This window comes from Symphalangus syndactylus, chromosome 11 (genome assembly GCF_028878055.3).
Source record: "Symphalangus syndactylus isolate Jambi chromosome 11, NHGRI_mSymSyn1-v2.1_pri, whole genome shotgun sequence".
In the NCBI taxonomy this organism is placed as follows: Eukaryota; Metazoa; Chordata; class Mammalia; order Primates; family Hylobatidae; genus Symphalangus; species Symphalangus syndactylus.
The window spans coordinates 74,419,630-74,491,718 of NC_072433.2; the positions used below are offsets into that span (position 1 = coordinate 74,419,630).

Here is a 72,089-nt window from a genome sequence, read left to right on the forward strand (position 1 = left end):
TTTTGGTTGGTAGGCTATTAATTATTACCTCAATTTCAGAGCCTGTTATTGGTCTATTCAGAGATTCAACTTCTTCCTGGCTTAGTCTTGGAAAAGTGGCTGTGTGCAGGAATTTATCCATTTCTTCTAGATTTTCTAGTTTATTTGTGTAGAAGTGTTTATAGTATTCTCTGATGGTAGTTTGTATTTCTGCAGGATCGGTAGTGATATCTCCTTTATCTTATCGTTTTTTATTGCGTCTATTTGATTCTTCTCTCTTTTCTTCTTTGTTAGTCTTGCTACCAGTCTATTATTTTTGTTGATCTTTTCAAAAAACCAGCTTCTGGATTCATTGATTTTTTGAAGGTTTTTTTTGTGTCTCTATCTCTTTCTGTTCTGCGCTGATCTTAGTTACTTCTTGCCTTCTGCTAGCTTTCGAATGTGTTTGCTCTTGCTTCTCTAGTTCTTTTAATTGTGATGTTAGCATGTAGATTTTAGATCTTTCCTGCTTTCTTTTGTGGGATTTAGTGATGTAAATTTCCCTCTATACACTACTTTAAATGTTTCCCAGAGATTCTGGTATGTTGTGTCTTTGTTCTCATTGGTTTCAAAAAACATCTTTATTTCTGCCTTCATTTCGTTATTTACCCAGTAGTCATCCAGGAGCAAGTTGTTCAGTTTCTATGTAGTTGTGCGGTTTTGAGTGAGTTTCTTAATCCTGAGTTCTAATTTGATTGCACTGTGCTCTGAGAGACTGTTGTGATTTCCGATCATTCACATTTGCTGAGGAGTGCTTTACTTTCAATCATGTGGTCAATTTTAGAATAAGTGTGATGTGGTGCTGAGAAGAATGTATATTCTGTTGATTTGGGGTGGAGAGTTCTGTAGATGTCTGTTATATCTGCTTGTTGCAGAGCTGAGTTCAGGTCCTGGATATCCTTGTTAAACTTCGGTCTCATTGATCTGTCTAATATTGACAGTGGGGTGTTAAAATCTCCCATTATTATTGTGTGGGAGTCTAAGTCTTTTTGTAGGTCTCTAAGGACTTCCTTTATGTATCTGGGTGCGTATATATTTAGGATAGTTAGTTCTTCTTGTTGAATTGATCCCTTTACCATTATGTAATGGCTTTCTTTGTCTCTTTTGATCTTTGTTGATTTAAAGTCTGTTTTATCAGAAACTAGGATTGCAACCCCTGCTTTTTTTTTTCTTTTTGCTTTCCATTTGCTTGGTAGATCTTCCTCCATCCCCTTTTTTTAGCCTATGTGCATCTTTGCACATGAGATGGGTCTCCTGAATACAGTACACTGATGGGTCTTGACTCTTCATCCAGTTTGCCAGTCTGTCTTTTAATTGGGCCACTTAGCCCATTTACATTTAAGATTAATATTGTTATGTGTTAATTTGATCCTGTCATTATGATTTTCACTGGTTATTTTGTCCATTAATTGACACAGTTTCTTTATAGCATCGATGGTCTTTACAATTTGGCATGTTTTTGCAGTGGCTGGTACCAGTTGTTCCTTTCCATGTTTAGTGCTCCCTTCAGGAGCTCTTATAAAGCAGGACTGGTGTTGACAAAATCTCTCAGAATTTGCTTGTCTGTAAAGGATTTTATTTCCCCCTCACTTATGAAGCTTAGTTTGGCTGAATATGAAATTCTGGGTGGAAACTCTTTTCTTTAAGAATGTGGAATATTGGCCTCCACTCTCTTCTGGCTTGTAGGGTTTCTGCCAAGAGATCTGCTGTTAGCCTGATGGGCTTCCCTTTGGGGATAACTCGACCTTTCTCTCTGGCTGCCCTTAACACTTTTTCCTTCATTTCAACTTTGGTGAATTTGACAATTATGTGTCTTGGAGTTGCTCTTCTCGAGGAATATCTTTGTGGTGTTCTCTGTATTTCCTGAATTTGAATGTTGGCCTGCCTTGCTAGATTGGGAAGTTCTCCTGCATAGTATTCTGAAGAGTGTTTTCCAACTTGGTTCCATTCTCCCCGTCACTTTCAGGTACACCAATCAAAGATAGATTTGGTCTTTTCATGCAGTCCCGTATTTCTTGGAGGTTTTGTTTGTTTCTTTTTACTCTTTTTTCTCTAACTTTGTCTTCTCGCTTTATTTCATTAATTTTATCTTCAATCACTGATACCCTTTCTTCCACTTGAACAAATCGGCTATTGAATCTTGTGCATGTATCACAAAGTTCTCATGCCATGGTTTTCAGCTCCATCAGGTCATTTAAGGACTTCTCTACACTGTTTATTCTAGTTAGCCATTTGTCTAATCTTTTCTCAAGGTTTTTAGCTTCTTTGTGGTGGGTTCGAACATCCTCCTTTAGTTCAGGGAAGTTTGTTATTACACACCTTCTGAAGCATACTTCTGTGAACTCGTCAAAGTCATTCTCCATCCAGCTTTGTTCTGTTGCTGGAAAGGAGCTGTGATCCATTGGAGGAGAAGACACACTCTGATTTTTAGAATTTTCAGCTTTTCTGGTCTGATTTCTCCCCATCTTTGTTGTTTTATCTACCTTTGGTCTTTGATGTTGGTGACCTACAGATGGGGTTTTGGTATAGATGAACTTTTTGTTGATGTTGATGCTATTCTTTTCTGTTTGTTAGTTTTCGTTCCAACAGTCAGGTCCCTCAGCTGCAAGTATGTTGGAGTTTACTGGAATTGCACTCCAGACGCTGTTTGCCTGGGTATCACCAGCGGAGGCTACAGAACAGCAAATACTGCTGCCTGATCCTTCTTCTGGAAGCTTCATCCAAGAGGGGCAGCCACCTATATGAGGTGTCTGTTGGCGCCTACTGGGAGGTGTCTCCCAGTTAGGCTACATGGGGGTCAGGGACCCACTTGAGGGGACAGTCTGTCCATTATCAGAGCTCAAACGCTGTGCTGAGAGAACCACTGCTCTCTTCAGAGCTGTCATTCAGGGATGTTTAAGTCTGCATAAGCTGTCTGCTGCCTTTTGTTCAGCTGTGCCCTGCACACAGAGGTGGAGTCTAGAGGCAGTAGATCTCACTGAGCTGCAGTGGGCTCTGCCTAGTTTGAGCTTCCCAGCCACTTTGTTTACCTACTCGAACCTCAGCAATGGTGGACGCCCCTCCCCCAGCCAGGCTGCCGCTTCACAAATCGATCTCAGACTGTTGCAGTAGCAATGAGCAAGGCTTCATGGGCATGGGAACTGCTGAGCCAGGCACAGGAGAGAATCACCTTGTCTGCCAGTTTCTAATACGTTGGGAAAAGTGTAGTATTTGGGTGGAGAGTGTCCTGTTTTTCCAGGTAGTCTGTCACGGCTTCCCTTGGCTAGAAAAGAGAAGTCCCCTGACCCCTTGCACTTCCTGGGTGAGGCAACACCCCGCCCTGCTTCAGCTCACCCTCCGTGGGCTGCACCCACTGTCCAACCAGTGCCAATGAGATGAACCAGGTACCTCAGTTGAAAATGCAGAAATCACCCATCTTCTGCATCGATCATGCTGGGAGCTGCAGACCCAAGCTGTTCCTATTTGGCCATCTTGGCAACTCCCTCTGAAAAATCTTTTTACTGTATATAGAGTTCTATATCCTGCTTACCCACCCTTCAAACTTATATATCATTTCTGTGTAACTTGGCTTGATCAGTTTCTAGCAAGAATCACACAGTCATTCTTTTCTTCATTCCTCTGTGAATAAATGTGTTTTTATGTTTTCTTCTGGTCTTTAATATTTTCTTTTTATTACTAGTTTTGGACAATTTATAATGTGTTTTGGTGTAAGCATCTTTGAATTTATCCTGCTTGAGTTTCTTTGAGCTTCTTACATCTGTGGGCATTTAGTTTTCACCATTTTTGGTTATTTTTTGTCCACTATGTGTTTACGTATTTTCTTTTCCCCTCTTTTTCTGGGACTTCAAGTGTGTGTGTGTGTGTGTGTGTGTGTTTACATATTTTCTTTTCCCCTCTTTTTCTGGGACTTCAAGTGTGTGTGTGTGTGTGTGTGCGCGCGCGCGCGCATGTGTGCAGGTGCATGCATGTGACTGCTTTCCCATAGTTCACTGAGCTTCTGTTCATTTTTCTTTTCAGTCATTTTTGTTTCATTTTTAATATTTATATTATTTTGTCTTCAAAATCTTTAATCTTTGCTTCTTCAATGTCTAACCTGCAGGTTATTCCATCCTATAAAAGTTTCATCTCTAGAAGTTCCATTTGGTTCTTTCTGTCATTATGTTTATATTTTTCTTTACATCATCGAGAATATTTAATACCTGTATATTCATATTCTATGTGTGTTCATGTGTAAAATAGTTTTAAAGCCTTGCCTGCTAATTCCATGATCATCCTCATTTCTGCGTCTGTTTTTAGTGACAGATTTTTCTTCTGGTTAAGGATCACGGCCAGGCGCGGTGGCTCATTCCTGTAATCCCAGCACTTTGGGAGGCTGAGGCGGGCGGATCACGAGGTCAGGAGATCGAGACCATCCTGGCTAACACGGTGAAACCCCATCTCTACTAAAAAATACAAAAAATTAGCCAGGCTAGGTGGCGGGCGCCTGTAGTCCCAGCTAAGCGGGAGGCTGAGGCAGGAGAATGGCGTGAACCCCAGGGGACAGAGCCTACAGTGAGCCAAGATTGCACCACTGCACTCCAGCCTGGGTGAAAGAGCGAGACTCTGTCTCAAAAAAAAAAAAAAAAAAATCACATTTTCCTGCTTTCTTCAAATGTCTAGTAATTCTTCTTTGAATGTCAGACATGAATTTTATGTTGGTAAGTGCTGAATTTCATTTAAGTAATGCTGGACTTTGTTCTGGCAGGCATTTAAATTACTTGCAGATCAGCATATTTTTCAGGCATATTCTAAAGCTTTTTTAGAGTGGGTCTAGAATTACCTTTACACTGAGGTAACTTAGCCCCCACTACTAAGGCATGATCTTTCTGGGATTTCTATTGACTGCATTATGTATTCAGTGAGATCGCTCCGCTTTGGCTAGTAGGAACTCAAATAATTCCTAGCCCTGTGTAAGTTCTGTGAGTTATTCAGCTTCCAGTTCTCCACTAATTTTTCTCTCCCAGGTAGTTTTTCTTTACCTGACTTAATAAGGTTCTAATTTTATGTTCACCAATTTGTATTCAGCCAAAGATTCAAGGACCTTATTATATAGATTTCTGGAGCACTTTTTGTGCATAGCAACTTATTCCCTGGAAATCTTCCCAGTAAGTTCTAGCCACCTCAGCTTCTTGATCTCTGTGGTCTTGGTTTTTTCAACCCATTAAGACTATAGGGCTTTGTTTGTATTTCTCCTCCCTTCACTGCCATCTAGAAATTCTTCTAGGCAGAAAGCTAAGGGCAACTATAGATTTCATTTTATATGCTTCCCTTCTATTAGGAATCCTAGTCCTATGATTCCTGTTAAACAATTTCTGAAAATAGGTTTTTCAGCTATTTTTCCTATTTTCTAGTTGTTTTGTCAAGAGAGGAAGACCCATAGTAGTTTCTCATTCATAAGTGAAAGAGCACGTCCCCGTGGTAATCAGTCTTTTGTAGAGATACTGCATTTTCTTTGGGACAATTTTATTGTTGGCTCTGTTAAGAGATACAGTATTCATAGCTACAGAGCATATTTTACCTAGTTTTTTCACTGAGGGGTTCCAAAAGTATCATAAAAGTCAAAGACTTCTTGATAGTAGTATTTCCATGCATGGTGCAGGATGAGTGACCATAATTTATGCCTTTCCATGGGATAAAAAGACGAGTGTTTCCAATGGGATGTATGTTTGCAGCTCCTGGTTTTGTGCAACGAGCTGAGGAATAGCCCCTCTAGTACATGGTCTGTAACTTTAAATCCTGTTTTTCTGTTGCCATCAAAGTCCTAGCCTCTAAAGCATTTACCATAATGGGCCACACAGTTTCAATTCCCACTTGCCATTGCTTGTTTCCACTTTATTTCCAGCTCCTAGAGATTTGACTTTCTTGTTTTGAAACTCAGCTATGTGATTTTATACAGCTATAAAATGGTAATTCATTTTCTGTAATTCCATGTATTTGTAAAGAAAGAATGCTTTTCAACATCAGTTCTGACTACCATTTGATTATTAGTGTTCCAAAATTTTTACATGATGCAACTGCAGGTCAAAAAGGATATGTGATTTTTATCACGGTAGAAACTGATTAGTAAGAGATTAGTAGAAGGACAGAACAGTTGCACCTATTAAATTAAAAAAAAATCAACAAGTATTTTGTTGCACTTCAATTAATATTGAATTGAAATTTTTCATTTACTGCCCCCAAGCAAAAAGTAAATCTAGCTTGAGTGCTGCAAGTATACAGCATTTAGGAATTAGCACATAATAAATATTTATAATTGTTGGATGATTAAAAACAGCAGAAATATGTTGAAAAATCAATTTTTAAAACAAGTATTAGAAGCAAGGAGCAGAAGATAAAACTATTGCTAAGAAGTTTAGTATTATTACTTTCAAGTGTGTAGAGGATTAAGTCTGAAGCTTATGGAAATCCATATATAAGCCTTTTAATGACTAGATTTTTAAAATTTATTATTGGTGTATTGAGTTTTTTTAATATTGTAAACGATTTTGCTAGTATCTTTCATCAATAAGTCTATATGCTCTCACCCTACCCTTTGTCAAGTTTAAGAGAGTTCACTTTGTTCAGAAAAATGTTCCAGTACATGTCCAAATTTGGTGACTATAGTTTTCCTCTGGTGAAATTGCCATATTTTATTATGCTTGTTTTCCATTTTCTAAAAGAACATTTATTTTTAAAGTTTACAATAATAAAACTAGATGTACTTGAAAAAATATGGGATTTAAACAGTATTCCTTTGTAATTTCTGTTAAGTAGTTTGGCTGGTTATTTTCAAAGTGGAGATTGTGTCAATCAATGTCAATTGCACTGTCTTCTCCAGGTTTGTCAGACACTGTTCCAATATAATCCAACTTTTTAAAACATCTGGAATAATTACTCCTCCATCTTTTTCCACATTCTAGGCCAGATACAGAAATAAATGAATGATAGAAGTATAGTTAGCCAATTTGCATGTATAAATGTCTAGTCCACTTATATCAGTCCAAATATGTCTCCCTTAATTTAATTTAAGCCTAAGTGCCTTAAATTGATATGATTTTAAAAAGGAAAAGATAAAATAGCATTATTTATAGTCACTAAAATAATCCATGAAAGATTAGGAATAAAAGCTTAAATTTTGATTAAATGACCAATTAAAAACAAAGAATAGTTACAGACTGAGCCTCAATCATAGAGAAGCCATGACACTTAGGAAGAGAAGCATGAGCTAATTCATACAAGTAATAAAAAGTTACTAATATGATGAAGTCTGCTGAATTCTAAATTGCTACTGGGTAATTTTTCAGTTAAGTATAAATGTAGCATCTGGCACATTCATCCAACTTAAATACATGTCATGTGGTTGAATAAAATATGAAGAGCTATTTAAAATTTGAAAGATGTAGACTAAATGCTACTAAACTGCTTAGCATTCCACATTTTCATTCCTGAAAATCTAACTTCTCTTCAGGTTTTTCTTTCGTCTCTAATAGTAGCCTTAACATAATTTCTAAAGTGAGAAAAATAGTGGGATAAATCATGAAAAATAAAAATATGAATTCCAAATAGTTGCATTTACAAAACATTAAGCCATGCTCAACAAAACTTTTTTTAGGAACTCAATCTTAGAAATGTTTTCTAATATTGTTCTTTCATAAATGATAGTTAATAAAGAATAAGCATCTTGCATTTATGTTTTTAGAAGGACTTATAATAATATTTAAGCAAACATGCTCATCAACAGAGAGAAATAAGTGTCTGAAGAACAGTCCCACAGGAAAATCATTTTTTAAATAAATTTTATACTTTTAAGACAGCCATTTTAGTACCATATATCTTAAAAATTAAAATAATTACTCTGGAAATGCCCTACTGCACATTAGTTGTGGTGGCAATACTTTAGAGCCACTATGAATATTATCAGCAGAAGGCTTGTGCTTCCACAAAATCGTATATCATGCAGATATTAAAAGAATAAGTCGGCTGGGTACCTGGATTCCTGTATTCAAGGGCAGGAAGCATCCAGCACAGGAGAAAAATGTAGGCTGGGAAGCTAGGCCAGTCTCACTTTTATCATATTTTTCTGTCTGCTTTATGTTTGCTGGCAGCTGATTACATTGTGCCCATAAGATTAAGGGTGGGTCTGCCTTCCCCAGCCCACTGAATCAAATGTTAATCTCCTTTGACAACACCCTCACAGACACACCCAGGATCAATACTTTGCATCCTTCAATCCAATCAAGTTGACACTCAGTATTAACCATCACAAGTCTACCTTTGTCAACTTAAACCCATACACATCTCCTGAGATCATACATAATCTTCAAATAAAGAAAATAATAAGGTCATAATTAGGCCTAACATAATACAACTATCTTTAGTACAACCAGAAACACACCAATCCTCAACTCAAATACTATTACGTAAAATTAACAATACTTCAATTCTGAAATGAAGTCAATAAATCTTATGTCACATGATGAAGTCAAAGGAAATTAAATGAAGATATTTTCTTAGTACAACTGTATACATCCACAAACATGATTTTAACAAAAGGAAGAAACACTCGTGACAGTTACAGTCCTCATTTCTGCAGCTGGTCATGTGGTTCTAGCTGGTATTGATAACTATCTTCTTCTACTACCCATTCTGCATTTCCTTTGCCTTCAGCAAGCACCTCAGCAGGTCATGTTTTTTTCCTGGTGTAGTGACCCAAACTTTCATTCCTAAGGGGTCTAAACCATTTGTAGTCCTTCCTGGATTGAGCTATTGTAGTTTCCCATTGACCTTAATCACAGGGCATGGTAATAATAAGAGATGCCCTAATGGATCTCCTGTATTCCATGAATACTCTTCCTTGCCTCTGTTTTGGAGCAGTAGACTGATTTCATCCTGATGGTCTGGATCAGTCACCCCAGCCAACAGTGTAACTCCCTTTTTAGCCTGTTGACTTAAAGGTAGGAAGATCCCAAGGTGTTCAGGTGGCAATCTTTAACTTCCGGTTTAATGGAATCATTGTTGTGTCTCCTGGTGGCAATATTTCTCCATCTGGAACTTAAACCTATAGGCCAGCAGAATGTAATGTCACAGGAACAGGAAACAAAAATTTGGTATTGGAACACTAGGGGTGATGGTGAGTGGTGCCACTTCCACTTGCATCCCTTGATTCCTGGACCCGTGAATCCTGTCTATGGGAGAAACAGTACCGTATATTGGATGCTAATTCAGAGCATACATGGCCTTCTGGAGAACTTTGCCCCAGCCCTGCAAAGTAATGTCACTGTACACTGTTGGCATTGTAATTGTGACTTCAAAACGCCATTCCACTATTCTGCCAATCCAGCTGTTTCAGGATGATGAGGAACATGGTAAAACCAGTGAATTCCATGAGCATGAGCCCACTGCTGCACTTCTTTAGCTGTAAAGTGAGTGCCTTGGTCAGAGGCAATGCTGTGTGGAATACCATGATGGTGGATAACTATCGGGTGAACCAGCCCCCAATATTTCAACATAGGTTCTTTTCTATTTTCCCTAAGTGTTGGCCAGTCTGAGAAATAAAGGGAAAGAGTACAAAAGAGAGAAATTTTAAAGCTGAGTGTCCAGGGGAGACGTCACATGTCGGCAGGTTCCTTGATGCCCCCTGAGCCACAAAACCAGCAAGTTTTTGGAGGCTGAGGCAGGCGGATCACCAGGTCAGGGGATCGAGACCACAGTGAAACCCCGTCTCTACTAAAAATACAAAAAAATTAGCCAGGCGTGGTGGCGGGCACCTGTAGTCCCAGCTACTCGGAGAGGCTGAGGCAGGAGAATGGCGTGAACCTGGGAGGCGGAGCTTGCAGTGAGCCGAGATCGCGCCACTGCACTCCAGCCTGGGTGACAGAGCGAGACTCCGTCTCAAAAAAAACCAGCAAGTTTTTATTATGGATTTCAAAAGGGGAGGGGTGTACGAATAGGGTGTGGGTCACAGAAATCACATGCTTCAAGGGCAATAAAATATCACAAGGCAAATGGGCAGGGCAAGGCCACAAGGCCAGGGCAAAATTAGAATTACTGATAAGGTTCCCTGTCCCACTGTGCATGCATTGTCATTGATAAACATCTTAACAGGAAACAGGGTTCAAGAGCAGAGAACTAGTCTGACTAGAATTTTGCCAGGCTGGAATTTCCCAATCGTAACAAGCCTGAGGGTGCTGGAGGTGACCAGGGTGTATTTCACCCCTTATCTACAACTGCATAAGGCAGACACTCCCAGAGCGGCCATTTTAGGGGTCTCCCCATGGGAGTGCATTCTTTTCCCAGGCTGTTCCTTGCTGAGAAAAAGAATTCAGTGATATTTCTCTTATTCACTTTTGCAAGAAGAGAAATATGACTCTGTTCTGCCCCACCCCGCAGGCAGTCAGACTTTATGGTTATCTCCCTTGTTCCCTGAAAATCACTGTTATCCTGTTCTTTTAGGATAGATTTCATATTGTTCAAATACACATGATTCACAAACAATTTGTACAGATAACACAACCATCACAGGGTCCTGAGGTGACATACATCCTTAGTTTACAAAGATGATGGGATTAAGAGATTAAAGTAAAGACAGGCATAGGAAATTATGAGTATTGATTGGGGAAGTGAGAAATGTCCATGAAATCTTCACAATTTATGTTCAGAGACTGCAGTAAAAACAGGCATAAGAAATTATAAAAGTATTAAGTTAGGGAACTAATAAATGTCCATGAAATCTTCACAATTTATGTTCTGCTGTGGCTTCAGCCGGTCCCTCTGTTCAGCGTCCCTGACTTCCCACAATAGATAAGGCATTCCATGAGTCCATGGATGGAGTCTTGGCAGAAACATTGCATGCAGGATAGGCAAACCCATATCTGGAGTAAGTGTCTGTTCCAGTGAGGACAAACCTCTGCCCTTGCCATGATGGAAGACATCCAATATCATCAACCTGCCACCAGGTAGCTGGCTGATCACTCTGAGGAATGGTGCCGTATCAAGGGTTCAGTGTTGGTATCTGCTGCTGGCAAATTGGGCACTCAGCAGTGGCGGTAGCCAGGTCAGCCTTGGTGAGTGGAAGTCCATGTTGCTGAGCCCATGTGTAACCTCCATCCTTGCCACCATGGCCACTTAGTTCATGGGTCCATTGGGCAATAAGAGAGGTGGCTGGGGAAAGAGGCTGAGTGATGTCCACAGAACAGGTCATCCTATCCACTTGATTATTGAAATCCTCCTCTGCCAAGGTCACCCGTTGGTGAGCACTCACATGAGATACAAATATCTTCACAGTTTTCAATCACTCAGAAAGGTCCATCCACTTACCTCTTCCCCAAATTTCTTTGTCACCAATTTTCTAATCATGCTTCTTCCAAGTCCCTGACCATACAGCTAAGCCATTGGCTACAGCCCATGAATCAGTATATAATCGCACATCTGGACATTTCTCCTTCCAGGCAAAGTACACAACCAGGTGCACTGCTCGAAATTCTGCCCACTGGGAAGATTTCCCTTCACTGCTGTTCTTCAGGGATGTCCTAGAAAAGGGTTGTAATGCAATGGTCTACTTTCGGGTAGTGCCTGCATATCATGCAGAATCATCTGTGAACCAGGCCGTAGTCTTCTCTTCCTCTGTCAACTAATCATAGGGAACTCCCCATGAGGCCACTGGTGCAGGCTAGGGGAGAGGAGGCAGGGTGGCAGGAGTGGAGACCATGGGCATTTGAGCCACTTCTTCATGTAACTTATTTGTGCCTTCAGGACCTTCACAAGCCCTATCAAGTATACTTTCATTTGATGATAGAATGCTACTGTGCATGACCCACTTTATGGCTAGATAGGTCAGAAAGCACCCAGTTCATGATAGATAGTTCAGGTTGCATGGTGACTTGATGATCCATAGTCAAACATTCAGTTTCCACCAAAGCCCAGTAACAGACCTATAGCTGTCTGTCAAAAGGAGAGTAGTTATCTGCAGAAGATGGCAGGGCCTTGTTCCAAAATTTTAGAGGTCTCCCCTGTAATTCACCTATGGAGGCCTGCCAAAGGCTCCAAACAGCATCCCTATCTGCCACTGACACCTCAAGCAACATTGGGTCTGCTGGGTCATATGGCCCAGGTAGCAGCAGTGCAGCTTGCACAGCAGCATGAACCTGTTGCAGAGCCTTCTCCTGTTCTGGACCCCACTCAAAACTGGCAGCCTTTTGGGTCACTTGATAAATGGGCCAGAGTAACACACCCAAATGAGGAATGTGTTGCCTCCAAAATCCAAATAGGCCCACTAGATGTTGTGCCTCTTTCTTAGTTGTAGGAGGGGCCAAATGCAGCAACTTATCCTTCACCTTAGAAGGAATATTTTGGCAGGCCCCACACCACTGGACCCCTAGACATTTTACTGAGGTAAATCCCTGAATTTTAGTTGGATTTATTTCCCATCCTCTGGCAGCCAAATGTCTCACCAATAAGTCTAGTGTGTTTGCTACTTCTTGCTCACTGAATCCAATCAGCATAATGCCATCAATCTAATGGACCAGTGTGATATCTTGAGGAAGCAAAAAACCATCAACGTCTCTCCAAATAAGATTATGACACAAAGCCAGAGAGTTGATATACCCCCGAGGTAGGATAGTAAAGGTATATTGCTGGCCTTGCCAGCTGAAGGCAAATTGCTTCTGGTGGACCTTATGGACAGGAATGGAGAAAAAGACATTTGCAAGTCAATGGCTGCATACCAGGTACCAGGAGATGTGTTAATTTGCTCAAGCAATGAAACCACATCTGGTACAGCAACATATCATTCAATGACAAAAAGCTAAAAGCTTTTCCCCTAAGAAATGGGAGTAGACAATGATGCCTACTCTTATCACTCTTAGCATATACTGGAAGTCCTAGCCAGAGCAATTAGGCAAGAGAGAGAAATAAAGAGCATCAACTTTGAAAGGAGGAAGTCGAATTGTTCCTGTTTGCAGGCAACATAATCGCAAAACCTAAAGACTGTACAAAAAACCCTCTTAGAACTGATAAGCAAATTCAGTAAATTTGCAGGATACAAAATTAATATTCACAAAACAAAATTCAAAATTAATATTCAAAGAAATCTTTCTATACATAAATAAAGAACTAGCTGAAAAAGAAATCAAGAAGGCAGTGCCATTTACAATAGCTACCAAAAAATAAAATAAAATACTCTGTCGCCCAGGCTGGAGTGCAGTGGTGTGATCTCGGCTCAGTGCAAGCTCCACCTCCTGGGTTCACGCCATTCTCCTGCCTCAGCCTCCCAAGTAGCTGGGACTACTGGCACCCGCCACCACTCCCGGCTAATTTTTTGTATTTTTTAGTAGAGACGGGGTTTTACCATGTTAGCCAAGATGGTCTTGATCTCCTGACCTCGTGATCCACCCGCCTCAGCCTGCTAAAGTGCTGGAATTACAGGCGTGAGCCACAGCGCCCAGCAGATGAAAAGAATTTTTTTGAGACAGAGTCTCGCTCTGTTACCCAGGCTGGAGTGCAGTGGCGTGATCTCGGCTAACTGCAAGCTCTGCCTCCTGGGTTCATGCCATTCTCCTGCCTCAGCCTCCCGAGCAGCTGGGACTACAGGCACCCGCCACCATGCCCAGTTAATTTTTTGTATTTTTAGTGTTAGCCAGGATGGTCTTGTTTCCTGACTTCGTGATCCGCCCGCCTCGGCCTCCCAAAGTGCTGGGATTACAGGCATGAGCCACCCCGCCCGGCTGATGAAAGGATTTTTAAATAATCTAACATATGCATACACAATAGAATACTATTCAGCTATAAAAAAAAGAATGAAATCCTGTCATTATGACAACATAGATGGAACTAGAGGGCATTATATTAAATGAAATAAGCCAAGAACCAGAAAGTTAAATACTGCGTGTTCTCACTCATATGTGGAAACTAAAAAAAGTTGATCTCATAGAAGCACAAAGTAGAACAAAGATTAATAGAGGCTAAAAAGGGTAGGGGGAAGGGAGGGATAGGGAGAGATTTGTTAAGGAACACAAAATTACAGTTACATAGGAGGAATTAGTTTTAGTATTCTAGACCACTGTAGCATAACTGTAGTTAATAATAATAATACATAGTTTCAAATAGATAGAAAAAGGATATTGAACATTCCCTACACAAAGAAATGATATATGTTTGAGATTATGGATATGCTAATTACTCTGTTCTGATCACTAAACGTTATATATGACGAAGTATCACTTTGTACCCCATGAATATGTACAATTATTGTTTGCCAATTTTTTAGATTTTAAAAAAACATTTTCCAGTGACCAAAAAAGGTGCAATTCTATAGAACTACTGGGAGCCTATTGGGATCTTTTGTTCATTCAGAGCCTCAGATCTCTCTAGTGTGTTTACTGCAGTTTAGTTCATGTATTCTATAAAATAAAAATTATGATTAACTTAGGTTCCCAAAAAAAAAAAAAAAAGAAATATGAATCCCAGTATAGAAGTCTATCCTTATTTGCAGTTTCACTTTCTGTGGTTTCAGTTACCCATGGTCAACCATAGTCTAAATATATTGAATGAAAATTTTCAGAAACAATTCATAAGTTTTAAATTGCACACCGTTCTGAGAAACATGATGAAATCTCACACTGTCCCACTCCAATCCACCCAGGACATGAATCATCTCTTTATTCAGTGTATTCTTACTATATACACGAACTGCCCTTTAGTCACTGAGTAGCCTCTCAGTTATCATATTGAACATAGTCCATATAGGGTTAAGTATTATCTGGGGGTTCAGACATCCACTGGGTGTCTTGAAAGATACTTCTAACACATAAGCATGGACTGCTGTACTTATTTGGCAACTTTTAGGATCATGGATAAGGATGCTGACTTAAAATTCAGACTGTTTTATGTTTGAATCCTAGACTTACCACTGTCCATGTAACTTTAAGTAAATGATTTCTCTATATTTTGGTTCTTCTCAAATGTAAAATGGTAGTAGTATATTAACGTGCTTTATAGAATTTTAGTGATGTTTAAATGAGATGGCCTATGTAAGCTCTAAATTAGCATAGTTTGGCCAATAGTAAGTTCTCAAAAACACTGTTATTGTTGCTAGAAGTGATAAATGTCATTTATCATTTAGTAAAAATTTGTAGCTTATTTATTTTATTTTATTAGTTTTGAGATGGAGTCTCACTCTGTCACCCAGCCTGGAGTGCAGTGATGCAGCCTCGGCTCACTGCAACCTCTACCTCCCAGGATCAAGCAATTCTCCCACCTCAGCCTCCTGAGTAGCTGGGATTACAGGTGCGCACCACCACACCTGGCTAATTTTTGTATTTTTTGTAGAAACAGGGTTTCACCATATTGGCCAGGCTGGTCTTGCACTCCTAACCTCAGGTGATCCACCCGCCTTGGCCTCCCAAAGTACTGGGATTACAGTCATGAGCCACTGTGCCTGGCAAAAATTTATAGTTTAAAATAAAAATTTTAAAAATAATTTAGAAGCATATCATTATTATTAAACACACTTGGAATGATGGCATGTTTGTATACTCAGCTAGCTTTCTAACCAGATATCATTGATGTATTATATATATCAAAATGAAATTCACTAGGATTTTGCTAATTCCTTACATGATTGTTAAGGCTAAAATGCAATCTGTTATTAAAATGACATCATGTCAGTTCTGTTTCTCAAAACTAAATTTAAAGAAGTTGCCCTTTAGGCATATTCTGATTGACATGTGGTTGAATTATTTCTAAAGAACATTCATTCAAATGCAACAACAATTTTATTCAGATCCTGAAACTTAAAATTTTGGCATGGCCTTTTAATGGAGGATCTTCCTTTTAAATGCCTGATAAAGATTATAAGAAAACACAGTCCTGACCAGTGACCATGAACGCTTAGACTATTTGGAGAAACATGACTGAACACCCTAAAGTTGGATGGTTGTGAAAACCCATCAGAACTGTAGATAGCACATTAGGCAGCAAATGTGGGAGGGAAAAATGATCCAGCTCAAGTTTTAGGAGGTTTTCAAAACATTTCAACTGTAAATGAATTGAGTGGACCATGAAACTGATAAAATATCTAGGTCGTCATCTTCATTTTGGGTTACATGGATCATGATTTTTTCAATTAGTAGGCAAAGATCAAGCATCTCCACGTAAGTAATAGCCTTCTGTGTTCTGGTCTCCTGACCTCTCTACCACCTCCAACCCCTACTGAGTACTAAATTTTGCTGACATTTTCAAAAAGATCACAACTTTTATGCATGTTTCTTTTCTTATTTGGTGGAATCACTTCCTATTTTGACAATTCAAGAAGTAAATGATAATGTGACCCATTTCCCTAAAATCAAGGCCTCCATTTTGCATAACACAATGAGATTTTTAAACAGGAAAGGGAAAAGGAAGAATTTAATTAGTAGGGAAGTTTGAAAATATACTTTAAAGAATATACAGGAAAGGAATAAGGGCATTTGACATCCTGTAGAGATCTTTTCTATATAACTAATGCATATGAGAAAAGCAGATGTTACCAATGGAAAATGTGAAGCAGAAACACCCCATACTTACCAACCAAAATCACAGAGAATGCTTCCTAGGGACCAGGATATTGCTCTGTCAGGAGAGGTCTCTAGAAATCCAAAAAATTATCAATAATCATTCAGTACAAAGACAATGATAGTGGGTCTAGGAATACATATTTAGAGAATTAGTTTCTCTGAAAGGAAGGCTGAAGATCATGTTAGGACTTTGAAATGAGTCTAAGTCAATATTAGAGTAGACCCAGATTTATTTTCAATAATTATATCTCTCCAATTTACATTAAGATTCTATAGTCTTGAAATGACCAGGACCCAGGTGATCCAAGATCTTTAGACCACTTCAAAACCTCATCTGTTTCTGCACTATCCTCCTTTGGGCCAAAAAAAAATTGGTCTAGTAATTGCTACCTTGTCATAGCTCTATTTTCAACATGGAGAGTCAAGGACATGTGTGACCATAGTAAAATTATCCTTGATAAGATGTTCTCCCATACAAGTTGGTTCCAAAGGTAAAGGATGAAAGGCATAATGTCCACAATCTCTGAGCATCTGAAAAGTATGAAGAAGTGAATTCCTAACACATATAAAAATGCATTGTCTTCAAATTGAGTGATGAGTTTTAAAGTTCGGGAAACAGGAAAGGAAGTTTAAAAATCTATTATACTTACTTGTATTTCTTCTTACATTAAACGAGTGGAAAATAAAGAATTATTAGAACTGGGCTGGGCATGGTGGCTCACGCCTGTAATTCCAGCAATTTGGGAGGCCGAGGCAGGCGGATCACCTGAGGTCAGGAGTTCACAACCTGGCCAACATAGTGAAACCCCGTCTCTACTAAAAGTACAAAAATTAGCCAGGTGAGGTGGCGGATGCCTGTAATCCCAGCTACTCAGGAGGCTGAGGCAGGAGAATCGCTTGAACCAGGGAGGCAGAGGCAGAGGCGGAGGTTGCAGTGAGCCAAGATCACATTACTGCAGTCCAGCCTGGGTGACAAGAACAAGACTCCATCTCAAAAAAAAAAAAAAAAAAAAAATTATTAGAACTGGCTCATATACAAGAAATTTTTAAAGCATACAAATGTAAATGGGATTTAATACTGTTCACAGCTTCCTTCCATAATGTCAAAAAAGCAGTCTTCTTTCCTTGTACCCAGAAAAACTGCCTTTTTAAACTGCAAAACAATTATGAACATTTATTCAAACTGTTTAAATATGAATACTTATGAACCATCATCATTCTATTGTATTGTTTATCAATCAAGATTCTATAATGTTTCCAAAATAGTCTTGGAAATAACCAGGTGAGCTGAAACCTATCATTATTAGAACAGGAGCAAACTGAGCCGATACTTAATTTGATTGTGCCTATTTGCATGGCCATGATGTTGACTATTTGATAAATGCCTACTTGTATCAGACATTGTTTTAGGTACATTGTTTTAATACTATAAATATCTCATTTAATACTGAAAATTGGGACACCGATTAACTTGTCAAAAATAACACAGCTAGTATGTAGCAGAACCTAGATTCAAACTCAGATAAGTCTGCCTCTAAAACCTATACCCTGTCTCCTAAATTTGGTTGCCTTCTAAGGTAATTTGTTTAACAAATGCTGAAAGAACTAGTCCCTTTTCTGTATACATATTTATATCATCTTATAGATAATGAGGACCCCCAGTGTCTTGTCACTAATAGTCACTCAAAAAACATTTCCTGAATGAATGAATGAATGAATGGTCAACTTACTCATCTCCAGAATCAGGCAGGTCATTCTCAACTTAAAAAATATGTTTTTTTTATTTTACACAAAATATATATTTTCTATTTTAAATAAATAGAAATACGTATTTTTAAAACATCTTTAGGGAGGCATAATCCACAATTTCACTTGGCAATCAACTATTTTCATTTTAAAAAATAATTTTCAGTGTCTACAAAACTAACATTAAGAGCTTTATACAGTAAAATTATGAAACAAGTGAAGCCTGTCAGTTCAGTATGAAAGAAAACAGTGAAATCATTTCTTTTATTCCTTTAAGCAAACAAGTAAAATACGGAGTTTGATAAATGAAAACATTTCTTAGAAATATAAAATTTAACGTTGATTCCCTTTTCTAATAAAAATTTAACTTAGGCCAGGTGTGGTGGCTCACGCCTGTAATCCCAGCACTTTGGGAGGCTGAAGTGGGTGGATCACCTGAGGTTAGGAGTTCAAGATCAGCCTGGCCAACATGGTAAAACCCTGTCTCTACCAAAAATCCAAAATTAGTCATGTGTGGTGTTGCATGCCTGTAATCCAAGCTACTTGGGAGGCTGAGGCAGGAGAATCACTTGAACCTGGGAGGCAGAGGTTGCAGTGAGCTGGGATCATGCCACTGTACTCCAGCCTGGGCAACAAGAGTGAAACTCCATCTAAAAAAAAATAAAAATAAATAAATCTATTAAATCATTGTATTTTCATTTGAATTAATGAAATTATTTCCTCCTCCAAGGTTGTGAAACAAACTGTCTATTTTGTTTCTGGTTTTTTTTTTTTTTTTCTTTTGAGACAGAGTCTGGCCCTGACACCAGGCTGGAGTGCAGTGATGCGATCTTGGCTCACTGCAATCTCTGTCTCCCAGCTTCAAGTAATTCTCCTGCCTCAGCCTCCCAAGTAGCTGGAACTACAAGCACGTGCCACCATGCCCAGCTAATTTTTGTATTTTTAGTAGAGACAGGGTTTCACCATGTTGGCCAGGATGATCTCGATCTCTTGACCTCATGATCCGCTCACCTCGGCCTCCCAAAGTGCTGGGATTACAGGCACGAGCCACTGTGCCTGGCCCAAACTGTCTATTTTCTGAATATGTTTCAGCCCTTCTGATGATATAGAACTCTGGGAATCTACAAAGAGTAGAAAGATAAGTATTGAATTCATGTATCTTACAGAATGATCTACTTATAAAATCAATATTTTACAATATAAACTACAAGTGTTTCAGCCGTATGCTGAGCCACTTCAAATCAACACTTCTTTGAAGCCCACAGAGTTTCTAACCTTCTTTAAAAAAAAAGAAGTCCATTACCAAGAATAGGTCATCATAAATAGAATCATCTTAGGCTGGGAAAGATGGCTCACGCCTGTAATCCCAGCACTTAGGGAGGCCGAGGCAGGTGGATCACTTGAGGCCAGGAGTTTGAGACCAGCCTGGCCAATCTAGTGAAACCCCATCTCTACTAAAAATACAAAAATTAGCTGGGCATGGTGATGCAGACATGCAGTCCCAGCTACTTGGGAGGCTGAGGCATGAGAATCACTTGAACCCAAGAGGCAGAGGCTACAGTGAGCCAAGATCACGCCACTGCACTCCAGCCAGAGCGAGATTCTGTCTCCAAAAAACAAAACAAAACAAACAACGACAACAAAACAATAAGCTTAAACCTAAATAAGAAAAATATTATTCAATGATTCACTTTTAAGTCAGCAATTCAAAAAGTGCTTCATATATTTTCAGCCACTGCATGCTGCATTATGCCACAACTTGAAAGTGTTCAATGTAGAACAATTGACAGAAACAGCTATCTCGTCCAAACATAACAGTTTTCCATTAAAGATAAATAAACTCTAAACTTTCACCTAGATCTTTCTTCAGAGGTAGACTGTGTTGTGATATGGAGCACTCCACACATGCTCACCCTTAAAATATGCTCAGATGCTTCCCCCTCGGAGAAGTCTCCCTGACTACCAATCACACACCCAATCCTCCAAGCAAAATATTCACTCTTTTCTCTGATGCTGAGGATGTTTTGCCAGGACACTTATTTCATTATGTTGTAATCAGTTTTTTGTTTGTTTGTTTGGTTTTTGTTTGTTTGTTTTATTGTACTATGAAATTTTTGACTGGTAAAAGGATATCTTAGTCACTGTTCAATATTTAAAGATAAAATTTTCTTATTAGCATTATCTTCTCCAAACTAAATGTATCCGCTACTTCTCATCATTCCCTGTGTAAAGGTTTTCCAAATCCCTTAAATAACCTGGCCACCTTCCCCTGAATGCTTTTTGCTTAGTAAATGTCCCCATGACTCAAAAATAACCTTCAACATTGGAGCCAAATCTATTTATCTGAAGCAGACCTACACAGCTCTCCAGAGTTTATGCCATTGTGATCCCTTGTATGTAAAACCAACTTATAACATGTTTCTGTAAACAACTAAGCATCTGAGATAATGTATAAGATAGATTAAGTCATTCAACGGGCATATATTAAGTAGCACCAATGTACCAGGCACTGTACTAGGAGCTGAGGATCCTACCATAGTCACATCAAGGAGGTGTTTCTTGTGTAGCTTCCCAGCATGTATTAACACGTGTCACACATAAATGGAGGTTTCATAAACAACTACTTTTGGTATGCTATTGGTTATATCAATATTAACAGACTTCTTTTTTAAGAACTTTTGCAAATTCGAATATATAAATTGTGACTTTCCAAGACTAAGAATATAATACGCAGCATTTCCCAAATATTTGATCATACCACACTGTTTTCACAATGCATCTTGAAGAAGCATCTGAGAATACTTCGTACAGTACCTTCTAGAATCTATAGAGGAGTAAGCAGATCATTGTGGTCTAGGTAAATAAGAGCAAAGGAAGTACCCCAGGGTGAGATGCAAGTAAAGTAGAAAGGTGGGATGTAAGTACAGGGGATGTAAGGGAAAGCTTCTAGAGAGAAGAGATACTCAATACAGATCTCCAAGGACACGTCTGAGTAAGTTAAGTGAAAAGAAATCAGTGGTGAGGTTTTCAGAAAGACTTTTCAGGTATGGGCAAAGCCCAAAGGGGCTTACTATGCACAGTAGCATGTCATGGTCAGAATGGCAGTCACATCTACATTAGCTGGAGGAATCACACGAAAACATCATATTAAAAAAAAATCATGAAAAAATTCATTAGAAGCCCTTAACTTCTAATGAGAATGTGACTGCTATCAGTCAGGAATTCTCCCTACTCCCAAACCTACTCTTCCAAAAAGTATACAAAACCAAGAAGAATGAAAAATTGGAATTAAATAAAAACATTTTCAATGAAGCTAAAAAATATATCATCTGTAGATCCCTAAATATAACTATGAGTTGCTAAAAACAATTAAGATTGGGAAGAAGTTAATAAAGGAGTTAAAAAGGAGTCAAATCACAGAAAGTGGAACCTGTCCACTGTTGCCTTGAGTCCCAAAAAGCACCAGCAAAAACACCGCTTTCTAAAAATTGAAGACCTACTCTGAAATCTAAAAACTGTAATTCTTGTTTACAAGGATGTAGGAGCTGTGTTGAGGAAGGCAGGAAATGGCTTGATTTAGAGTAGCAAATTATGAGGGGCTCTAAAAAAAATCACACACACAAGCCATATTTGCAGGAAGCTGTCTGCTTCTGTGGCAGAAACTTGTGGAGAAATATTCTACGTAGAGAATTATTCTGTGTGGTGATGACTCTCTCTACCTAACTGTAATGAGCTCTACAGAAAATAGCTGGTCTAGTGAAATACACACATTTAATAATAACTAAATTAATAAAAAAGAAACAAGCACAGGCATAACTCAGAGATACTGCAGGTTTGGTTCCAGATCATCACAATAAAGCAAGTCACATGAATTTTTTTGGCATCCCAGTGCATATAAAAGTTATGTTTATACTATACTGTAGACCATTAAATGTCCAGTAGCATTATGTGTAAAAAACAATGTACATGCCATAATTTAAAAATAATTTATTGCTAAAAAATGCTAATAATCATCTTGGCCTTGAGTAAGTTGTAAGCTTTGTGCTGGTGGAGGGTCTTCTCTACTTTGATGGCTGCTGACTGACTACAGTGGTTGTTGCCTAAAGTTGAAGCATCCATGGCAATTTCTTAAAATAAGAAAACAATGAAGTTTGCTGCATCAATTGATTGTTCATTTCATGCAATATATCTCTAGTATGCAATGCTGTTTGATAGCATTTTATCCACAGTAGAACTTCCTTCAAAATTGGAGTCAATCCTCTCAAGCCCTATCTCACTGCTCTATCAACTAAGTTTATGTACTATTCTATGTCCTTTGTTGTCGTTTCAACAATGCTCACAACATCTTCACCAGAAGTAGATTCCATCCCAAGAAACCTCTTTCTTTACACAACCATGAAAACCACTCCTCATTTGTTCAAGTTTTATCCTGAGATTGCACCAATTTAGTCTCAACTTCAGGCTCTGCTTCTAATTCTAGTCCTCTTTACATCTCCACCACATCTGCAGTTACTTCATCGCACTGATGTCTTGAACCCCTCAAAATCATCTGTTAGGGTTGGAACCGTCTTCTTCCAAACTTCTGTTAATGTTGATATTTTGACCTCCTGCCATGAATCGTGAATGTTGTTAATGGCATCTAGAATGGTGAACTCTTTTGAAAAGACTTTCAATTGACTTTGCCCAGATTCATCAAAGGAATCACTAGGGCAGCTGAGCACTATGTAATGTATTTCTTAAATAGCAAATCTGAAAGTCAAAATTACTCCTTGATCCGTGAGCTGTAGAATAGATGCTGAATTAGCGTCCATGAAAGCAACATTAATCTTCTGTACATCTCCATCAGACCTCTTGGGTAATCGAGTGCATTGTCAATGAGCGGTAATATTTTGAAAAGACTCTTATCTGAGAAATAGTTCTCAACGGTGGGCTTAAAATATTCAGTAAACCATCCTGTAAACAGATGGGCTATCATCTAGAGTTTGTTTTTTCATTTATAGAGCACAGGAAGAGTAGAGACAGCATAATTCTTAAGGCCCTAGGATTTTCAGAATGGTCAATGAGCATTGCCTTCAACTTAAAGTCACCAGTTGCATTAGCTCCTAACAACAGAGTCAACCCATCCTTTGAAGCCAGTCATTGACTTCTCTCTAGCTTTGAAAGTCCTAGATGGCATCTTCTTGCAATAGAAGGCTGCTTTGTTTACATTGAAAATCTGCTGTTTAGTGTAGCCACCTTCATCAATGATGTTAGCTAAATCTTCTGGACAGCTTGCTACAGCTTCCACAGCAGCAGTTGCTGCTTCACCTTGCACTTCTAGATTATGGAGACAGCTTCTTCCTTAGCCTATACTAGGTTTTAATCTTTGCTAGCTTCCTCACCTCTATCAGCCTTCATGGAATTGAAGAGAGTTGGAGACTTTCTCTGGATTGGGCTTTGGTTTAAGGAAATGTTGTGGCCGATTTGATCTATTCAGACACAAAAACTTTTCTTCATATCAGTAATAAGGATGTATCACTTTCTTATTATTCATATGTTCACTGGAGTAGCACTTCAATTTCCTCCAAGAACTCTTCCTTTGCATTCACAACTTGGCTAACCAATTGGTGCGAGAGGCCTAGCTTTCAAACCTGTCTCAACTTTTCACATGCCTTCCTCACTAATGTTAGTCATTTATAGCTTTTCATTTAAAATGAGAGATATGGTCAGGCGCAGTGGCTCACTCCTGTAATCTCAGAACTTTGGGAGGCCAAGGACCAGTGGATCACTTGAGATCAGGAGTTCGAGATCAGCTGGACCTACATGGTGAAACCCCATCTCTAATAAAAATACAAAAAAAAAAAAAAAAAAAGCTGGGCGTAGTGGTGGGCACCTGTAATCCCAGCTACTAGGGAGGCTGAGGCAGGAAAATTGCTTGAAGCCAGGAGGTGGAGGTTGCAGTGAGCTGAGATAGTGCCACTGCCCTCTAGCCTGGGTGACAGAGCAAGAAACTGTCTCAAAAATAAATAGATGGATTATAGATAGATAGATAGATAGATAGATAGATAGATAGATAGATAGATGATAGATAGATAACTCTTCATTTCACTCAAACTCTTAGAGGCCATTGTGGCATTATTAATTGGCCTAATTTAATATTGTTGTGTCTCAGGGAATAGGGAGGCCTGAGGACAGAGAGAGAGACGGGAAACAGCTGATTAGTGGAACCATCAGAACATGCTCGTTTATAGATTTGTTAGATAAAGAACTTTTATAGATTAAGTTCTATAGAGAACATTTATAGATTAAGTTCTGTTAAGATGTGTCTAGTTCATGATGTCCCAAAACATTTGAAATATAATAGTGATATCAAAGATTACTGATCACAGATCACCATAACAGATGTACAAATAATGAAAAAGCTTGAAATATTGTGTGAATTACTAAAATGTGACCAGACAATAAGTGAGCACATAGTATTGGAAAAATGATGCCTATAGACTTGCTTGCTGCAGGGTTGCCACAAACCTTCAATCTGGAAAAAATGCAATATCTGCAAAGCACAGTAAAGCAAAGCACAATAAAATGAGGCATGCCTGTACAAAATCAATACAAGGCAATAAAAAGAAAAAATATCAAAAACAAAAAGAACACAGCAGAAAAATGTGACTAAGAAGAAAAAAATCAAACAATAATACATTCATTAAATCATATTGTGAAGCTGTAATAATTAAGACAGGAGGTAGTGACATGAGTAGACAGATAGATGAACAGATTAGTAAATTCAGAAGCTGACCCAAAGACATATGTGAATTTAGTATATGGCAAGATGTCATCTCAAGTCAGCATGAAAAAGAGGTACTGTTTAATAAATGGTGTTAAAGCAGCTAGGAAAACATCCAAAAAATGTTTACATCAAATCCATAATTCACACCATATACCAAGATAAATTTCAAATGGAGCAAAAGTTTCAACTCTTACCAAACACTGCTATAAAAAAAACTTTCTAATGTGTACATACTTCCATCATTGGCCATCTACGAGGATATCTGATGCCCCAGCAATGATATTTTCAACACTTTTAATAATTGCAAATCAAATGAGTAGAAATATGACACCTTGTTTTACATTTGCATTTCTCTGGTTACTGCAGTTTAAATATATTTTAATGTGTTTATTGACCATTTGAATTCCCTCTTTTGTGAATTCGCCTGTTTGAATCTTTGTCTAATTTTTATTTGGTTTTATTTGGTTGTTTGTCTTTTTCATATTGATTATTTTAGAATTCCTTTTTACTCTCTAGAAAGCAGTCCAAGTTTGCTTTGTGTGAGGCAATTAGTTTCTTCTATATCATTGCTTATCTTTTAATTGTATATATGGTATATTCTGATGTGCACCTGTTTTTAATTTTGATGGAGTCAAGTTGTCATTCTTTTCCTTTGTGACTTTTCTTTTTTGTGTCTTGTCGAAGAGGACTTCCTGACCTCAAAGTCAGAAAGATGTTCTATATTATCTACAAAGAAGAAGAAAACAGAGAGGAGAAAGAAAGGAAAAGAAAATATTTAATTTTTATAGTATATATTTGATTCCTGTAGTATAGCAAAGCATATAAGAAAAACAAAAGACAAATGACAAACTAGGGATAATATCTGTAACGTATATCACAGGCCAATCTTTTTTTTTTTTTTTTTGAGACAGAGTTTCCCTCTTGTTGCCCAGGCTGGTGCGATGTTGGCTCACTGTAGCCATTCAAGCCATTCTCCTGCCTCAACCTCCTGAGTAACTGGGATTACAGGCGCTACCACATCTGGCTGATTTCTGTATTTTTAGTAGAGACAGGATTTCACCATGTTGGCCAGGCTGATCTCAAACTCCTGACCTTAGGTGATCCACCTGCCTCAGCCTCCCAAAGGGCTGGGATTACAGGCATGAGCCACCTTTCCCAGCCCCAATCTTTATAATATAAAAATAATACTGGAAAGCCACAAGAATATATAGCAACACAAAAGATAATTGTCAAAAATACATTATCAGTTGATAATGATAGAACTGTTGATAGAAAATGAAATACAAAAAACTTTAATTGGATAATAGAGGAAATACTAATTTAGAATAAGCTATAAGTCTATGTTTCACCTAACAGATTAACAAAAACCCTTAAATTTTGACAACAGCCCATTGATAAGACAATGGAAAAACAGATACTTTCAATTATTGCTGGTGAGAATATAAATTGGCACGAGGCCTATGGAAGGCAATTTGAAAACTTTTTCTAAATTACAAGTATGTTCAACTGTTTACTCAGCAGTTCTATTTCTGACAATGTATGTTAAACTTACATATATGAAAATAAACAATATGCATTGCAGCACTATGAGAGCAAAAAATTGGACTATTTTAAATGATCAACAGCGATACGATTAGAAAAATTATATCTGTACAACAGCATCCTATGCTGCTGCAAAAAAAGAATGAGGAAGCTTTCCAAATACTGATACATAAAGATCTGTGAAGTCCATTGTATGTTTTTTGTTTGGGGTTTTTTAATGAAAATTGTATATATTCAAGCTGTACAATATGGTGTTTTGATATACATAGTGAGCTGATTACTACAGTCAAGCTAATTAATATATCCATCTTTTAGTACAGTTGTCTTTTCTCTGTGTGTGGGAGAGTGGTAAGAACACTTAAGATCTACTCTGTTAGCAAATTTCAAGTGTACAATACAGTATTAACTATTATGCTGTGCACTGCAGCATTATTCCTGATTACCAAGATATGAATAAATTATTATACACACACACACACACACACACACACACACACACACGTGGAATATTATTCAGCCTTAAAAAAGAAAGATAGCCTGCCATTTGCAACAACATGGATGAAACTGTGGAATATTACGCTAAGTGAAATAAGCCCATACACAAAAAAATGCTGCATGATCTCACTTATAGGTGGAATCTTAAAAAGTTGAATTTATAGAAACAGAGAGTTGAATGGTGGTTACCAGGAATGGAGAAGTGGGGGAAATGGGGAGGCCCTGGTCAAGGAGCACAAAGTTTCAGTTGTATAGGATGAATAAATTCTGAAGGCCTACTATACAGCGTGATGACTCTAGTTAATAATAGTATTGTATATGGGACCTGTATTGTTAATTTAACAAAGCAACTTGTGGAAGAAATGGGTAGGAGACAGAGTCTTGTGCTAGGCAGGGAAAGAATATATCATTTATTGGTTTGTATTTGCCTGAAGAAACTCTTGGAGAATTCAAAATGAGCTAATTACAGTGGTTACCAATGTGTGAAAAAGGGACAGGAGATAAATGAGGAAAAAGAGAATAAGGAAAGGGAGGCTTTGCAGACTACACATATTTACATTTTTAAAAATTTTTTAGGCCGGGCACGGTGGCTCACACCTGTAATCCCAGCACTTTGGGAAGCCGAGGCGGGCGGATCATGCGGTCACAAGATCAAGACCATCCTGGCTAACACGGTGAAACTCCGTCTCTACTAAAAATACAAAACATTAGCCAGGCGTGGTAGTGGGCGCCTGTAGTCCCAGCTATTCGGGAGACTGAGGCGGGAGAATGGCCTGAACCCGGGAGGCAGAGCTTGCAGTGAGCTGAGGTCATGCTACTGCACTCCAACCTGGGCAACAGAGCGAGACTCTGTCTCAAAAAAAAAAAAAAAAAAAAAATCTGAAACATTGTATTGCCCATTCAATTGATTTAATTTAAAAATTAATTTATTTTAAAACAACTAAACTCAATAATATTAATTTACTTCAAAAAATAGAAGCCAAACAATAAAATGATACCTTTGGCTATCTTTCTCCCTGTCTCAGAGTTTGAAAAATTGTAGAGATTCTTAATCCAGTCTATCATTGTTGGACATTTAGGTTGGTTCCAAGTCTTTGCTATTGTGAATAGTGCTGCTATAAACATACGTGTGTATGTGTCTTTATAGCAGCATGATTTATAATCCTTTGGGTATATACCCAGTAATGGCATGGCTGGGTCAAATGGTATTTCTAGTTCTAGATCCCTGAAAATGTGGCACATATACACCATGGAATACTATGCAGCCATAAAAAATGATGAGTTCATGTCCTTTGTAGGGACATGGATGAAACTGGAAACCATCATTCTCAGCAAACTATCGCAAGGACAAAAAACCAAACACCACATGTTCTCACTCATAGGTGGGAATTGAACAATGAGAGCACAAGGACACAGGAAGGGGAACATCACACACCGGGGACTATTGTGGGGTGGGGGCAGAGGGGAGGGATAGCATTAGGAGAGATACCTAATGCTAAATGACGAGTTAATGGGTGCAGCACACCAATATGGCACATGTATACATATGTAACAAACCTGCATGTTGTACACATGTACCCTAAAACTTAAAGTATAATAATAATAAAATTTAAAAAATAAAAAAAAATTTTAAAAAGTAAAAAAAAAAAAGAAAATGGAAAAAAGAGACAGATTTGGGAGATATCAATAGGTGAAATGAGTAAGATCTAATGATGGATTAAATCTTAGGCATGGGGAGATACTGAAACTGAGGAATGAGCTGGGCTTTGTTGAGATGCTGCTGTAACTTTCTTGCATACGATAAAGAATATAGAATATTTTAAAGACCAAAAAAAATTGTAGAGATTCAGTGAAGAGGTGGTCTTCTGATTAAAGTTCTAGTATGATGCTATTTTTATGTGTCAAAACAAATTAAGTTTCCTATGATGTTTCAGGACAGGAATTATAAATACAAAATATTTTTTCTAAAGGATACTATAAAGGGATGAAACAATTTATGGTAAGCTGGAGCAGTGAAGATATTCCATGCAATACAAAAATGTCAACTTCAAATTAATCTGAAGATCACATATAAAGGGAAGAAAACAACTTCACCACTAAATGATCAACTGACAACATGAAGCAGAATATAGTGAAATGCATAACATTTTATTATCACATCTATTTCTTGCAATTCAGAAAAACCATAAAGGATATCTTCCAAATCTGTAATTTAATGCATAACACTGTAACACATTTCTAAAGTAAGTTTTAAAATGAATCAGCCTTATAAGGCTGAGTGACATTTTGTCACAGATTTAAAGGAAAATCCTGTCTCTGTTAAGATCTTCTAATATATATATAATAAAGAAACGCACAGAATAAGGTTAGACAAATTTGAGAATTTTGTTATCACCTTAACATCAGGGTGTTAATGCATATGTAACCACAAATATTAGAACTATTTCTTCCATTATATCAGATGACAAGAAAGGAGCCTGAAAATTGTCTTATTTGTTCAGGTAAATTAAATGATGTCAGATCAATGAATGATGTGCTTATCATTATAGAATCTAGATGTTCAGTGTATCATGGACTAAAACAACATTTGTAATGGTGTGAAAATGAAATACTTCAACATCAAAAAGATTCATTTCCCAGAGAGGATTTATTTTTACAGTTATTCTTTTTCTGTTGGACTAGCTGGCTTATGATTCTTGCCTGTGGAAAAAGAACCTGAAAAAAATAACTGTCACTTTAATTAAGCACAGCAAAGGTAGAAAAACAAAGGGAGCATTCAAAATGGATAGAGGGGTGGGGAGGGATGTCACTCGGGAACATTCTTGTGTTTGTTAGTTCACCTGAAACTAACTCTTAAAGTGAGTTTAAGAACTAAATATTGTTCTCATAGAAGCACATACTTGATGTACAAGAAGGAATGACCACAGGATGGGGCCAAAGGCGAAGACAGTTGAAACTCAATGAGTTGAAAATCTTACTATAAAGGGAAAAAAGGAAAGGGACATTCTCAAGACATTTTACTACAGATCCTGTGGAAGTAATGCCATTTAGTCTTTATTGACTTTTCCTTAAACTTTGGCATTTTTACACTTTTTTTTTAAACTATTTAATTTCAGCAGGTGAGGGAAGAACAGGAATGCCAAACTCCTGGTGTCTCCCTCAGCACAGGTCCTGCTCCTTAAAGGTTTTTGGCCTTGAAAGGTCTGTGGCTCCACCCAGGACTGCAAGGATGGATGTCAACTTTGGGCAGAACAAGAGAAACAGGCCCAGGAATGGGAAAGGGTTATGACCACTAACCCTGCTACCATATGGTCAGATATTTTTTATTCATCAAGAGAAGTTAAAAATCTATATCTCATATATTCTTGATATTTAAATGTTTTTTAAAAGTTGTTCACAGCCTGAGGGTAGCTAGTTTGCAAACTGTGTGCTTTAATAGTAATAACAGGTAACCCTTATGCAAAACTCCCTATGCACCAGGGGTTGTTGTAAGTATTTTATATATATAACCTCATTTCAAACTCGTACTAACCACTTGAGGTAAGACCTTTTTATCCCCATATTTAAGATGAGTAAACTGAGGCACAAACAAGTCTATAGCTTGCCCCGGGTGGCACAGCTGGCAAATGGCAGAGGTAGGACTTGAACCAACAGAGTCTGCTCCAGAATTCATACTCTCAAACACAAAGATGTTTCTATAAGAAAATTTCCCCTTCAAAGAGCTAGTTATAAATATTTGATCAATCATGGAACTAAATCAGCTAACCCTGGCCCTATGCCTACTGATATATTTCAGGTAAACATTTTTCTGAAATTATTTTTTAAATTTTTGAGAAATTAATGAGCCATCAGTGTTTCTGAAGGGCCCACTTTGAAAGAGAAGTTATTTTGAAAAACTTAAGCTTACTATGTATTATTTTCTAGCTGTAAAACATCATTTTGAAAAAATATATATTTTTGATGTTTTAGCTACCATGTCTCATTTTGCTTTTGAATAACTTTCTCATTGAAAATACTGAACTGAAGCCAGAAGCCAACTGAAATAATGACTTCTAAGTTTTATTTGAAGATTGAATTCACAGTTTAAACATTTCTTTTTTTTTTTTTTTTTTTTTTTTTTGAGACAGGGTCTCTCACTCCATCGCCCAGCTGTGCAGTGGCACAATCATGGCTCACTGTAGCCTCTGCCTCCCAGGCTCAGATGGTCCTCCTGCCTCAGCCTCCTGAGTAGCTGGGACTACAGGCATGCATAACCATCCAGCTAATTTTTGTGTTTGTTTTTTTTGTAGAGACAGGGTTTCTCCAAGTCGCCCAGGCTGGTCGAACTTCCAGGCTCAAGTTATCTACCAACCTCAGCCTCCCAAAGTGCTGGGATTACAAGTGTGAGCCATCACACCTGGACCATAAATACCCTTTTCAAAAACTAGGAGCTCATCTTATATTACACTTTAACTCTTCAAAATTTTGCACTTTATTATCTAATTTTATATTCTTATCAATTTAAAATTAGTCAATTTAAATATGAAAAACAAAGGGGCTAGAGACTGCTTACTCCTTGTGTGAAAAATGTGGATCTGTCTGGTATGCACCATGTGGATCTACTAGCACCTGACTATGTGTGGAAGTCCTTTCAATTTATTTGTTTCACCTGGGAAGTTTAGTGGCTACTTTGAGAAATGGAATTACCACATCATCCTTTGAGGAGAGTATAATGTAAAGTTGTCTCAAAATCTGCATTCAACGTGGCACTCAAAGTCATCAAGTCAGATTTCAACAATTCTAAGAATAACTATTAACGTCACCATTTCTGGGCATTTTCCTTCCATTCCTAAAGTGTTAAAACAGAGACCGAGATCATTATTTCAAACATGTTTATCATGAAGTTCAGATAATATGAAATACTGTATAATAATAGTATGTTGCCTCAGAGACATATTTAATTAGGGACTAAAACGTTTGCATATATTGAGTATATTACTTTTAGTATATAGTGACAATGGCTTATATAATGAAAATGATCATCATTGTGATAGAGGGCTCTGAGTAAATTCTGTTGATCTTTTCTTAATACTATACAGGCCAGGCTAGTCTCTACAATTTTTTATTTTTATTATTTTTTTGAGACATATTTCTTGCTCTGTCGCCCAGACTGGAGTGCAGTGGTGTGATCTCAGCTCACTGCAACCTCCACGTTGCGGGTTCAAGCAATTCTCTGCCTCAGCCTCCCTAGTAGCTGGGATTACAGGCGCCAATGACCACGCCCGGCTAATTTTTGTATTTTTAGTAGAGACGGGGTTTCACCATCTTGGCCAGGCTGGTCTTGAACTCCTGACCTAGTAATCCACCCTCCTTAGCCTCCCAAAGTGTTGAGATTACAGTTGTGAGCAAGGGTGCCCGGCCTAGTCTCTACGTTTTACAGTAGGAATTTAATTGTGTGCATTTGTGTGAGGTAATGCAATATATGTAACATATTTAATATTCTCTCTATCTCCACACACACACACACACACACACATATATATATCATACAAAAATGTCCACATGTTACATTGGTATATTTTTCAAAGTAAATTCATAGTGAACATTTTTCCCATCTTTTATTTTCTTGCCTGGATGCTTTAAAACAGCCAAAAACTAAAATACAATATCTGTGTTGCAATCTGGTTATGCTTTGGAAGGATAAACATCTATAATAACCTTAAAATATTTTAAAATTATATAAAATAGGTGAATTATTACACTAGCAGCAGTAAAATTTCTTACCAGAAAAGCTTGATCTAGCAGTTAAAAATGCCATTAGCCTTCATGGAAGATAAGAACATGGTCTCTACTTTGCCAACAAACATACAATATAAGTTTTCTTCTACAAAATAAATTCATATTTTGAAAAGCCATACTTCCGGAGCTTTGATTTACATTTCTGATGGTGGCAAATTAGGAAATTAGACTAAGCACATTAATGAATCTAGAGGATATTCATTTTCAGTCCAATAATGATATGAAAGCAGTGCCCTACCAAAAGATTAAACCCAACTTCACATAAAACTTCCAGTATTCTAGAAGATGGCACCAACATCTGCAACAGTAATAATAGTAGTGATCCTTTATTCAGCCTTAGTAATTATGTGCAAACTTTATGTGCAGTTCGTAACTGGCAATGGAAGTAAGACAGCATTTGTATAGTGTAAGATAGCAACCTGTCCATGACTGCCTTGGTCACAAAATCTCTGTGTCCTCTGCAGTTCCAGGATGAATATGAGTAACTGCAGTTGTGTATTTTACACTAGTGAAAAACATTAAAATTGATGAAAAGGCAAATGCAATGTGCTTAACTGATCCCTCCCCTCAAAAATCTAACCCTTGTGTCATTTTTTAAAATGGTTAAGAAATAGGTTGACTTTCTGCACAGCATGAAAATTTCTTTGGCTCAAGCCTCCACTAGAAAACCTAAAACAAGGTCGGGCACAGTGGCTCATGCCTGTAATCCCAGCACTTTAGGAGGCCGAGGCGGGCGGATCACGAGGTCAAGAGATCGAAACCATCCTGTCTAACATGGTAAAACCCCGTCTCTACTCAAAATACAAAAAATTAGCCAGGCGTGGTGGTGGGTGCCTGTAGTCCCAGCTACTCAGGAGGTTGAGGCAGGAGAATTGCTTGAACCTGGGAGGTGGAGGTTGCAGGGAGCCAAGGTCGTGCCACTGCACTCCCGCCTGGGTGACAGCACGAAACTCTGTCTGAAAAAAAAAAAAAAAAAAACACTAAGACAAATCCTACTGGATAACACTGTCCTTCAACACATGCAGACCATGTGGTGACAAAGCAAAAATTAGAAAGCATCACTATTTGAAAGTGACCCCAATCAAGTCACCCAGACTCACTGGTTACTCACAAGTAGTTTTTTTCTTGCCCTTCCAGTGGTGTACACTGTTTTCAGAAGGTTCACTATTCACTCTCCAATGGCATAAGCCTGTTGCATCATATCTACAGGTGTTACCCTGTAGATAACTTGTATCCGTACCTTTCAGAGAGGTTAACTGTAAGGAAGAAACCTAAAAAAATCATTCTGATAGAATGACCCTCCATCAGGTCCAATTCTTTCTAAAGAAACCTCTCTTGTAGAGAGTCCTTGTATGGGAAAGAAACAACTACATTCAGTGTATGCAGAAGTATGATCCTCCATACTTACTCTGAGGAGTCTACTTTTTCTTTCTTCTTTTTTTTAAGAAAATATTTTTTATTAAAACTTTACAGAGAATATAAACAGTGATTCTTATCATTTCTTTTCATCAGTTTGTACCACTACCTGTTCACAATTATGTTCAGGTTCTCTAGTTTCTTCTGGGAGAAAGTGACTAGGTTTAGGCAAGGGCAGGTTTTCAACTGGACTGTAGATTCTTCTAGTAATAAAGTTTGATATTTGAGGAGGTGATCGTTAGAGAGAATTCTTTTAAAGAACAGTAGTCCTGTTATATTGTGTGGGGCGTAAACAGTTATTCTTCTTAACTTGGTGGCCTCTGGCACCAGTAGAGTCACCGTTGTAACTGGAGGCAGGTTGCCCATCTTTTAGTCATCAACTCAAGTTTGTTGTTTAGGTAGTCCACTGGTTGTTGAGTTGGATCTTGAGTCTTAGTTAAAACTATCAAGGTCATTCTCTTCCTTTCTGATACATAATGATTAAATATCTTCCCTGTTGGAAGACTGAGGGCTGGTGTTTTAAGTAAGGCTTTTTTTTTAACTGGTTAAGGATTTTTGAGTTTTAGGTTCCCAAGTCAGGGAGTGAGTTTTAGATGTTTGAGGTTTTTTTATGAGGTGGTATAAAGGGTGAGTTATTTCACTGTACCCACATACCCATAATTTGTAAAATCCAGTAATGTCTAAGAATCCCCTTAATAGTTTAAAAGTTTTGGGAAAGGGAAAAGAGGAAATGGGCTTAATTTTTTTCTCTCCTGGTGTTCTGGTCCATTCTGATAAGACTAGACCTAGGTATTTTACTGAAGTTTGATAGAGTTGAATTTTAGATTTTTGAGACCCTATATGCTCTTTTCAGTTAAGAAATTAAGAAGAGTTTCAGTGTTTTTTTGGGACATCTTTGGTTGGGGCACAGAGGAGAGTGCTATTTATATACTGTAAAGTTTTAACTTGAGGGTGAGAAAAATCAGAGAGATTTTTGGACAGGGTCTGTTTCTGTAACTTCTTTATGATATTAGGGGCTGTTTGAGTAATAAATCTGTTCTTTATTGTATTGGTAGACAGGGAGATGTGTTTTATTAAAGCTTTTCTCAGCACTTCCATAAAGGCTGAGGGATTTTTATCTGGATTTTTATTTAACATAGACAGTTTAGAGTAATTAAGATTAAAGCTCCATCTGTACCTGATATTGCCTATAAGGTCACCACTATCATCTCCAAATTCAGACTTTCAGCTCGCTACAGCTCCAAATCCTCCTTAGAATAAGCAAGAGTGATTCCCTTAAGTGGCACCATGAAAGGATGTCAAAGCATTAATGTTCCTCATTAACATAAGATACTGGGGAAAATTATTAAAGACCAACACATATGAACAACAAAAGGTAGTTCTCTGCCCCAGAATTTCGACTCCCTCCCTTTCTCCATGCAATTTCAGCTAGTAAAGAGCTTGGCTTGCTTTCTACAAGCAGGGTCTCCCTCTATTGCCCAGGCTGGAGTGCAATGAGGCAACCATAGTTCACTGTAGCCACAAACTCCTGGGCTCAAATGATCCTCCCACCTCAGCCTCCCAAGTAGCTAGAACTACAGACACATGCCACCATGCCCAGCTAATTTAAAAAAAAAAAAAAAAACTTTTTGTAGAGACAGAGTCTCACTATATTGCCCAGGCTGGTCTCATACTCTTGGCCTCATGCAATCCTCCTGCTCAGCCTCCCAAAGCACTGGGATTATAGGTGTGCGCCACTCCACCTGGCATAGCTGGACATTTTTACTGTGCAAATACTAAATATTTGAGTCACCCCTACTACCTTCTCCTATGACCTGGACGATGCCAGCACTGAAGAGTAAGTGAGAAGTTTGAGGAAGTCATTGAAAACTCAGTAGACATTCAGGCCTTCATCTGCTTTTTCTTCCAACTGAGCTGGTTCCATGGAGACAGAGTGAACAGCACTGGACAGGAAGCCAAGCTTAGCTAGGTAGCACAGAGGTCTTAGATAAAGTAAACAAAGCAGGGCTTTGTGAGGTGACAAAAAGGAAATGAGCAAAGTCACACCCTAAGCCCATCCTCAAGGCAGTTCAGTGAGCAGGAAACAAAGCCACAAAACCAATGGCCCCAGTGTTGAGAATATACTGTACAGGTGGTCAAAAGGAAGTTCAAGTTAGGTTCTGCCTTTTAACCCACTTCAATGTATTCTAATTGCCTACAGTTGTACTCTAAGAAAATCAGGGAAAGGCCTTCTTACTTTTAAGCTTCTATTAAACATCACATATTCATATACTGAAGCTCTTTTTAAAAATAAAATGAGTCTAATCTCACAAAATGTTTTCTTATCTTAACAAAGAAATCTATGAGTAATTGCTAACAGTGCTATTTATTTTAGAAGCTGAAAAAAAAAAATGAAAGACAACTTAAAGATTTAGCATTCTGCCCAGATTCTCCTTGTCACTTAGCAAGGATAAACCGAAACTTTCAAATGTTAAACATTTTTCCTATTCTCAAAATGCAGAGAGTCCACTGTTGATAATGAGGACCATGATGGCATTTTAAACCAGAATACTTATTGAACACCTAATAATACCTAGACAATAAGAAAATTACATCTAATCTAAACACTAAGGACAATACTATCAATGTTGAGTAAAGCAAAGAAATAGAATATTTACAAACAATTAACAGTTAAATTATGGAATAAATATTTTTGTCATAGACATTTGGGAAAAATATTGAGTGTGTGCATGAGTGTGTGTGTGTACATCATGCATACAGTCATGTACTGCATAATGACATTTTAGTCAATAACAGACTACGTACACAACAGTGGCCCCATAAGATTATAGATCTGAAAAATTCCTATCCCTTAGTGACCCTGTAGCTGTCAAAATGTTGTAGCACAACACATTACTCATGTGATCATCATGATGCTGGTATAAACAAACCTACTGTGCTGCCAGTCATGTAATAGCATAGCACATACAATATGGACAGTACATAACACCTGATAATAAATGACTATGTTACTGGTTTATATATTTACTATGCTATACTTTTTATCATTACTTTAGAGTGTATTTATTCTGCTTATTAAAAAATAAGTTTAAGTGGATAACAGCCTCAGGCTGATCCTTCAGAAGGAATGCCTTCCAGAAAAAGGCATTTATTTAGGAATGCCTTCCAGGAAAAGGCATTTTTGTCATAGGAGAAAAATCTATGGGTCATAACATAGGAGATGACAGTTTCATGCGGGCTATTGCCCCGAAGGCCTTCCAGGACCTTCTACATGAAGGGGTTCTTGCCCCTGGAAGGCCTTCAGGGGCAATATGTTCCAGGACAACATGAAGGCCCTGGAAGGCCTTCAGGGGCAATATGTCCCAGGACAACAGGTAGAAGTGGAAAACAGTGGTATTTTCCACTAGCATAGGCCCAGGCCAAGATGTGTGTTTGTGTCTTCATTTTTAGCAAAATAGTTTTAAAGTAAAAAAAATTAAAAATAGAAAAAGCATGTGAAATAGGGATGTCAAGATATAAAGGATATAAAGAAAATATTTTTGTACAGCTGCACAATGTATTTGTGTTTAAGTGTTATTATGAAATAGTCAAAAGGTTTAAAACCATTTATAAGTTTATAAACTAAAAAAGTTACAGTAAGCTAAGTTTATTAAAGAAAGAAAACTTTTAAATAAATTTAGAGTAACCTAAACGTACATTGTTTATAAAGTTTACAGTAGTGTACAATAATGTCCTAGGCCTTCACATTCACTGACTACTCACTCACTCACACCATTCACTCACTCACTCACACCATTCACTCACCACTCACACCATTCACTCACTCACTCACACCATTCACTCACTCACTCACACCATTCACTCACCACTCACTCACTCACACCATTCACTCACTACTCACTCACTCACTCACACCATTCACTCACTACTCACTCACTCACACCATTCACTCACTACTCACTCACTCACTCACACCATTCACTCACCACTCACTCACTCACACCATTCACTCACTACTCACTCACTCACACCATTCACTCACCACTCACTCACTCACACCATTCACTCACTACTCACTCACTCACACCATTCACTCACCACTCACTCACTCACACCATTCACTCACTACTCACTCACTCACACCATTCACTCACTACTCACTCACTCACACCATTCACTCACTACTCACTCACTCACACCATTCACTCACTACTCACTCACTCACACCATTCACTCACTACTCACTCACTCACTCACACCATTCACTCACTACTCACTCACTCACACCATTCACTCACCACTCACTCACTCACACCATTCACTCACTACTCACTCACTCACACCATTCACTCACTCACTCACTCACACCATTCACTCACTACTCACTCACTCACACCATTCACTCACTACTCACTCACTCACACCATTCACTCACCACTCACTCACTCACACCATTCACTCACCACTCACTCACTCACTCACACCATTCACTCACTCACTCACACCATTCACTCACTACTCACTCACTCACACCATTCACTCACCACTCACTCACTCACACCATTCACTCACTACTCACTCACTCACACCATTCACTCACCACTCACTCACTCACACCATTCACTCACTACTCACTCACTCACACCATTCACTCACTACTCACTCACTCACACCATTCACTCACTACTCACTCACTCACTCACACCATTCACTCACTACTCACTCACTCACACCATTCACTCACCACTCACTCACTCACACCATTCACTCACTACTCACTCACTCACACCATTCACTCACTACTCACTCACTCACACCATTCACTCACTACTCACTCACTCACTCACACCATTCACTCACTACTCACTCACTCACACCATTCACTCACCACTCACTCACTCACACCATTCACTCACCACTCACTCACTCACTCACACCATTCACTCACTCACTCACACCATTCACTCACTACTCACTCACTCACACCATTCACTCACCACTCACTCACTCACACCATTCACTCACTACTCACTCACTCACACCATTCACTCACCACTCACTCACTCACACCATTCACTCACTACTCACTCACTCACACCATTCACTCACTACTCACTCACTCACACCATTCACTCACTACTCACTCACTCACTCACACCATTCACTCACTACTCACTCACTCACACCATTCACTCACCACTCACTCACTCACACCATTCACTCACTACTCACTCACTCACACCATTCACTCACTCACTCACTCACACCATTCACTCACTCACTCACTCACACCATTCACTCACTACTCACTCACTCACACCATTCACTCACTACTCACTCACTCACACCATTCACTCACCACTCACTCACTCACACCATTCACTCACCACTCACTCACTCACACCATTCACTCACCACTCACTCACTCACTCACACCATTCACTCACTACTCACTCACTCACTCACACCATTCACTCACTACTCACTCACTCACACCATTCACTCACTAGTCACTCACTCACTCACACCATTCACTCACTACTCACTCACTCACTCACACCATTCACTCACCACTCACTCACTCACACCATTCACTCACTACTCACTCACTCACACCATTCACTCACTACTCACTCACTCACACCATTCACTCACTACTCACTCACTCACACCATTCACTCACTCACTCACTCACACCATTCACTCACTACTCACTCACTCACACCATTCACTCACTCACTCACACCATTCACTCACTACTCACTCACTCACTCACACCATTCACTCACTACTCACTCACTCACACCATTCACTCACTACTCACTCACTCACTCACACCATTCACTCACCACTCACTCACTCACACCATTCACTCACCACTCACTCACTCACACCATTCACTCACTACTCACTCACTCACACCATTCACTCACTCACTCACACCATTCACTCACTACTCACTCACTCACACCATTCACTCACTCACTCACACCATTCACTCACTACTCACTCACTCACACCATTCACTCACTACTCACTCACTCACACCATTCACTCACTACTCACTCACTCACACCATTCACTCACCACTCACTCACTCACACCATTCACTCACCACTCACTCACTCACACCATTCACTCACCACTCACTCACTCACACCATTCACTCACCACTCACTCACTCACTCACACCATTCACTCACTCACTCACACCATTCACTCACCACTCACTCACTCACACCATTCACTCACCACTCACTCACTCACACCATTCACTCACCACTCACTCACTCACTCACACCATTCACTCACTACTCACTCACTCACACCATTCACTCACTACTCACTCACTCACACCATTCACTCACTACTCACTCACTCACACCATTCACTCACTACTCACTCACTCACACCATTCACTCACTAGTCACTCACTCACTCACACCATTCACTCACTACTCACTCACTCACTCACACCATTCACTCACTCACTCACACCATTCACTCACCACTCACTCACTCACACCATTCACTCACCACTCACTCACTCACACCATTCACTCACCACTCACTCACTCACTCACACCATTCACTCACTACTCACTCACTCACACCATTCACTCACTACTCACTCACTCACACCATTCACTCACTACTCACTCACTCACACCATTCACTCACCACTCACTCACTCACTCACACCATTCACTCACTCACTCACACCATTCACTCACTACTCACTCACTCACTCACACCATTCACTCACCACTCACTCACTCACACCATTCACTCACTACTCACTCACTCACACCATTCACTCACCACTCACTCACTCACTCACACCATTCACTCACTCACTCACACCATTCACTCACCACTCACTCACTCACACCATTCACTCACCACTCACTCACTCACACCATTCACTCACCACTCACTCACTCACTCACACCATTCACTCACTACTCACTCACTCACACCATTCACTCACTACTCACTCACTCACACCATTCACTCACTACTCACTCACTCACACCATTCACTCACTAGTCACTCACTCACTCACACCATTCACTCACCACTCACTCACTCACTCACACCATTCACTCACTCACTCACACCATTCACTCACTACTCACTCACTCACTCACACCATTCACTCACCACTCACTCACTCACACCATTCACTCACTACTCACTCACTCACACCATTCACTCACCACTCACTCACTCACTCACACCATTCACTCACTCACTCACACCATTCACTCACCACTCACTCACTCACACCATTCACTCACCACTCACTCACTCACACCATTCACTCACCACTCACTCACTCACTCACACCATTCACTCACTACTCACTCACTCACACCATTCACTCACTACTCACTCACTCACACCATTCACTCACTACTCACTCACTCACACCATTCACTCACTACTCACTCACTCACACCATTCACTCACTAGTCACTCACTCACTCACACCATTCACTCACTACTCACTCACTCACTCACACCATTCACTCACCACTCACTCACTCACACCATTCACTCACTACTCACTCACTCACACCATTCACTCACTACTCACTCACTCACACCATTCACTCACTACTCACTCACTCACTCACACCATTCACTCACTACTCACTCACTCACACCATTCACTCACTACTCACTCACTCACACCATTCACTCACTACTCACTCACTCACTCACACCATTCACTCACTACTCACTCACTCACACCATTCACTCACTACTCACTCACTCACACCATTCACTCACCACTCACTCACTCACACCATTCACTCACTACTCACTCACTCACACCATTCACTCACCACTCACTCACTCACTCACACCATTCACTCACTACTCACTCACTCACACCATTCACTCACTACTCACTCACTCACTCACTCACACCATTCACTCACCACTCACTCACTCACACCATTCACTCACTACTCACTCACTCACACCATTCACTCACTCACTCACACCATTCACTCACCACTCACTCACTCACACCATTCACTCACCACTCACTCACTCACACCATTCACTCACCACTCACTCACTCACACCATTCACTCACTACTCACTCACTCACACCATTCACTCACTCACTCACTCACACCATTCACTCACTACTCACTCACTCACACCATTCACTCACTCACTCACACCATTCACTCACTACTCACTCACTCACTCACACCATTCACTCACTACTCACTCACTCACACCATTCACTCACTACTCACTCACTCACTCACACCATTCACTCACCACTCACTCACTCACACCATTCACTCACCACTCACTCACTCACACCATTCACTCACTACTCACTCACTCACACCATTCACTCACTCACTCACTCACACCATTCACTCACTACTCACTCACTCACACCATTCACTCACTCACTCACACCATTCACTCACTACTCACTCACTCACTCACACCATTCACTCACTACTCACTCACTCACACCATTCACTCACTACTCACTCACTCACACCATTCACTCACCACTCACTCACTCACTCACACCATTCACTCACTCACTCACACCATTCACTCACTACTCACTCACTCACTCACACCATTCACTCACCACTCACTCACTCACTCACACCATTCACTCACTACTCACTCACTCACACCATTCACTCACTACTCACTCACTCACTCACTCACACCATTCACTCACCACTCACTCACTCACACCATTCACTCACTACTCACTCACTCACACCATTCACTCACTACTCACTCACTCACTCACACCATTCACTCACTACTCACTCACTCACACCATTCACTCACTCACTCACACCATTCACTCACCACTCACTCACTCACACCATTCACTCACCACTCACTCACTCACTCACACCATTCACTCACCACTCACTCACTCACACCATTCACTCACTACTCACTCACTCACTCACACCATTCACTCACTACTCACTCACTCACACCATTCACTCACTACTCACTCACTCACTCACACCATTCACTCACTACTCACTCAGGGAGTGACTCACCCAGAGCAACTTGCAGTCCTGCAAGCTCTGTTCGTGGTAAGTGCCCTAAACAGGTGGACCACTTTAAAAACCTTTTGTATCATATTTTTACTATGCCTTTTCTATGTTTAGATACACAAATACTGTTGTATTATAATTACCCATAGCATTGAATTCTATATTACAATTATATACTGTATTACAATTACCTATGGTATACTACCATTACTATTGTAATACAGTACATAATTGTAATATAGTATTCAATACTATAGGTAATTGTAATACAATAGTATTTGTGTATTTAAACATAGAAAAGGTACAGTAAAATGCTGTACCTTTTTATTAACATGTTGTGCAGGTTTGTAGCCTAGGAGCAATAGGCTATACCATATAGCCAAATGTGTATAGACTATGCCATCTAGGTTTATGTAAATACACTCTATGATGATCATATAAAAATGAAATTGCCTAATGACTAATTTCTCAGAACATATTCCCCATCATTACATGATCCATTACTTTGTATTCTCTCTATATATAGTACAAAACTATATGTACTCTCTATATATAGTACACAGTCATGTATCACTTAATGATGGGATATATATCATCATATGTATATACAGATGGCCCCCAGTAATAATGATTTAACTTATAATTTTTTGACCTTTTGATGATGAAAAAGCAATGTTTATTCAGTAGAAACTCTACTTCAAGTAACCATACAATCATTCTGATTTTCACTTTCAGAACAGTATTCAATAAATTATATGAGATATTAGAATAGGCTTTGTGTTAGATTATTTTGCCCAACTGTAGACTAATTTAAGTGTTCTAAGCACATTTATGGTAGGCTAGGATGAGATAGGATGTTTGATATGTTAGGTGTATTTTTTTTTTAAGATGGAGTCTCGCTCTGTTGCCCATGCTGAAGTGCAGTGGTATGATCTCAGCTCACTGCAACCTCAGCTCCCGGGTTCAAGCGATTCTCCTGCCTCAGCCCCCTGAGTAGCTGGGATTACAGGTGTGCATAACCACACCCAGCTAATTTTTGTATTTTTAGTAGAGATGGGGTTTCAGCATTTTGGTCAGGCTGGTCTCAAACTCCTGACCTCGTGATCTGCCCACCTCGGCCTCCCAAAGTGCTGGGATTACAGGCGTGAGCCACTGTGCCTGGCCGTTAGGTGTGTTAAATGCATTTTCCACTTACAATATTTTCAACGTAGGCTACATTTATTGGGATGCAGCCCCATCGTAAGTGGAGGAGCATCTGTATATAGGATTGAGTGTCTAGGTAACGTTTCAGGAAGGACACAGGAAGATCTAATTGGTGTGTAAGAAAAGGATAGTAGCCAAGACATCCTGAATCCCCTGAAACAACTCATTCAGAATAAGAGAAATAGGAATGAGTATAGTATGTGTGAAGAGACAATGAGTGAAATTAATCTGGGCAAGTTAGACTGCATAGATTAGGGAGCAATGAAAAATAAATCTATATAGGTCAGGTAGTCTCAGTCTTGTGTACATGGCCAAAAACTTGAAATTGATGTCAGTACGACATTATAGTTTCTATAAGAGGAGCTGACACAATGGAAGACATGTTTTAGGACACTATGCAGGTTAGGTTTAGAAAAGGATGACTTAAGCCATGCATATTAGCCATAAGGCTAAATCAAATATTCAGACATGTTGTCATAAAGATATGACCAATAGGACACTCGAAAAGGAAATGAAAGGGTAAATCTGAGAAACATTGAAAAAAGAGGAAACCCAAGTCCCTAATAGACTGGATATGGAAGAGTAAAAGAACATATCAAAAGTGACTCCAACAATCCTTTCAAAATAGGGATGCCTACAGAATACTGCTAGAACCTACTGAGAGAAATGGAGAGGCTGAGAAATGTGGCCTTGGATAAGAATGGGGTGGGACTTTATTTTTTTATTTACTATAATTCAAAGCAATGACTATGAGCACTCAACACTTCCCTAAATTGCCATCAATGGAAAAAGAAAAAAAAACATTATTCTAGTTCTGAGGAGCTTTTAAAGTAGTTTGCCAAAAATGCAATGCAGACTGTTAAATGAAATGAAAAGAAACAAAACTAAATGTGAAAACTGTGATAATGAATTAAATGCTGTTTTTTTAATCGCTGATATAACCTAAAATAAAGGACTAACACAGGAAATGGGGGCAGTGGATTAAAATGTCACAAATGGAAAGCAGGATGCTGAATCTTGAGTTATGCATTGAGAGATTAGAGATAGAGAAGGAAGAACTGAGGTGGAGCCAGCCGTAGCAGAATCTGCTGAGCTATCACAGTGGGCCGTGTGGCTGGGGAAGCTACACAAGTAAATGTGATCTTAAGTGAAAGGAGCAAGCAGTGGAAAAAAGCCCGCCTTAAAGCGAGATTTGCAACATACAATCCTAGAATAAAAAACTAGCGAATAATCTAGAGGCAACCTTACAGTACTACTTTGCTTGTTTGCTAACACAAGTGTTATACTTATTATGTGCTTACTCTAGTACTATTCTCCATAGAAAGGAGGTCTTGTCAACACTTTCTGTACTATTTTTTAAAATAATTACTGTATTCAACACTTTCCCTTGAAAAATGCCACTTGTTTGAGTTGCTATAGAAAGTTGTACACTTAAGAAAAAAATTTAATAAACTATAAGTGGGTAGAATTCTACTTTGAAACCTACGCAGTTCTCTAAGTGGGGTGAGAGGAATAAAGGTAGTGGAGAACAAAGTACTTTCAAAAATTTGACCTACCGCCTGTAATCCCAGCACTTTGGGAGGCCGAGGCAGGTGAATCATTTGAGGTCAGGAGTTCAAGACTAGCCTGACCAACATGGTAAAACGCTGTTTCTACTAAAAACACAAAAATTATCCAGGTGGTAGTGGCACACACCTGTAATCCCAGCTACTTAGGAGGCTGAGGCAGGAGAATCACTTGAGCTTGGGAGGCAGAAGTTGCAGTGAGCCGAGATCGTGCCACTGCACTCCAGCCTGGGTAACAGAGTGAGACTCCATCTCAAAAAAAAAAAAAAAAAAAAAAAAGGAAAAGAAAACATTTAAGCTACTGTGCAAACCAGCACAGAAATAGAATTCTACAAAGTGAAGGGAATGAGCACATAGTTAATCAATAAAGATGATGAGTTCTGCAAAATATAGAGTAGAGCTTCAGTACTAATATTTCAGGTTTGACAATAGCTAGTAACAATGTGGTCTCCACTGGAATACACAAATTAACTTTTTTAGTATTATAGAGTGTGTCGCAATGTTTATGTTTGGAAAGTGCCTGAGTTCAAATCCTGGCTTCTCTACTCATTACTTTAAAGACAAGAAATTTATGTAATTGCTATATGTTTTCATCTGTGAAATGGAGGAAATATTATTACCTGCCTCATCTAGTTATTTTTAGGATTAAGATACTATTTGTGAATCACTTAGCACATTGACTGGCCCATAGCAAGAGCTTATTAAGTACAATATAATTGCTATTACGAGAATTTTTTCTTCCCTGCCTAAATAAGGGCTGCTGGCAAATACCCAATTAATATTATTTCTGAAATGTAAATGATATGTATAGTAATAAGTCCTTTGATTATTGGATTGCCAGTCACTGATATTTTGAGGTTCTTTCTAATTTCCTCTTTCAATCCCTTAGAAAGACTTTTTAGGTCTTATAGAGATTTAACATTTCCTTCAAACCATGAGTTGTTTGGCTATAATATATTCCACAAGTTTAACTGAGCACCTGCCATATTCCAGGAACTAAAGCAGTAATATTGTTTTACATACAATTTTTCTACATGTACCAAAACAACAAATTTCTTGGTAATAACCAAAAAGTTAATTTAAAATTAAAATGAATGGTTTAAAGAATGCAACTAAAAACTATAAAACTTTGTAAGAGATTAACTGTTATCTCTTTCATTGTCAAGACACCAATTTACCTATTTAGATTTCTTTTAATAATATGTATGGAATTTCAGGTTATAACATCATAGCACCAACAAATAGATTATTACAGCCATATGTATCTTAAGCAGTAAGACTGTATTGCATCAAGGAATTTCACGTATGTGGAAATATAAGCCACATAGATCCATAATTTAAGAAATATCAAGACATTTATCAGTGCCTCCTTTCACCAGTATAACATTGTGCTATTGTTTGCATGTAAAATTATCACCCACTAACAGTTTGAAAAACCCTTTCAGTTGTATCCAACAAAGAATTCCGTTGGAAAGGAAATGACATGCAAAGAATGTTCAGTATATATTGGATAGTAAGATGTAGGAATGAGAAAGTGTGGAAATGCATGAACTGTGATATATTTCCTTATTTATTCCTGTCACTTAAATTCCCCAACTATTCTCTCAAACTTAATCACAAAACATATCCTGACTTTTAACAACTTTCAAGGCTGAAATGTTAACCAACATTTTGCAAAATTCTTTAAACACTTCCTCTGGAAAACACACAGCTCAAAGTGCTAAAATTGTCTTCTATAATAACCACAACAGGATCGTAACAAACCTGCTTTTAAAAACCAAATAAAGTCTTCCGTGGGGGCGGTTCACCACTTCCTCTTTTTTAACATGCGGGAACTAATTTAGCTGAGAAGATAAAAGAAAGAGCTGCCTACATATGTACAAGGAAACTAGATCCTAGAACATAAAATGCCTCGGGGGCAGGGTGGTCTGGGCAGTTTTCAGTAAAAAGACCTTTCTCTGACTTAGAATGTCACAAATGGAAGGCAAGGAGTCAGAAACATGTATGTATTTGCATTGAAGCGGACAGAAGAAGGGACAGAGGCACCCAAAATTACTTTCAATTGTAACTATTTATGTGTTTTCCAATTATGTAATTTTATGCCCATTTTCAATTTAATGTCAATATAAAGATACTTAAGAATTCAAGACTAAGATGAAGGGCTACTCTCAAACCACCACAGTATCAGAAAAGTAAAGAGCCTAGAGTTTCTGTCAGAGGACCATACGCTCCCCTCCTTTCATAGGAAGAACTCATGAAATACGATCTCTTCCATAAACCCTTCACTCTTTCAGAAAGGTAGTCATTTATTACCATCCTAGGAGGTCTAAACATGCATGTAGGATGTGGCCTTCTCACCAGAAATCCCACAAAGTACATTCAGTTTGTTATTCATGTATAACTTCCCAACTTCATTTTTGTACTTATTCAACTTACTGGTTATCTACTTGATTATACATCTGTGGGATATATTCAATGGACTCTGGTATATTATAAACTGCAAGAGTATTGGGCACAAGCCTCATTAGCTCAACATGTATATTTGCTAACAGTATCTTCATGTAATAAATGTTCTGTAGTTTTTAATATAATGACAAGAATAGAGGGATATACAAATACATAAAGGGTAGACTCTGGCCGTCCATCCTTGCCTCTTACTGAGAAGTTTTATGAGATTATCACCCAACAGAGTGTGTCCCATCAGTTTTTCTATAGAATTTAAAATTTTTTTTTGAAAATATATGAGAGTCAAAAGCAGTAAGTACTATTATCTTTTAAATACAAGAAAAAAATGTGGTCAAAATGTGTCTTCATTGGTGATGTTACGTGTTTGAATACTATTTGGTGACATTATTTACTCCTCTATTACTGTCACGCAAATTATTTTTGAAAGGTGAAATTTAAGTACCAAATTAGGAGAAAATGTACATGTAAAATTTTATCATGTGAGAACATACATGCCTAGGCAGAAATAGGAAGTCAGTTATGTATATTGTCTGAATTTTCCCTTTCTTAAAATTCCATGTATATTCAGAACCCATGACTTCTTACTGACATATCAATGTAATATATCATCATATTTTCCTTCCATCTTCTTCATAAAATTTTTTCTGTACTGGATTCCATTGTATCAAATCATTGGGTTTTTATCTATATATTTAATTTCCACAGTCCTCACTCTATAGAAATACATTTGTCTTTTAATTGGTGTTTTAGGGCATAATTTCTTAACCCAAGAAATTTTGGAATCTTTCAAACTGTGTCAGCTTTCTGTTACTAATATATCTATTTGGCTCTAGAAACGAGTCTATGGCTTGCCTAAGTATTTTTGTACAGGTAAAAAAGTGAAGAAAAAAAACACAATCAATTTGTTGTTTTACGCAGCTAAACAGCCACTTCAACTGTCCCATTCTGATAAAGGGGGTCATAAATTGTGACCCTCTACAATTTAAAACATGACAAACTCAGACTATTTTATTTGGTCTTAACATTTTTATTGTCTTGGCTACATCAATATCAATGACAATGAGAAAAATTAGGCAATTCTTTTCTTTCCCCAGTCTCATTCCTTCCCTGTTGTTGTAGGGAGACTTGTAGAGAAGTAAAGAACTGTCAACTTGGGCACCTTCCAGGGCTATAAAAGGGACCACCCATTAAAGCATAATGTTCTCCCTCTCTCATTCTGGTAAACTCTAAGCAGGAGAAAACAATTTCTACTCTGCACAAAAACAGGTCTTGCTGTTTTTTTAAATGGCCACAAATTCTCCCTCTCCCCACATCCGTGTTTTTTTCCTGTAACTTTGTAGATCCTCCCATTAATAGAGGTAGCCTTTTCCTCCACCCCTTAAATCTAGGTTGGCCATGTGACTTGTGTTACTCAAGGATACTTACTTCAGCAAGTGACACAAGGAGAGGGTTGAAAAGTGCTTTGCACTTTGGGACTTGCCTTCTGGTTGTTCTGGGAACCCATCAGCTGCCGTGTATATAAGTCCTTCTGAATAAGCACGCTGGAGGCTGAGAATAGGCTTGCTGGAGGATGGGATGTGAACAGTTGTGCTAGCTGATGAGAGACATGTCACCTAGGCTGTCCTATCACCCCACATAACAAGGAGCTAACTACCTGACCTGTGAAACTGTGCCCCAGTCGAGCTGACAACTGACATCAGACACAGAAGTGAGAACCCATAAGCTGCAATCAGGAGCAAAGTGACCAGATAATCCCAGCCCAAATCACCAATACACAGAATCATAAGCTAAATAAACAGCTGTTTTAAGCCACTAAGTTTTGTTCTAGTTTGTAATTCAGTAAAAGACTACTGGTACACTGACTCCACAGGAAGGAAACTGGGATTCGTTTATTAAAGAAAATTCATTTTTCAATATGGGTTTGAACTTTGCTACTCCTGATCATTAATATTTGTCTTTGGAAGAGGTACATATGTTTGCTCTTAGGATGTTATAGTTTAATAAATGTCTGTAGTTCACATTTCTTTAATTGTCCAAAAGAAAATTCAGCATGGAAGAAGGCAGTTCCAAGATGGCCGAATAGGAACAGCTCCACTCTACAGCTCCCAGCATGAGCAACACATGTGTGATTCTACATTTCTAACTGAGGTACCAGGTTCATCTCACTGGGGCTTGTCGGACAGTGGGTGTAGGACAGTGGGTGCAGCCCAGTGAGGGTGAGCCAAAGCAGGACAAGGCATCACCTCACCCGGGAAGTGCAAGGGGTCAGGGAATTCCCTTACCTAGCCAAGGGAAGCTGTGACAGATGGCACCTGGAAAATCGGGTCACTCCCATCCTAATACTGCGCTTTTCCAACAGTCTTAGCAAACAGCACACCAGGAGATTATATCTTGTGCCTGGCTCAGAGGGTCCCTTGCCCATGGAGCCTCACTCATTGCTAGCACAGCAGTCTGAGATCAAACTGCAAGGTGGCAGCAAGGCTGGGTGAGGGGCACCCGCCATTGCTGAGGCTTGAGTAGGTAAACAAAGCAGCCAGGAAGCTTGAACTGGGTGGAGCCCACCGCAGCTGGGTGGAGCCCACCGCAGCTCAAGGGGGATTGCCTGCCTCTGTAGACTCCACCTCTGGGGGCAGGGCATAGCCAAACAAAAGGCAGCAGAAACCTCTGCAGACTTAAATGTTCCTGTCTGACAGCTTTGAGGAGAGTAGTGGTTCTCCCAGCACAGAGTTTGAGATCTGAGAACAGTCAGACTGCCACCTCAACTGGGTCCCTGAACCCCTTGTAGCCAAACTGGGAGGCACCCTCCAGTAGGGGCAGACTGAAACCTCACATGGCCGGGTACCCCTCTGAGATGAAGCTTCCAGAGGAATGATCAGGCAGCAACATTTGCTGTTCAGCAATATTCGCTATTCTGCAGCCTCTGCTGCTGATACCCAGGCAAACAGGGTCTGGAGTGGACCTCCAGCAAACTCCAACAGATCTGCAGCTGAGGGTCCTGACTGTTAGAACGAAAACTAACAAACAAAAAGGACATCCACACCAAAACCCCATCTGTACATCACCATCATCAAAGACCAAAGGTAGATAAAACCACAAAGATGGGGAAAAAACAGAGCAGAAAAGCTGAAAATTCTAAAAATCAGAGTGCCTCTCCCCCTCCAAAGGAATGCAGCTCCTTGCCCGCAACAGAACAAAGCTGGATGGAGAATGACTTTGAAGAGTTGAGAAAAGAAGACTTCAGTTGATCAAACTCCTCCAAGCTAAAGGAGGAAGTTCGAACCCATCACAAAGAAGCTAAAAACCTTGAAAAAAGATTAGATGAATGGCTAACTAGAATAACCAGTGTAGAGAAGTCCTTAAATGACCTGATGGAGCTGAAAACCATGGCACGAGAACTACGTGATGAATGCACAAGCTTCAGTAGCCGATTTGATCAACTGGAAGAAAGGGTATCAGTGATTGAAGATCAAATGAATAAAATGAAGCAAGAAGAGAAGTTTAGAGAAAAAAGAGTAAAAAGAAATGAACAAAGCCTCCAAGAAATATGGGACTATGTGAAAAGACTAAATCTACGTCTGACTGGTGTACCTGAAAGTGACAGGGAGAATGGAACCAAGTTGGAAAACACTCTGCAGGATATTATCCAGGAGTACTTCCCCAACCTAGCAAGGCAGGCCAACATTCAAATTCAGGAAATACAGAGAATGCCACAAAGATACTCCTGAGAAGAGCAACTCCAAGACACATAATTGTCAGATTCACCAAAGTTGAAATGAAAGAAAAAATGTTAAGGGCAGTCAGAGAGAAAGGTCAGGTTACCCACAAAGGGAAGCCCATCAGACTAACAGTGGATCTCTCGGCAGAAACTCTATAAGCCAGAAGAGTGGGGGCCAATATTCAACATTCTTAAAGAAAAGAATTTTCAACCCAGAATTTCATATCCAGCCAAACTAAGCTTCATAAGTGAAGGAGAAATAAAATCCTTTACAGACAAGCAAATACTGAGAGATTTTGTCACCACCGGGCCTGACCTAAAAGAGCTCCTGAAGGAAGCATTAAACGTGGAAAGGAAAAACTGGTACCAGCCACTGCAAAAACATGCCAAAGATCATCGATGCTAGGAAGAAACTGCATCAACTAATGAGCAAAATAACCAGCTAACATCATGACAGGATCAAATTCACACATAACAATATTAACCTTAAATGTAAATGGGCTAAATGCTCCAATTAAAAGACACAGACTGGCAAATTGGATAAAGAGTGAAGACCCATCAGTGTGCTGTATTCAGGAAACCCATCACAGGTGCAGAGACACAGGCTCAAAATAAAGGGATGGAGGGGAGATCTACCAAGCAAATGGAAAACAAAAAAAAGGCAGGGGTTGCGATCCTAGTCTCTGATAAAGTAGACTTTAAACCAACAAAGGTCAAAAGAGACAAAGAAGGCCATTACATAATGGTAAAGGGATCAATTCAACAAGAAGAGCTAACTATCATAAATATATATGTACCCAATACAGGAGCACCCAGATTCATAAAGCAAGTCCTTAAAGACCTACAGAGAAACTTAGACTCCCACACAATAATAATGGGAGACTTTAACACCCCACTGTCAACATTAGACAGATCAACGAGACAGAAAGTTAACAAGGATATCCAGGAATTCAATTCAGCTCTGCACCAGATGGACCTAATAGACATCTACAGAACTCACCACCCCAAATCAACAGAATATACATTCTTCTTAGCACCACATCACGCTTACTCCAAAATTGACCACATAGTTGGAAGTAAAGCACTCCTCAGCTAATGTAAAAGAATAGAAATTATAACAAGCTGCCTCTCAGACCACAGTGCAATCAAACTAGAACTCAGGATTAAGAAACTCACTCAAAACCACTCAACTACATGGAAACTGAACAACCCGCTCCTGAATGACTACTGGGTACATAACAAAATGAAGGCAGAAATAAAAGATGTTCTTTGAAACCAATGAGAACAAAGACACAACATACCAGAATCTCTGGGACACATTTAAAGCAGTGTGTAGAGGGAAATTTATAGCACTAAATGCCCACGAGAGAAAGCAGGAAAGATCTAAAATTGACACCCTAACATCACAATTAAAAGAACTAGAAAAGCAAGGGCAAACACATTCAAAAGCTAGCAGAAGACAAGAAATAACTAAGATCAGAGCAGAACTGAAGGAGATAGAGACACAAAAAAACCCTTCAAAACATCAATGAATCCAGGAGCTGGTTTTTTGAAAAGATGAACAAAATTGATAGACCGCTAGCAAGACTAATAAAGAAGAAAAGAGAGAAGAATAAAATAGATGCAATAAAAAATGATAAAAGGGATATCACCACCGATCCCACAGAAATACAAACTACCATCAGAGAATACTATAAACACGTCTATGCAAATAAACTAGGAAATCTAGAAGAAATGGATAAATTCTTGGACACATACACTCTCCTAAGACTAAACCAGGAAGAAGTTGAATCTCTGAATAGACCAATAACAGGCTCTGAAATTGAGGCAATAATTAATAGCTTACTAACCAAAAAAAGTCCAGGACCAGACGGATTCACAGCCGAATTCTACCAGAGGTACAAGGAGGAGCTGGTACCATTCCTTCTGAAACTATTCCGATCAATAGAAAAAGAGGGAATCCTCCCTAACTCATTTTATTAGGCCAGCATCATCCTGATATGAAAGCCTGGCAGAGACACAACAAAAAAAAGAGAATTTTAGACCAATATCCCTGATGAACATCGATGCAAAAATCCTCAATGAAATACTGGCAAACCAAATCCAGCAGCACATCAAAAAGCTTATCCACCATGATCAAGTGGGCTCCATCCCTGGGATGCAAGGCTGGTCTAACATATGCAAATCAATAAACGTAATCCAGCATATAAACAGAACCAAAGACAAAAACCATATGATTATCTCAATAGATACAGAAAAGGCCTTTGACAAAATTCAACAGTCCTTCATTCTAAAACCCCTCAATAAATTAGGTATTGATGGGACGTATCTCAAAATAATAAGAGCTATTTATGACAAACCCATAGCCAATATCATACTGAATAGGCAAAAACTGGAAGCATTCCCTTTGAAAACTGGCACAAGACAGGGATGCCCTCTCTCACCACTCCTTTTTAACATAATGTTGGAAGTTATGGCCAGGGCAATCAGGCAAGAGAAAGAAATAAAGAGTATTCAATTAGGAAAAGAGGAAGTCAAATTGTCCCTGTTTGCAGATGGCATGATTGTATATTTAGAAAACCCCATCGTCTCAGCCCAAAATCTCCTTAAGCTGGTAAGCAACTTCAGCAAAGCATCAGGATAAAAAATCAGTGTGCAAAACTCACAAGCATTCTTATACACCAATAACAGACTAACAGAGAGCCAAATCATGAGTGAACTCCCATTCACAATTGCTTCAAAGTGAATAAAATACCTAGGAATCCAACTTACAAGGGATGTGAAGGACCTCTTCAAGGAAAATTACAAACCACTGCTCAACGAAATAAAAGAGGACACAAGCAGTTGGAAGAACATTCCATGCTCATGGGTAGGAAGAATTAATATCATGAAAAATGGCCATACTGTCCAAGGTAATTTATAGATTCAATGCCATGCCCATCAAGCTACCAATGACTTTCTTTGCAGAATTGGAAAAGACTACTTTAAAGTTCATATGGAACCAAAAAAGAGCCCACATTGCCAAGACAATCCTAAGCCAAAAGAACAAAGCTGGAGGTATCATGCTACCGGACTTCAAACTATACTACAAGGCTACAGTAACCAAAACAGCATGGTACTGGTACCAAAACAGAGATATAGACCAATGGAAAAGAACAGAGCCCTCAGAAATAATACCAGACATGTACAACCATCTGATCTTTGACAAACCTGACAAAAACAAGCAATGGGGAAAGGATTCCCTATTTAATAAATGGTGCTGGGAAAACTGGCTAGCCGTATGTAGAAAGCTGAAACTGGATCCCTTCCTTACACCTTATACAAAAATTAATTCAAGATGGATTAAAGACTTAAATGTTAGACCTGGAACCATAAAAACCCTAGAAGAAAACCTATGCAATACCATTCAGGACATAGGCATGGGCAAGAACTTCATGTCTAAAACGCCAAAAGCAATGGCAACAAAAGCCAAAATTGACAAATGGGATCTAATTAAACTAAAGAGCTTCTGCACAGCAAAAGAAACTACCATCAGAGTGAACAGACAACCTACAAAATGGGAGAACATTTTCACAACCTACTCATCTGACAAAGGGCTAATATCCAGAATCTACAAAGAACTCAAACAAACTTACAAGAAAAAAACAACCCCATCAGAAAGTGGGCGAAGGATATGAACAAACACTTCTTAAAAGAAGACATTTATGCAGCCAACAGACACATGAAAAAATCTCATTTTCACAGGCCATCAAAGAAAGCAAATCAAAACCACAATGAGATACCATCTCACACCAGTTAAAATGGCCATCATTAAAAAGTCAGGAAACAACAGGTGCTGGAGAGGATGTGGAGAAATAGAAACACTTTTGCACTGTTGGTGGGACTGTAAACTAGTTCAACCATTGTGGAAGACAGTGTGGCGATCACTCTAGTTCTAGATTTCAAGGATCTAGAACTAGAAATACCATTTGACCCAGCCATGACATTACTGGGTATATACCCAAAGGATTATAAATCATGCTGCTATAAAGACACATGCACACGTATGTTCATTGCAGCACTATTCACAATAGCAAATACTTGGAACCAACCTAAATGTCCATCAATGATAGACTGGATTAAGAAAATATGGCACATATACACCATGGAATACTATGCAGCCATAAAAAAGGATGAGTTCTTGTCCTTTGTAGGAACATGGATGAAGCTGGAAACCGTCATTCTCAGCAAACTATCGCAAGGACAAAAAACCAAACACCACATGTTCTCACTTATAGGTGGGAATTGAACAATGAGAACACTTGGAAACAGGAAGGGGAACATCACACACCAGGGCCTGTTGTGGGGTAGGGGTAGAGGGAGGGATAGCATTAGGAGATATACCTAATGTAAATGACAAGTTAATGGGTGTAGCACACCAACATGGCACATATATACATGTGTAACAAACCTGCACGTTGTGCACATGTACCCTAGAACTTAAAATGTAATAAAAAAAAAAGAAAAGTCAGCATGGAAAATGCATCTACCTTGGACCAAAGAATAAGAAAACTGGTGGCCACAATACAGGCTTAGGTTTCAACTATCTCTGACCATCCTAAGGACCCTAGAAGCTCTTCTCCAGATGTGCTCTTCTCAGACTGCACAAATGTAGGAAGAAGGAGTTGGACACACAACAGGAGCCTTCCTGCAAGTGGGATGGCAATTCATGAGAGAGGTGGTTGGAGATGATCACAGAGAGAATTGAAAGAGATGCTGGAAAGAGGGCAAGTAGAATCAACTAGGACTTGGGAAATTCTCATTAAATTTACCTTGTGAATTACTTAGGTACATTTTCTCTGGTTCTCTGGGAAAGGTCCTATTTAACATGGTTTTAAACATTTCCTCTTCTACCTTATAATTCCCTTTTGAAATTATTATAAACATGGTGTGATAACCATGAAAGGCTGCTAAGAGCAGCTGGAAAATAATGCATGTCCCTGAAGAAGACTCAGGAGCGACAGTAGACAACTCTCTTCACTCTTCCTCCACCAAACAATAGAGGAGGCTGACTTCTAAAAGAAGCAGGACAATATTTGGGTTTCAAAACCTAGAAATATACAAAGGTGCCTGGAGTCAATAATTATTCAGAAGATACTTAATAAACAACATCTCTTTTAAGCAAGCTCCTGTTGTACTCCTGAAATAATCACTTTGAAAGGATTCCTGGTTGCAAGTTGGAGACGTTAGTGGAAATGAAATACTAAACCACTATGTAGCTAATTTCATCTTTTGAAGTTCCTTAAATAAGGGTCCCCTTTTCTCCTGAAACACTATTTTCCTTCTAGTATTATTGGTATTTCTAAACACACACCTTCTGCAAGCCATCTAAATGAAAGAGTTATGTGCTAGCCATTAATGAATACCGCAAGCACCCAAAACTACACATTACTTTGATTAGTTGTTCAATATTCTTTTGATTTATATTAATAAAGTGATGGGTAAATTCCTGAATATTTACACAATCAACAGATACTTAAATTAGATGAATTAAATTAATAAGAAAATGGATTTTACTTCGAGAGTAGAGAGAACTATTGAGAGGTTTCAGATATAGTGAGTAAAATCTAGAAAAAAATGAAGAGGTGGCTTGTTAAAATAAGTCTCAAACCACTATCTTAGTTCAGGTGTCATTAGTTCAGAAAAGGATCACACAAACACCTAGCTTAATAGCTTATAGGCTTATGAACTTTATTCACTTTAGTAAGAAAAAAAATTCTACGTTTGAAAACAATTTTTAACTATTTCCCCAATGTTAAAGACTTTCATGTACATTTAATTTTCTACACTAATATAATATGTCCAAGACAAAGAAGAACCAGGAGGCACTAAGTTGAAACAGACAATTCTCAACTATTTCAAAGGGAGAGCAAAGGGATGGTTTCTACATAAACATTAATTTCATTCAGTTGATCGCAATATGATATTTTACCTCTCACCTGTCCTCCTCCTTGGAATTTTTGCTCCATCCTCCTCCATGCTTTGGGAAGAATCCAAGCCTATCACAAGATTATTAGGAAGGGTTCTGAAAATTCATGTCTCTAGATGAGAGGGGGAGAGAATCTTTCAAAGTCTCAATATTAATTCAGAATCTTAATTCTGAATCTGAATTAAGTCGTTTAAAAATACTTATATATGTAGCAATCATTTCAGGTTCTTAACAATAAAAACAAAGGTTAAATTATCTTTCTCAAACAATCTGTAAGATACAGAAACTGATCAGTGCTTATGCATTTTCCTGTCTCTCTAAAATTAAAACTTCCCAAACCTTCTGATTTTGTCCCAGAAAGGTATATTCAAAGGCCTAGTCTCTTGCCCTTGGCATTAATTTGAGAGATGATGCAGACATCTTCTCAAACATATTCCTTTCTAACATGGCACAAAGCAGATTTAAATGGGTACAACTTCAAAGATGAGCAAAAAAATTAAACGTTCATACTACAGATTGAACATCTAAAGAGATTTTAGGGAAAGTTCCCTTTGAAAATTCTGCCCTTGAGAAATAGTTCGCTTTTCATCACACATTTAGATTTTCATATTTTCTACTTTCACAGAGAATTCTGAAACTATTTCTCATCTTGTGGTTGTACTTTAACACTAGATCTAATAGCAGAAACCACATTTTTCCGCTTAAGCAGGCGCGCAATCTGAATAAGTTAATTTTATTTATCTCCTGTTGGGGAAGTTCAGTCCAAATATCTATAAACAGATTTCCAAGTTACCTCTCCCATAGTTAGATTCAAACAGTTCATCCATCACAAATACAGATTTGAAAATTATGTCCACAAATCCTTTAAAGAAGTTTATTGCATTCCATTTTGAATGACTGCAATTTGTTGGAACAGCAAGCAGGAAAACTAAACATGTTTGCATATACACTGAAAAATTACATAATCTGAGAATTCTGTTTTACTGGCAATTTAGTAACACATTATACTACATTGCTTCTGCAGGAACTATGAAATGTAGCATTTCATAAAATGCTGAAGTTTTCTGAAATAATAACTTTAGATAGTAGCTTTAAAATTTTGAATAACACTAGCCATAGTCTAGCACCTTGCCCTCTGCTATGTAAGTTAAAGACCACAATTTCTCCTAAAGTGGCTTTAATGACATCAGCTGAAATTGTAGCAAAAAAGAGAAAAGGAAACAAGAAGAAAGGAAAGAAGAAAAGCAAATAACAGTGAAATAAATAAATAAATCATTCCTGGATTAACAATGTAAGAATGGTACTGAATTTCCAGCTGAAGCATCTCCAGTGTTAACATAAAACAAAGAAACAAAATTCTGTTACATAGAAACATCTTTTATATTGATGCTATAAAGTAAAAACTAGAAGCCACATGAAGGTAAACTATAACCAATCACAGAATCACCAACTGCCTCAACTACATTAAAAAGCATTTATTAAATACACTATAGATGACATGGAATGGTCTTAAGAGACATCTGTGAAAGACAGTATCACTTCAGGATGGCTTACGATAAGCAAATTCCAGTTAGCTGATATCAGTTATTTTGGACAGGAAAAACATATTGAAAAGCTGTAGCATTAAGAGTCAACAGTATTATCTACAAGAAAGATGCTCTGAAAAGTCAGATTTTTAAGACTTAGCTCTTGCAGTTTATGAAGTGGTAAGAAAGGATTTAAATTTTTTTAAAAAAAATGTTTATAACAGCTTGAAAGTCAATTGAAAGAACTAGAATTTATGTAGATCTCCCTGAAGGGTATTTTGTTATCTATTTCTAGGATACATGACCTTCAAACTTGTTTTTAGCCATGGAGCACCTTATTCCAATGGAAAAGATTAGCTCTGATCTCTAGAGCTGCCTTACTGTTGGATAATCTTCCAGTTTCAGACCATGTGCATCCTTAAAATCCCTAATTAAAATCCTCATCAGAATAGTAGGAGAAAAAAATGACATGAGGAAAAAGAGAGAGGTCATGGCAATCTTGATTGTCATTGTTGCTGGCAATCTTAAATGTCTCTGGGGACAATCTAACCCAAATCCCACTTTCAATTCCTTGTTCCGCTTCTCCACTCCATTCCAGCTAATCACACCTGAGGCTGCAACCAAGCTTTTTTTATTTTCTGGAATGGCAAAATCTCAAAAGTCTTTATTCTTCTTATCATTCTCTCTGGCCACAGCACCCTTTGCAGATAACTCTGCCATTCCCCACACTAGTGTTTCTGCCTTATGAATACAATTATTTCTTCAATGTCTAAACTTCCCTGATGCACCACTGCTATCCGTAACCTAAATAGACCTCATAAATCACTTAAACCAGTGCTTTTGAATCATTTGCATAGCATGATAGAAAAAAATATTTTAATTAATTTTAACATATTATTTTAATATTTTAAATGCTCAAGGCTACTTATGCCAGTGGAGGTAACTCGCCTGAGAGTTCTGGCTCCTCTTCCCATGCTCAGCCCTTAGAGGGCTAAGAGGAGCTTTATCTCAGCATCTCAGTGTGCTACAGCTACAAAAGACTTTGTGAGTTTTTGTGGAGGAAAATTTTGGGAAGCTCTGACTTAAACTACTTTTTACTAGGACCCTCAACTCCGTTGCTTCCTTATTCTCCCAAACAACCTGCCCTCAGTGCTAGAGCAACATATTCAACTATGGATTTCTTCTGCTCTTCAACATAAATTCTTGAGCATTATGGGGAAAAGTCACATGGTAAGGGGGACTGGTACCAACACAAGGTCTTGGTCTCTAACTTTGGATAGCTTCGGAAGATCAGCTGGCAATCTTTTGGTGAGCTCCTAAGCAACTCCATCTCCAATGCCATGTAGCAGCCTTTTAAACCTTCACAATTCTCTTGAAGATCTTAATCCTAAACCCTCAAAGACTCTTAGGCCCCCCCTTCACAGAAAAATAGAGGCTATTAGGTAAGTGTTCTTTCAACTCTTGCTCTCTCCCAGAAAGACTTATACCTGAATCCAGGAACTCCATCTTCTCTCAGAATTCAGTGAAGACTCACCCAAATGCAGGCTAATTCCTCCTACACTCTCTCTAGATCCTATTTTCTCTGAATTCCTTGAGGAAGCCTTCCCATAAATTATCACGTCATTTACTGAATTTAAACCCAGCCTGTCTATAAGCTGTTTCTTAGTCTGATAATTGTGTTAAAATCTTTCTTAATTCTATATTTCCCTATTTCTCTTCATCCCACCATAGCCAAGCTTTGGGAAAGGAGCAGGTGACATTCATTATCTTCTTCACCTCCTATTTACTCCTCAAGTGGAAATGTTTTACCTCCCTTCAATTCACTGAATCTGTTCCTGTCAAAATCACTAATAACCTCCTAATTTCTCAACCCATTGGACGCCTTCCAGTCTTTAGCCTCCTGAACCCAACTTTGGCCTTCAAGACTTTTGACTCACTTTTCAAACTCTCACCCTGCTTGCTTTCTGTGCTATGGTTCTTTTCCGATTTTCCTTCTATTTCTCCAGATGCTCCTTTTCAAAATCTCTTGTGAGTCCCTCTTTTTCTACCACCACTGTTTTCTTAAAACTTAATATGCTCCAGATTTTATTATGAGCCATGTCTTCTCACTTTAAATACTTTCTCTGCAGTTCTTATCTAACCTCCTAGTTGTAAATGCCCACTATAGGCAGGTTAAAACCTTTACTTCTCTGTCTCTATCATTAGAATGTAAACATGTTGAGGGTAGGGAATTTTTCTTATCCCTCATTGTATTTTTAGCATCTAGCACATATTATGTGATCAGTATATATTTGTGGAATGAGTGAAGGAATTTTACATCTATATTTTTATCCCAGATGTTACTTTTAAGCTCCAGGATAGTTATCACATTGCCTACTTTCTGTTTCCATTCAGATGTTCCTCGTGTCTCAAGTACATATTTTAGCCCAACATCATCACACTTCTATATGTTCCTTATGGTGTTCAGATAACAGTCACAAAGTACGTGAGTAAGACACAGTGATCACCCAGCATTCTTATCATGTTGTAGCTTTGTGGTTCTCTGCTATAAGAATTAACAGCTTGAAATGGAAAGTATAATGCAAGAATAATATTTCAGAATTTATTGATTCATACAAGGATACAAACATAACTCTTGAAAATATATCTAGGGCTTATTAATCTTGTAATTTGACCATACACTCACATCTTCCTCTATTTGAGCCTCCTGAAACTAATTTCAGCCTTCTGATTTGATTTTTAATCTGCTTAGAAGGACTGTCATATTTTCTCAACTCTTTGTCTTCCTTTACAAAAATAGATGAGCTGCCAGTTCCTTCTGGAGGCCTTGGGTTTTGTCTTCCTCTCCTGAGTCTGGAATGAATCCACATGCAACCTGTTCAAAGCTCTGAAGGCCTGCCTGGCTCATAGAATGTATCACCTACTATAGGAACTACCCGTTGGTTTCTTTGTTTCCTGTACTACTTAATGAGCTTCTAGAGGACCAGAAGGTTGTTCTGTTCTTACATTCTGTATGCCCAGAGAGAAGCATAGTGCCTGGCACAGAGTAAGTCCTTAATTAATAAATTTGGGTAAATAATGCTGACAAGATGAGGGTTTTGTTAATGGGATTGAGTAGAAATAATAAAATTATACACAATCGAACGGATCATTAGGTTAAATCATATGTTTTAATTTAGAATATAACTTATTTGCCACCGGGCATGTGGCTCACACCTGTAATCCCAGCGGTTTGGAAGGCCGAGGCAGATGGTGATCACCTGAGGTCAGGAGTTCGAGACCAGCCTGACCAGCATGGTGAAACTGCATCTCTACTAAAAATACAAAAATTAGCCAGGAGTGGTGGCGGGTGCCTGTAATCACAGCTACTTGGGAGGTTAAGGTAGGAGAATCTTTGAACTCAGGAGGCAGAGGTTGCAGTGAGCTGATACTGTGCCACTGCACTCCAGCCTGGGCAACAAGAGCTAAACTCCGTCTCAAAAATATATATATATATATATGTATGTATATATATATGTGTATATATATTTATGTATATATATGTGTATATATGTATGTATATATGTATGTATATATGTATGTATATATGTATATATGTATGTATATATGTATATATGTATGTATATATGTATATATGTATGTATATATGTATGTATATATGTATGTATATATATGTATGTGTATATATGTATGTGTATATATGTATGTGTATATATGTATATATATGTATGTGTATATATGTATGTATGTGTATATATATATATATATATCTTATTTGCTTATATTTGCTGATCTTCCAAAGGGATCAATAAACTCATCATCTATAAGCTTAATAAGGATAAGAATAATGAAAGAGAGTTCTTTAATCCAGCCAGTATCATAGCCACCTCAGATTTGGCCACTGTTCTGCACAGCTCCTAAATGTGACAGAGTAGGTCTTCACCTGCATTTTCCTTGGCACTCTCCTGTCTGCCTTCCCATGTTTTCTAAGGCTTTTTGCCTGAAATGTGGTCCCGATGACTAGAATTCTGGTGGCCATTGTGGAGCTTTAAGAAAAAGGTGAACAGAATCACAGGAACTTCTGCACTAACATTTTTAAGCCATGAACAAGCAACTACCTACCTCTACACTTCTCATTACAGGAGAAAAATAAGTCCTGATGTGCTTAAGTCACTATGACTAACAATAGTCATATTCTTAGCTAATACAATAGCCAACTACATAATATTATTTTAAATGTTTTGAGACATTCCTATCACCTGCACTCCTACCTCCCCACATTCTAACTGGATCCCCTTAACACACACACTGACACAGCGCAGCACACATACCCACCCATATGCACATATCCCATTCATCAGTTGGCCAAAGCCTGAAATTCCACAATTTGAGACTCATTTTCTTAATTTAGTCTTTAATCTGCTTCAAAATATGAATGACCTTTGAATTAGTAGCACTTAACTTTAGACATTCATCCTGCCACAAACTTTTATAGCTTGTTTATTGTGTTGCCTGGCACTCTGCTATGGATCTGAAAGTAAAGAAGATACAGTCACTGCCCTGAGGAGATTATAGTCCAACGATAAAGTTATTCCCAGGCCGGACACAGTGGCTTATACCTGTAATTCCAGCACTTTGGGAGGCCAAGGCAGGTGGATTGGTTAAGCTCATGAGGTTAAAGCTGTGGTGAGCCGTATTCTGGCCACTGCATTCCAGCCTGGGTGACAGAACAAGGCCCTGCTTCAAAAAAATATTAATACAATAAAAATAAAGTTATTCTCAAAAACTAACATTAAAATAGAGTCTATGTGCTTGGAAAGAAGCATGAGCTTGTATTACTGAGGCACAAGGAAGGTATATCAAATTCATTATGGCGGGCAAGGGAAGATTTCCCAGAGGAACTTTCATTTTAGTTGAATGATCAGGACAAAAGCTGGAGAGCTATTCGTGTCAGTGGAAGTGGCAGTGTGCAGGGAAAGCATAAGAGGGAAGAGATCAGCAGGGGGGAATTCTGGGCATGGTAAGCGTGGAAAACAACACATTTCAGCCTGACTGACCCATAGGGTGTACCCACAAGTGTGTTGTAGGAGAGAAAAAGGAGGAGTCTTGTATAAAATTTTATGACTTTAAACTTTATGCCAGAACTTAAAGAAAACCATGAAGTATTCTAATATATGTTACAACGTGATTAGATTTGTATTTTTGAAACATTCTACTTTTCAGTAATGTGCAGAAAGAAATACAGATGGTTAAGTCAGGAGACAATGAGTACAAAGTGATTTATCTCAGAAATCCAAGTAAACAGTGATCAAAACCTATGGAAGTAGCAGAAACCATGACAGTATAGTTGGTAAGGGGGCAATTATTAGGAAATACTTATGAGATCAGATGGACAGGACTTGGTAAACAACCAGATTGAAGAGTATAAAAGCAGAGGAGTTGGGGATGCTACCTAAGCTTCTCACTTGAGCAATAATAATATTTATAACTACCCATACTAAAGCTTGATTTTTTATTTGAAACAGGGTTTCACTCTGCTGCCCAGGCTGCAATACAGTGGCACAATCATAGCTCACTGTGACCTCCAACCCCTGGGCTCAAACAATCCTCCTGATGAGGCTCCCGAAGTGCTGGAATTATGGGCATGAACCACTGTGCCTGGCCTAAAATTTTAACAGATGCCAAACAAGTAGAAAAGGTGACATTTGAACACAAGCCTCTATGACTGCAAAGCCTGACAGATAAGTCAGCATTGCCTCCCAATGCCAGGCCACTGACATTGCCATATATCAAAATTACGAAAAAGCATTTTGGTGATAAATAACCAAGAGGACAGTTTCACCTTATTCACTTTTTTCACTTTTGCATGTTCTATATGAAGACAAATCTTAACATAAAATTTCTCACTGTGTTTCCAAAATCTCAACTCACTGTGGGTGCAAACACTGTCTGATAGAGACATTAGAGGCTAATAAATAGTATATGTCCAGCTCAATTGTGTAACATCCCATAACAGAGACTTAGATATGCCTGGATGGGGTTAAATGTAAGTGATCAGTTTCAAAAGGCTCTTCTGAAAAATAACAAATATGCCGGTGCCAATGATATTTCATTGTGTTCTCACTTCTTCCCTTGCCTCATCAAGTCTGAATTTCCAGTCATTAGTTACTGTGGAATGTGGACTTCTCTCAAATGAGGTTTCAACCTGACACCATCACTATTTCACCTTTCCATAGCTGCAATAATTTCAGGTATCCATATAATAACCAACACTAGAGATGTGTAAATAATCTGCCACAGTCCGTCAGTGATTAGGACTGTTTATCTAAAAATGTCCTTAGGTCAGCTAGCAGGATGCTGTTCTTCTAACCTCTTCCCATTCTGGTTTTTGTTTTTATGTCATTTGCTCACTTCTCACAGGATGTGAATTTGACTGCAATGTCACAGAACTGTAAAGAACTTTGTAGAATTAAGACCATACAGCACAGCCCATATGTCATTCATCCTTAATCCTCAAATGAAGTCTGTTAATATTTATAAAAGATGTCTACATTAATGATTCCTTCTTCTTCAAAAGGCAACTTCTTAGTCATAAAAACTTGGTTTACATTTTTCTTTATTTTTCCTCAGAGTGACACTATTTATAAGAAAAGAAAAGCTGGTTCATGCCAAGAAGAATGGAGGGAATCCTTGGCTGTCTAAATTTGCTAATCTCATGAAATAGCAAATATTTGAAACCACTTCAGCTGATCCCCAATTTATCACACCCATGCAGACAAAATCACTGACATTGAAAATTATAATCCTGCACAATCTTATAATGCATATTTTGTTCACTAGACTGATAATGAGTTCTTTTTTAAAGTATCACTGATTCAGCCACAAGTCACTGGCTGTCAAAAAATGGCAGATTGCTCTTCTGATAAAGTGACACCATATGAAATAACATCTTTGAACATAGGCTGCTTTTTAAATTGTAGAGCTCACACCTAAGGAAGCAATACCATTAATTGGAAAATGTCTTAAGATCACAATGTGTTGCAACAATGGAGTATCCAGTTATGGGTTTTGGACAACAGGAATAAAAGAAAACAATGTTAATTTTCTATTCAGTCCAAACAAACCATTCAGAACTTTGTTAATGTGTTTAATTTTTCTTTCCCCAGTCCAGCAATAGCAGAAATGCTGCCACTCTGAGACTTTCTCTATTGTAGTAAGATTCTTGTTATACAGTTCTCTGGCTTCAGTTCTAACACATTATTATATTGTTATATTGAGTTACTTAAATATAATCATTACCACTCTTCCAAAACTGCCATGAGGCCTGCACTGCTTGGAAGGAGCATGAGGGTTTGATTTCCTTTGGGCAGGAGAGGGAAACTGGAGAAATCCTATTTTCTCCAGTTAGACTCACCAACCTGCATGTCCTATATGACAGACAGACTCCTGCTATAAGGGTCTAGATTCAGACTCTTTCCCCTACATTGCTTGTTTGGGATCTTCATCAGTCCCAAAAGAGGCACACTAAATGTTTTATCCTGAATGTAAAATTTAAGTTGAAGCAAAGAGAAATGAGAAGGATGGTAACACCTACCTCACCAGCCAGACCAGTTGAATATACCCTGGAAATAAATGAGGGGTTAGTGTTGTAGCCAAATCACTTCACATCTCTCTATTTAATCATTTCCAAATGCAATGCTTTAGGATTTACCAATTCTAATTTGAAAACAGCCTTATTCTCCCATCAAAGGTATCTAACTGGAAAATCAATTTTGGTGAGGATTGCTAAATAGCACAGTTTGTGTATTTATCATAGGGCAATAGTACTAAAACTCATGCACATAAATTGAAATATAGCCATTCTCATTTTTAAAAATACAAGTATTAGGCTGGGCACAGCGACTCACACCTGTAATGCCAACACTTTGGGAGGCCAAGGCAGGCAGATCACTTAAGGTCAGGAGTTCAAGGCCAGCTTGGGCAACATGGTGAAACCCCATCTACTAAAAATACAAAAATTAGCCAGGCATGGTGGTATGCACCTGTAATACCAGCTACTTAGGAGGCTGAGGCAACAGAGTTGCTTGAATTCGGGGGGTGGAGGTTACAGAGAGCAGAGATAGTGCTACTGCACTCCAGCCTGGGTGACAGAGGGAGACAATGTCTCAAAAAATAAAAATACAAGTATTAAATGTATTCTAGTTATAATAATTTCTATGTTTCAACATTTCTAACTTATCTTTCCTAATTTTATGGTAGAATCCTCTAAACCTTCATAAAGACAAAGATTACCCATGGAATTCCCTCCCAATGTTTTCCTGGGGGACTGAAAATGAAAATAAGCAGAATTAAAGTTCATATCTCATGAGTTTCATCTTTTGATGAAGACCCAGCCAGGAGCAAACATCGCTTCTCCCCTCACCCCCATCCCAGTGCCTCCTGATCAGTCAAGGACTCAGTTCAAAGTGTCTAGTTCAAGACAAAAGGGAGTTTGAAACATTTATTCAGAACCAAAATGAATGTATCAAGTTTGGTTTTTGCTAACTGTGCAAATCCTTTTCAGTGCATACAACATTTACTGAACCAGCCCAACAGACAAGGTCCCATGTCAGATCCTGTAGCGGCAATACCATTGAATGTGTAGACAGGAACCTAGATTTAGCAGGGGAATACCCAAGTATGCAAATAACCGCAATATAATGATATGCAACCTTCAGCTCTCAGGTTAAATATTACTCCTTCAGAAAGGCTCATCTCTTCCTAAATCTAAATGGATTTTCTTTGTTAGCATTTCTCTTATACTTTTGTTTTTCTTCATAACAATTGCCACAATATGTTATTATATATTTACTTCATATTAGTTTGTTTCATATGTCTTCCCCAGTTAAGGGTAAGTTCAAGAAGGCACATTTTTTTTTCCTTTTTCTCACTGTTACTCAGATTAACACAGTGATTTTCACTGTCAAAAGAAAAAATAAGCAAATGAATGCAAAACTTGATTCAATTAGTGAGAGTGAAGTATAAATAAAATGCAGTTAATTGATTTGGGAAGCCTTAGGAAGATTTCATAAAGGAAGAGAAATTTCTATAACTAGGATTTCAATATTTGAAAGGAAAGGAAAAGAATGTATCCCCACTGGCTAAAGGAAAACTGCAAACAAAAGCAGAAAAGGGGAAAGTGCAAGGCTAGATTCGTAAATGAGCTAATAAATATCACATGCCAGATTTGCTTTTCTATAGCTACTTACCAGAAAGTACATTTTAATTTTAAGATATTTGGGTCTTGATTGTTCCACAAAATCTATACGAGACTGTAAACCCAGCACTGTCTTTAGCAACTGAATACACCTTGAATAGTAAAATCATTAAAAATAATGCCACCAAAGGAAAAAAATTTCTGATATTTATTAGGACATCATTTAGGACACAAAATGCTATGTCAATTTTGCCTGCAAAGTAAGAAGTTTCCTGTGTTTTTGGTTGATGGCAGGTAACCCGAAAGAAATCACAGCATTGGCAAAATAATTGAACATCCATGTGGCATTAAGATTATAATCTAAAAGTATATACACACCAATATATAAAAGAATATTTTGTTAAGAATGGGGACACCTTAGCTTTATAAGAATAATCCATTTGAATTTGTAAGTCTTGATCCAGCTTAGAACTCTGAATCTTATTATCAAACTTCTTAGATGCTTTTTTTCACCCTCTTCTAAAAGAAATTAAAATACCCTATTTCCATCTGGATTACAAAAACAAAAATAATGGCCTTTTCACTAGGTTTAGTGTTAAAATAACTAATTAGTATGAGAACACCATGTGTGCCATTACTACTAACGTATTTGAAAGCTTCAGAAATTTATCCAGACGTATTTACTAAGAAACCATTTATTAAGCAACTACCATGTGCTACATACGGTGCTAGAGCTGGGCATATAGTCATAAATAAGACAACGAGTCTTGTCCTCTTGGATATTACATTCTACTCAGGTAAAACAGTAGCAGTACAGCACAACACAGATAGTACAGGCAGTAACAAAAATAATTACAGATAGCGATAAAGATCCTAAAGAAAATAAGACAGTAATAAAATTATATTAGACCATGTACAATCAAGGGAATCATCTAAGTATTTGAAACGAAGATAATGAATTAGTGGAAGAGCTTAAGAGTCAATTAGGACAGTGAAACTTCCCAGAGATTAACAAAAGCAGAATGTCCGTACTACTCTTAGGTTGGAGGAACAAAAGAAGGAGGTCATGTTACAGTTTCTAAGGCTTGGGTTCATCTGGAAGAAGCTGGAATCACAGTGCAGGTGGAATGGAAGTGCAATGGAGGAAGTGGAACCACAGTGAAGGTGGCAACTGGAGGCATGAAGAAAACACCGCTAGTGCTGGAGGCACCATTAATAACTATGGATAGCATTTTCTCCTTACAAATGTATGGGGTAATCAATACACATACCAAACAACCAGAAAAAAATCTGTTTTAATTATAAAAAGTTTTAGGGAGCACTAAATGAACATTTAAATTATCATATATCATATATTCATTTTTTCAGGAAGTAGTTCATAAGAATCTGCCATGTGCCTATACACCATGGAATACTATGCAGCCATAAAAAAGGATGAGTTCTTGTCCTTTGTAGGGACATGGATGAAGCTGGAAACCATCATTCTGAGCAAACTATCACAAGGACAGAAAACCAAACACCGCATGTTCTCACTCATAGGTGGGAACTGAACAATGAGAACACTTGGACACAGGAAAGGGGACATCACACACCAGAGCCTGTCATGGGGTGGGGGGGAGGGAGGAGGAGTAGCATTAGGAGATATACCTAATGTAAATGACGAGTTAATGGGTGCAGCAAACCAACATGGCACATGTATACATATGTAACAAACCTGCACGTTGTGCGCATGTACCCTAGTACTTAAAGTATAATAATAAAAAATAATAAAAAAAAGAGAGATAAAAAAAGAAACTGCCACGTGCCAAGCATCATAGCAAGTATTGAGGATCTAACTGGGATATGGTACTAGTCATGCACCTTGACCACCTAAAAGTTAGTAATTGGTGATAGTGTCATTGTAATTTCTGGGACAGCTATATCAATGCTTTGTACATTGTAGGTGCTCAATAACTGTCAAATGAATGAACAGTGATTTCATTTATTTCATCAAAATGAATAAATTCCAGTTGTTGGTAACTTTCAATAACTAAAAAAGTATATTAGAATATTCAACTAGGCGTGACGGCTCACACCTGTAATCCCAGCACTTTGGGAGGCCGAGGTGGGCAGATCACCTGAGGTCGGAAGGTCAAGACCAGACTAAACAACATGGACAAACCCCGTCCCTACTAAAAATACAAAAAATTAGTCAGGCGTGGTGGTACATGCCTGTAATCCCAGCTACTCAGGAGGCTGTGGTAGGAGAATCGCTTGAACCCCAGAGGCAGTGGTTGTGGTGAGCCAAGATCGCACCATTGTACTCCAGCCTGGGCAACAAAAATAATAATAATAATGATAATAATAATAATAATTCAGCAAGCAGGTTTAAACAGAAAACTGACTTTATTCCCTTAAGGTATAATTGTTAAAAGAGTTGAAATGGTTCCCAGAAAAATGGTACATCACTGAAAAAAAGACATGGAAACATTTAAAAATTAAACCTTTCAGCAGATTTGGAAAAGAAAAAGCAAAACTAGACAAAACAAAAGCCTAACTGGCTTCTTCAGTAATAGGGAGTATTGGCTGTTATTGGGGGAAAACAGTACAACCAACAATCCAATAATCAAGTACTTGCTAAGACCCTTATATAAAATGCTATCATTTTAAACAGTGTGATTTAATGTGGAAGCAAATTAGCATAACATATAGAATAGAAAGGATATTGTCAGTTATTTTCAACATGTCTCTGCAAATTATACCCAAAATTCACTTAATAACAACTTTTAAGTTATGTAAATATGCCAAAGATCCAGTGTTTTCTATGAGATTATATACTTTTTTCTCATTTACCCTACTGTCATGGCCTTTCATACATGTAAACATTGTCTAGCATCATGTATTGATCGGCATATAGTTGGGGATAAAGTGACAATCTCTTCTTATTAGCTATAGTATGATCAGTAAGCTAATTATCCAACAATAATGCTTACCATATAGTAATGTATGAATGTCTTGAAACCTGAAATTCTCTAAATGTTTGGTGATCTAAATATTAAAACATTATATTTTTT

General features: G+C 38.4%; 1 long non-coding RNA gene across 1 annotated transcript; it reads right to left on the reverse strand.

Annotated features, from left to right (window-relative positions):
• Positions 1-6,798: 6,798 nt before the first annotated feature.
• Positions 6,799-17,578, reverse strand: LOC134731834 (uncharacterized). The gene is made up of 3 exons (XR_010114450.1): positions 17,237-17,578; positions 16,597-16,657; positions 6,799-6,952 (listed from the first exon to the last, which is right to left on the reverse strand). It is a non-coding gene; the product is annotated as an uncharacterized lncRNA (long non-coding RNA).
• Between the last annotated feature and the right edge of the window lie 54,511 nt (positions 17,579-72,089).